At 31.3% G+C, this 72089-nt stretch overlaps 2 protein-coding genes across 2 annotated transcripts; one reads left to right on the top strand and one right to left on the bottom strand.

Annotated features, from left to right (window-relative positions):
- Positions 1–855: 855 nt before the first annotated feature.
- On the top strand, positions 856–24917 carry Cep164 (centrosomal protein 164). Its single transcript, XM_090103719.1, has 21 exons — positions 856–1035; positions 1466–1577; positions 2125–2272; positions 2783–3224; positions 3637–3850; positions 4194–4513; positions 4858–5050; positions 5175–6093; positions 6247–6424; positions 6700–6857; positions 7286–7438; positions 8266–8366; positions 8623–8791; positions 10241–10337; positions 17122–17193; positions 17713–17779; positions 18166–18299; positions 18617–18774; positions 22894–23038; positions 23865–23929; positions 24744–24917. Exons 1-21 carry the CDS (start codon positions 969–971, stop codon positions 24825–24827), a joined length of 3996 nt encoding a protein of 1331 aa, XP_089959845.1. The 5' UTR covers positions 856–968; the 3' UTR covers positions 24828–24917.
- A 4018-nt stretch (positions 24918–28935) lies between these two features.
- LOC149906910 (uncharacterized) lies at positions 28936–42488 on the bottom strand. The gene is made up of 6 exons (XM_090103848.1): positions 42336–42488; positions 35777–35940; positions 34356–34572; positions 31231–31358; positions 29574–29757; positions 28936–28988 (listed from the first exon to the last, which is right to left on the bottom strand). The coding sequence occupies exons 1-6, from the start codon at positions 42385–42387 to the stop codon at positions 28936–28938; spliced, it is 798 nt and encodes a 265-aa protein (XP_089959974.1). The 5' UTR covers positions 42388–42488.
- Positions 42489–72089: the final 29601 nt, after the last annotated feature.

Genomic DNA, 72089 nt, shown 5'->3' on the forward strand with positions numbered 1-72089 from the left:
TTTATTCACTTCGTCAATTTACCTATGACTATGAAGCTTACTAATTACTATGAAGTGAATGTTCGCATATTTTAAAAAAGATCAAAAAACTTTTGTCAAATTAATATGTTCGTGGGTGCCTGGTGGTCGCTAAACATCTGCTTTTTTTAATGATTTCTAAAAATATAAACATGAAAGTATGAAACTTATATTATCAAATATATTTCATACGTATTCATTGACTGGTTTGACTTAAATTGAAAATATTATTATGTTACGTCTTGTGATAAAAAACGTAACTTATTTAATTTCATAATTATTAAGCTGTGGTTATAGAGTTCCATGAGATTAATTGTTTAGGATACCAAATTGTTGTATTTGATCAAACTGTTTTGCATTCTATAATAATAGGACATTTTAAATTGGTTTCCTTCAGATTTATTAATATAAAGAAAAAAATAATAATCGGTTCACAGCACAGAAATTATAACCTTTTCTTATTATAATCAAATCCATACTTAATATTATAAATGCGAAAGTAACTCTGTCTGTCTGTCTAGAGTATAAGTATTCTTTGGTCTGTCTGTTACTCAATCACGCGGCCTAAACTACTGAACCAATTTGCATGAAATTTGGTATGGAGATATTTTGATACCCGAGAAAGGACATAGGCTACCTTTTATTGCGAAATATATACCACGGGCTAAGCCGGGGCGGACCTCTAGTTATAAATATAATATACATTTAGAAATTAAGTATCTATACCAAGATCTATAAAAATAATTATTATCTATCTGTGTAATCCTTGACAGTACGATATCAGACTGTCAAAAATTTTTTATTTCAAAATGTTCGATTCTGTTAATCGGCCGGGTTACGGGTGTTGGTGACTTTCGCCGATTTGAATATGCAATGGCTTTTCAACTATTTTATTTCAATAATAAAATACAGCAACTTATATAAAATGAATTAGAATATGTGCTTTCAATATGAATTCCCCATCAGTAGTGGCGTGTCGTGAAATTTTCGATGAAAACAGTCAACCATCTGCAGAAGGTTCGTTTTGTTTGTATTTCGGAAAAAATCGATAGCATATTTTCTAAGGAATATTTTTGCGAAGTATTAAATTTATGAGAAAAATATATAAGATAGCTAATCTAGCAAATATAGTGCAGGTCTATGTAATATTATTCCTTTGTTCTTATAAGAATATATTCATTTAAAAACTATGATTTCAGATTCAAAAGAACCTTTTAAACATAAATTAGATGCTTAGAGCAAACAGCAGTAGGAATGAAAATCTATTTAATTCACAACATTGTTTAATTACATTATTACTTTACTCAAATTGAAAGAAAAGAAAATTATTTTTAAGAATATGCCTTCCAAAGAAAAATACTGTTTTCATATTCATAATTACTTAAATAATGTTTTTATGGTAAAAATTTTATTCACTAAATACCTATTTATGATAATTATATTGTAGAAATATCTGAATATGCGTGTCAACTGGGCATTGATCCTGAAAGTGAGACCCATCTTTTGCCATTGGCTCGAGATGGACTTATGCAAGCCTTGCCACCACCATGGAAAGCATAGTAAGTACAATATTTATAGAATAACCTACTTCCTATCCTACTAATACTATAAATGCGAAAGTTTGTGTATGTTTGTTACTCTTTCACGCAAATACTACTGAACCGATTACAATGAAATTAAGCACACATATAGAGGGTAACTTGGATTAACACATAGGATAGGTTATATCCCGGAAATCCCACGGGAACGGGAACTATGCGGGTTTTTCTTTGAAAACGCAGGCAAAGCCGCGGGCGAAAATCTAGTATTTAATAATAATAAAAGTTAGCATTATTAATGTAACCATTTAATGGAATTATTTTGTTGTCTAGTAAAATCGAAATTTACGAAAACTTGACTGAAGACAAGGCTATAGCCTGCGAAGCCTATGATTTGCTCTTACGTCAAAAAAAAATATTGGTGTCAATAAAACAATCTTAGCATAAAACCATATTGCAATTAAAATACTTGCACCATTTATCATTATGTACCTTAAATTGAAATTGATACAAAAGAGCGTTATGAAATACAGGTCATTAATATTAATTAATATTGTTTTATCTAAAGCTACGATGAAAAACTGCAAAGTCATTATTACTACAATGAGGAAACGAAGAAGACACAATGGGAACATCCGTTAGATCATGTTTACAGGGAGCTTGTTAAGAAAGCAAGAGATGCGTCCATGCTGGATGATACCTGTGCCTCTGTACAGGTTAGTGATTTATTAAGTTAAAGATTTTTTGTAATGTTTCGTAAGTAAAGAGAAATTGTTAAATCATAGTGATATTATTACTTTGATATTCTGCTGGATATAATATCTATTATCTTCATATTGCGTACATTTCTGGATATGTCAATCAATTATATCACAGTAATATTGCTCTAATACGATACAGAGTGGATAGGGTTCAAACTCAAACTCAAACATTTATTTATTCAATTAGACTTCTTTCTATAGCACTTTCGAATCGTCATTACATATTTTTAACAATTACCACCGATTCGGAAAACAGTATCTATGGAGAAGAACCGGCAAGAAACTCCATAGTTGCTCTTTTAAAATCATCCAAGTTCCTTAATTAATATCCTTTTGTCCTTGAATTTTATTATAAAAAATAAAACTTCATATAGAGCAGGGTTTGTTATATTTTTAAGAAAACATAGTGTTAAATGAGTAAGTAATACTACGTTTTCTTATAAGAAACAATGATTCAACTTTTAGGAATTACTCACATCTGAAGAGAACACGAAAAACCTTGAAAGAGTCGAGACTAAAGTCGAAAGTGACGAAGATGAATTGACAACGGACAGTGATCAACATCCTTCAGACGTGAAAGATGGGAATATAACCTTAACTGCCAGCAAACGCCCATTAGGAAGACCACCCTTAGGCCCATTATCGAGATTGGATAGAAAACTCAGTGATTTACGAATTTCACCCTTACGTCGAAGTGTAGACAACCCAGTATCGTCTAAACCCAATCTCGTGCGAAACATCTCGGATAGGGATATTCTAAATCGTCCTACGTTTGAACGGCCTAAAACTTTGTTTAAACAGCAATCTGAGATTATAGATTTGAAAATGCACGTGTTGTCAAGCCCTGAAGAGAATTTTAGCCCATTGCTGTCTTCTGCTAAAGTTGATAAGGGATTGCCACTAACTGGTAAGACATTTAAGTTATAACAGATTTTAAATAATTTATGTATCAAAGTATGGATTGAAATTTATTATAACGTAAATTACTTTTAATTCTGTATACAAACAGAAATTCGTAAAGGAATGTGCCTTTTTTCCTTATCACGCATTTTGAAAGGGGGCTAGGCGGAAAAAATTAAGCTAAAAGTTATAACAACACTTTTTTTTCTTTCTTTTATTTATTTGATTTCGACTGCGAGTAAATTAATTATATTCTATTCTATTTAATGTGTTCATGCATCTCAAAGTTAAATACATACGTGTTTATAAAGATCGCTTTTAAAACGCCAGTAAATGCCTTCTATTAATCTTTTTCGTGCGTTTCAAAGACTACTTAAAATACCTTATAATGTTGGTATGTGAATAACATTAATTTTTAGGTAAAGGTAACATGTTCCTGAGAATATCACGGTCTAATTTACCAAGTCCAGACACAGAGAAATCTTTAAATCTGGATTCTGTGACTAAAAGCGATCCTCCAAAAGGCATCTTACGAGAGAAATCATCAGACTATATCCAAAGAAGGATTGAAAATATTGTCTCTGGGAAAAGTAAACAGGCAACCAGTTTTGATGAAGATAAGAAGAGTGTTAGGTAATTATAGAGATTATTTTTATTTCAATTTTTATTGAGAGTATTTTTATTTCAATTTTTATTGAGAGTGACACTGGCAAAGAGTAGGAAACAGTAAAAATTTGGTTTTTGTCGTCTTTGAAGATTATAGAATTATCTAGCGAAATATGACCATTAAAAATTTTATTTTATCAAAATCTGTATGTACTTTGAGCGCCGAGAAAGATCAAAGAATTGAGTATTGAATTTTCAACACAATTCAAGTCGACTGCGATATCTTCAATGTGACATTGGAACCTAAGGGTTATGCAACTGCCAAAAAATATGTTCTGTTTCACATTTAATAAACTATTCATTTCCACAGATTCAAACTCGAGAACCTTCCAGAACCGACAGTGAGTCCTGGCTCGAATAGTTCGTCGGAACAGAACGACGGTCAAAGTTCGATAATAAGCGCGCCAGCACCGATCCCATCACCATCCAATCCCATCACGGTCACCAATCCCATCACGATCACCAATCCCATTACCAATCCCATCACGATCACGAATACAATCAACCAACCCACTGTGCCTTTGAATTCTATTGTTCTGTCCCCTCTAGTTAGTAGGCCGCCTATCCCACCCCGTATTGATAGTCCGAGGGAGGTTAAAAGTATTTCCGGATCGGAGAAGGATTCTTTAGGTATGTATTTACTTCTATTATATGTAATGAATTATTATGTGTACTTACTTATGTGTATGAATTCTTCTAACTTTTATTCAATGCAAGTAAATACCAACTTTTTCTCTGTTGTAACTGAATATTGTAATATTAAGAAGAATATAAAGAGATTTTACCCTGTGTTCGTTAACATAATGATTCCGAAAACAATTGTTACAATTTTTTTTATACCTATCATAAAAGTTTCATGCAAAATTAGTGAACCATTTAATTCAAATGTTCTCTACTCTTTCGTCATATTTAAAAGTAATCCTATCTTCTTCTTTATCTCTTATTATATCTTCTCTATCCAATCTTTTTTGTAGCAAGTGAAAATCGCGATAATAGAGGTACGTCACCGCGTCGAAGATTAGTGAAACCACCACCGGCGGATTATATAAAACCAGGATTATTTCAAAAGAACTTCTATAAAATATCTGACTTAGTTCGTAGAAGTGATATTGAACCTACTCCTGTTACGTTAGACGAACCTACATCCGATAAAGATGTTCGACCAAGGTTAGGATAAAACAATGTTTTTAGTTTTAATTTAATTTACCTATGACAATGTATAATTTTTAACACTAACAACTTTCACATATTTCTTTCCCATATGTGTTAAATTATTGACTTACCATTTTAGATCGCCACTTATACCACAGAAAAGCAAAATATCAATAAATTTGATGGAAAGCATAGAATCCGAAACGTCATTGGAATCTCCTGATAGAGAATTCGCAAATTTAGATCTTAACGATCTAGACGACTCAAATGAAAACCAACCAGAAGAAACACAATCAAAAGAAATAGAAAAAGATAAATCGCCAAAGATAGAAGACGCTTCCGAAAAATCGTATTCGAAAACGGATTCGCTACAAAGAAATTTAAACATTCCAATTCCATCGATTAAGATTCCAAAGTTAGATTTTACAAAACAAACAAAGTTTACACATTCCGATAGTGAAGATTCTAGGAAATCTAATAAAGATGACGAACCAAAGAGTAGTGTTAGGTCAAATAGTATAGACATTCCAAAAGACTTAAGACCGCAATTAAAGCTGTCGCCAACCCCAAGCCTTGGTGCCGAAAGGTCACCACGTTTAGAATTAAATAAACCCTGGTCTAGTCCATTATCTACATTTAAACCTTTAAATAAAGCAGTGATAGCGCCATTAAAATCATCCGATTCAGCGTGTAGCCTAGGCAAAAGCTTAAGTCCCAGATTAGATGGGGTAATGTTGTCTCAAGGGAAATCTAGTTCGGATAATGTAGTTGTAGTTTATCAGTTTGAAACGCAAGATGAGAGTCCCAAAATAAAATCGCCTATTCCTGATATGGGAGTAAGAGAAATGGTAGAAAGGAATAAAGCAGACGAGAGAAGGAGATTAGAACTGAACCTTCAAAAAGAGTTGGAGATGATAAGAGTAGAGTTTACTGCAAAAGAGAGGAGAATGAGGGCGGAGTTACAGACGGAGATGAGAGAAGCGGAAGAGAGATTTTTAATGGAAAAGTCTATGAGGTTAACGGAGCAAATAGAGAGACATAAACGTGAAATGGAGGAGGTAAAATACCAATTTATACCATTTATGGTAGAAAAATATAACCGAAAACATTATTAACTATTCTATTTACTACACTAAAGAATGTTGTTTTTTTTCCGCAAATAGTAATATTTGTTTCTGTGAGATGGCCTTATAACATTAAACTTTTTTTAGACCTTAACAACGAGTGAAAGAAATCATCAGCAAGCTCTAGAAAATTCTCTCAAGGAGCTAGAAAATAAATATCAAAGTGACGTATTAGCTGCGCAAAGGCAACACGAAAGTAACATGGCGAAAATACGCGAAGATTATGCTTTGAAACTATCAGAACAAAAGGAAGAATTGGAAATAGGTAAGTATTTAAATAGCTTTCAGGAATTGCGATTCTATAAGTTTTTGGCAGAAAAACTAATATAAAAAAGTTCAATGACTTTAAAATTAATACCGTTTCGTTATCGTAACATGCCATGAGCAGACTTAATGTATATCTATTTTTTTAAAATGTAAATGCCACTAAAATGCATTGAGATTACCAATTGGTTCTTATGTATAATATATTGGAATTTATATCTAGGTTAGTCAATCAAAAAATGTATAGTGACGCCATTAATTGAATACAATTTCCAGAAAACGAACGCGCCCTAACAGAAGTCCGAGATCAGCTACAAATGAATCTATATCGTGAGAAATCTCGTATTATAGAAGAAAATCGAGCTACCATAGATGCCTTGAGGGAGGAACATACTGCTAGAATAACGGACTTGAGACATGATTATAGAGCTGAGGTTTGATAATTTTCTTAATCATTTATTCATAATATAAATTATAGTGGAATATAGAACTTCCTCCATCTATACTAATATTACAAAGCTGAAGAGTTTGTTTGAACGCGCTAATCTCAGGAACTACTGGTCCGATTTGAAAAATTCTTTTGGTGTTAGATAGCCCACTTATCGAGGAAGGCTATAGGTTATATATCATCACGCTAAGACCAACAGGAGCGGAGCCACGCGCGTGAAACCGCGGAGCGCAGCTAGTTATTGGATATAAAAAAAAATATCTAGTTTTTTGTGGTTATAAATATATATTTTTTCCTTCTTTTACCGACATTGACAAAATTTATACTTTGACCTATCCTATCTCAATTTTAGTATTTTACGGGAAGATAACTGTGATAAAATTCTAATCTTGATAAATATATATCTTCTTACAGGTGGAGAGACTGCGCAGTCAACATGCGATTCATTTAGAGGAGTTACGTGCGCGTCTTGCAGGGGAACGGGCAGCGAGACATGATGAACGAGCGTTACATGACAAGTATCGATGCCTTAAGGAGAAGTATGCGAGATTGAAGCATGATGTTAAGGTTCGTTAAGGGAAAGTTATGTTATTATTCAAGGTGTCCCAATAGTCCATTGAAAAGTTACATTTGGGGTCGCGTTTTTTAGAGGACGCAATTTTATTTTTTGATGTGTCCCTACACATCAAAAAATAAAATAAAATGGGGTCAGTGTGAAGCTATCACCAAGTTTGTGGGGTCGCCACCCTTATGTCCCACGGCCGTCATCTTGAAAAGAGCGGTTGATATGGTTTTTACGATATATCTCTTAAACTATTTATCTGATAAAAAAACATTGTTAACATTATTTATTGCAAATTAAATTCTCTACAACTTTAGTCCAGTAACTTTTTGTCGTAGAACTATAAATAAAAAAATTATAAGCGAAAATGTTCAGAAATTAGAGATATTTATATTTTGCAATAAAACTTTTTTATCATTTTACGAAGAAATGATATCCGAACATTTTTGTAGATTGTTTTTCGAGGAACAACTTTTATACATAACATTTTTTCATTACGTCAATAGCTAAGGTTTTACAGCGCTCCGAAGTGAGTACTATTTTTCAGTGCCTCTAAAAAACGCAAGATTAGGCCTAAAAAATGTAACATTTCAATGGACTACAAGAAGTAGTGATATGCTGAAGCTGGCAGGTAGAGAACCCATATATGAAAATCGCATAACATATCACTACTTCTTGCGGCAACCTGTATAGTTGAGTCGAGTGCTGCGTAATTTGTTTAGTGAATTGGTTTCATTGTTATTTGTTTGAATTTTTCATTACTTTTTTATATTTTAATTTCATTGTGACCTAAGAGAACATTTTAAGAAATTTCAAAGTATTTTGCTTTCAGATGTCAATAGAACGCCGCAACAAAAGGCGCGAAATGAGTATGACCACTGGATCAGAAACTGAGAAATCTAATTCGCACAAAGCTAATCAATCATTGGAAAGGTTAGTATTTTTTATTGAAATTATTTTGTGAGATAACTTTACAAGTTCATATTTGGTTGTTAACATCTTAATTGGGTTTCATATTTAGTTTACTAGTTGACCCCAGAGACATTGTGCTGTTTTCGGCCGAAATTTCATTTGAAATGGCCGTTCAGTTTTCTTATAATTAGTTTAGAAACTGTGTTTCAAATCCTATGTAAAATTTAATTTCTAACTCGACTAAATTATTTTATTTTTATTATATCAACAATTACAGGTGTAAAGAACTAAACGAAACGTCAGTTAGTGCGATAGTTGAAACGGAACCGCCTCGTCTCAGACTGAACAATAATCCAATAAAATATAATGACAACGAGACATCCTACTCGGAGAGCAATCAGCAACGAACAGATAATAATAATGATGAGTGGAAGAATCGAGATAATGTAAGTTGAATACTTATTTTTATGTAGAACAATTTTAATTCAATAAGTAGGTACGTTTTTTTTATTGAAATTTTGGTTAATCAGTATAATAAGCGTTGAAATGAGCCTAATTGGAAAAATAGCAGAGACTCGAAGGACTTTTACGAGTAGATGAGAAACAAATTAAGATGTACGTTTTAAGGCAATCAATATGATTACTATATGTGCTTGACTGATTATGAGGAGAGAAATTTGTGGTTAGCTTCCTAGAGATTTATCCCGTCTGCACCATAACTCATTTTATTTGCATATTTTTCTTTTACTTTCTGTCAAAAGATCAAAAATGTCATTCTGCTTAGATTATTTTTTAAGTATGGGGCCGTTCAAGTATTACGTGAGCAGATTTCTTACCATTTTTTACCCCCCCGCCCCCCTTGTCATCAAAAGTAAGCAAAGCACTTACCCCCTCCCCCTATGCTTACGTAAACATTTTTAGTAATAAATGTTTTTTTATATTATTTTTAAAATAGGAAAATTCATGAAAATATTAGGTTTAACTGATACACATAGAGTAAATGACAAAAAAATATAATCACTTATAATACCACAAGAGCTTCAAAATTATCGGGTATTTTCCGATAGGTTCGTTGCAAACAAATGAAGGAGTCAAGTTTTTAGTCAAGGTTAAAAAATCACGAGCGCGAAGCGCGAGTGATTTTTCCTGAAAAACTTGACGACTTTATTTGTTTGCATGGAACCTTGAGGGAAATGCCAGATAATTTTGAAGCTCGTGTGGTATTCGGGGGATTATTTTTCCGTCCCAAATGTCGGCCAATAATTTCACAATTGAATTCAACCTGTCAGTTTGACGTCAACGACCAGAGAAAATTTTCAAAAAATTATCAGTATAATACCATGTAGGTTGTAACTTGTACCACGTGACGTCGAATGGTGCAATTCTATTGGTCGATATTTGGGTCGGAAAAATAATCAGAAATAAAGAACATATGTAACTAACATAAAGAATATTTTCGGAACAGTTTTTGGTATAACTTGGATTTTTCTATATGATATGACATTCTAATAAGATATTTAAATTTAAATAATTAAAACGTTAAACTTTGGCTAATTGCATCAACATAAACACAAATTATAACTTTCAATGCTTACAATACGTTTAGAATCCAAACAAAACAACACTGATAGATGCGCACTTGCAGCCGGCCGGCACGAGAGTGAATTATTAGACAAATTTCCCTAATCAGTTCTCAAAGCGAGTGCCTACGCATAATATGTATTATTTGCGGGAATCCCCGAAAAAACTTCAATTACTAACGATGACGTAATCATCATCTAGACCCCCCCACCCCCCATGTCATCCAAAATAAGCAAAATAGAGACCCCCCCACCCCCCCTTGGTGCTTACGTAATACTTGAACGGCCCCTATGAGTCATGTTTTTTGTTTATAGCAACCCGGTGTGACGTCACTAACGTCAGCGTTGAAGCAGTCACGCAACAGACGCGCCGGCGTCGCTTTCCGCGAACCCCCTAGAAATACGAGAACTGGTATGTATACATTTATTTACTTGTTTTTTTATGTACTGTTATAGATTATGCATACAGGGTGTCCGGTATATAGTGCGATAGATTTAAGCAGGTGTTAGTGAGATAGAATATATTAAAATGGCTTTATAAAAGTGTTATTGAGATATTTCTCATTTGTTTGTATTAAAATGTGCCTAAAATTACTTAATGGACACCGTATACATATTATGTTGTGTACGTGTAGCGTGTTAAGTTTTATTTGTATCTTAGGTTACCTAATTTTAATCTAAACTTGATGGGGATAAGTTTTATTTTATAATGCATGCAATTATTTTCTATTCTTTGTTAGGAGTATCATTTAATAGATAAAAATTAAAAAAAATTAAAAAATTAAAAAAACTTTATTTATTAAAAACTTTTTGTACACATACAGTAAAAATCTTACAAAATAACAATGCAATTTGTCTTTCTTAATGCCTTATACATAGTTATATATATTGTAAAACTTCTTTTTTAATGATTTATACAGAAAAATTTCTTTTTTGGAGATTACATTAAAACAGTTTTTTTTTTATCAATTATCTACCTATGACATTATTAACAAAAGATGTACCTAATTAGAAAATATTAGACATATTCATTTTAATGATGATGATACTAGCAAATACATCACTGAGATAACATTTGATGACCTTGAATTAAAACATTGTTACATTTTTTACTAGTTACAGCCAATTATTTTATTAATAACATTAATAAAACATACACTAATGATTTTCATTCGTGGATATTGCTTTTGTAATCTACATAATATTTATTATGAGTCTTGAAACCACAACTAGCAAAAAAAAATAAAAAATAAATATTCGCGACGACTACTACACAACTATACAATTTGAAAACAAATTCATCTCAGTATGCTTAAAAAAAAATTGATTTATTTATGATAAAATCGTTTTGTGTTCCAAATTAAATTCTTTACTAATACAAGTTTAATAAGACTTATAACATTTCATACAATAACTTATTACAAATCATGCACTAACCAGATCGAAACAAAATGTGTACGTAAATGTGGGTAGAATAATTATTATTTGTACGTTACTGTAGCCGATAGCAGTTATACACTCCGTGCTAGTCTAAGACTGTGTTACGGCAGAATATACGCTCTCGCCTCACAAATAAAGCACATAATTGCACTTGTTAGGCTGATAGTTTTTTCAAAGCAAATCGTTGTAATGCACAGTATATGCAATAAAATAAGATTAAACGCTTTACAAAAATAAAAGTAACTTATTTTATGAGTATGATATTTTCCATGTAACAAAAATATCCGAATTTCCTATTTAAATGAAGGTCTAGCAATAACACGTGAATAAATTAAACAAGTTATATATTATTATATATATTATATATTGTTAATAAGATGAAGTAATATGTGTATATAGGTATAATATAAATTTAAATATATAGTATATATATGTCTTATTATTATTATTATTCAATTAGATAAGGATAGGTATTTATAAATAACATAAAATATTTAAATAATATTACCCAATATAAGGTTTTCAGTCCCAACATAGTCAAAATTGCGTAGGTATTCCTCCAACATTCTTCCACACACAAACTTAGTCTTGTCCCTCATGTTTAATTTCTTATTGAATTTATTGTATAATAAGGGTGCCAGATAATATGCAAATCCCTGTGCAAAGATGGTTTTGCAAAACGGTACATGGTACGTAAGTTTTCTTTTATCTAGATTATTGTTTGGTTGGCTGTGTTGTCTAAGTATAATATTTTTAATGTATAGTTGGCGGACGGTAAGTAATGAGCATTCCGAGTAAAGTTGACTTGTTGGATAGCGCATAGGCTTAAAATTGAGTACCTTAAGAATACATCGTTGTGTTCTTTCTAACTTAATTAGCGAAGTTTTTTTTGCGCCACCCCAAGCAGTAATACCGTAGCACAATAAAGACTGGCATAGAGATATATATACAAGCCTACTAGTTTTTTTGTCCTTAAGGAGCCTTACTTTTTTAAAGAGCGGAATTAATTTACGGATACGATTTTTTAGTTGGTCAATATGTGGTTTCCAATTAAGATTTTTGTCTATCAATAAGCCAAGGTATTTTATTTGATCGGTTGAAGAGAGAATAGAACATTCGCAATTTTTATTGTAATTGCTGCACGTATGTACTTTTAAATTAAAATTACTATTAGGTACACTACTATTACTTATTGAAAACTGTAAATATTTTGTTTTGTTGATATTAAGTGTAAGTAAATTCATCTGAAGTTGTTTAGTTATTTCATTCATGCTTTTCTCCGCTGTATTATATACATTTTCCCAACTATTACCTGTCACTAACAAAACCGTATCATCAGCAAAGGTTATTATTTTAGTATTGTCAAGTTTAATCCTACAAAGATAATCAATATAAATTAAAAATAGAGTGGGACCAAGAACAGAACCCTGGGGAACGCCAAATTTAACCAGTTCTTTACTGCTATTATAATTTCCAAGTGTAACGCTTTGATACCTTTCAGAGAGATAATCTTTGAAGAGTGCTAATGGAATACCACGAATACCAATACACTCCAACTTTACCAAAAGGAGCGGAATTGAAACGGTATCAAAAGCTTTACTTAAATCCAACAAGTAAATTATTAAAAAAACAAAATACCCGACTGCACACTAAAAAAAGAGTGATTGAAATGAATCTAATGATACCGCATACATATTTTTTTAAAGGGAAATTTAGAAAAAATATTATTATGTCTTTATCCCGTGGGACTTTTAGGATAAAATGTATCCTATGACACTCCCGTAATCAAGACAAATCTAACGATACCTCATACATCAAAATCCATCAAGCCGTTAAGGCTACAGGTGGTCACAAAGGAAAAGACATACATACATACTTACATACACTCGAAAAACATTACCCTCCTTCTTTGGCAGTCGGGTAAAAAGATGCCTAAGCATTTAGATTTGTTATCTAGAGCTCGAGCTACATGTGTAACAACGTCCTCAATGGCATCTGTTGTCGATTTTTTTGCTCTAAAACCATACTGGTTATTCGAAAGAATGTTATATTTCTCTAAAAACCCTTTAAGCCGAACATTTATGAGTTTCTCTAATATTTTAGCAAAAGTTGGCAGTAGAGAGATCGGGCGATAATTTGTAATACTGCCTTTATCACCTGTTTTGTATATAGGTATTACGACTGATTCCTTTAATAATTTTGGAAATATCCCCTGAGAAAAGCAAAGATTACACATGTGACAGATTGGTGTACATAAAATATTTATAGTCTTTTTTAAAAATATTGCAGATATACCATCCCATGATGACGATGATGAATTTTTTAACGATGCCACAATTTTTTTAATTTCTCCGACATCAGTATGCAATAATGAAAATGAGTTAGACAAAGTTAAGGAGGACTTATATGTTTGCGCTAAAGTATCTTGACTAATTTTAATTTCATTCAAAATATTCTCTGCAAGTTTGCTGCCTACATTGATAAAGAAGTCGTTTACTGTATTGGCAGATTGCTGTGGTGTACTTTCAATTTTACATAGATCATCATGGACATCCTTATTGTTGTTATTCTTTATACCACAGACTCTTTTAATAATATTCCATTGCTTTTTGATGTTGGATTTATTTAATTGTAATTCACTTCGGTCATAATCATTCTTTAACTTATGTAACAAATTATTACAGCAATTTCTGTAGCGTTTATACGTTATTGCTAAATTTAAGTCCTGAGGATATTTTTTGTGTCGTCGATGAAGAGTATCACGGAACCTCATACAACGTAAGAGACCTGACGTGATCCACGGTTGCTTAATTTGTTGTCTACTTGATGATATTCGTGTACATTTTTCCAAAACTTCCGTGACATTCCTTATCAACATGATGGTGACTATTTCTGGATCAGACAATTCCAGTAAGCCTGTCCAGTTTACCTCGGATAATAGTCTTACCGCTTTCGCATAATTAATTTTTTTATGTGCAAGTTTCGTACGTTTTAGTGAAAATTGCTCAGAAGCTACCACTGCCATGAAAAGCGAATTATGATCAGTAATGGAAGATACACAAATAGCAGTCCGAACTTTTATCTTAGATTTAACAAAACAATGATCCAAGCACGATTGACCTCGTGTGGGCAGTAAATGACTAGGTAGGAAACCATGAATCGAGAGTAGGTCCAAATAGTCATCAGATCTATTATCCGCAGTATTCTCCGATATATCAATGTTGATGTCACCAATAATATATATATTAGGAATATTTTTTAACGTAGTTAGCAAGTCATCCATGGAATTAAGAAAATTTGTGATTGAATTAAACGATGGTGAACGATATACACAAACAAAAGCATAGTTTATACCAATTTTTATCACCAAGACGTCTGCATCAACAACATTAGGTTCAAGAGCCGTTATCTCACTTATGTCGTTGCGAACATATGTGACTATTCCACTATTTTGGTTAACATATGTCAATGTTTTATATAAATTATAACCTTCAAGGGATGGTACCGCCTCAGAGTTTTTTAGCCAACATTCTGTTAATATGATCAAATCAAATTTCTCAGTACATCGCGACAAAAACACTTCAAAATCAGTCATATTTTTATTAATGCTTCGAATGTTCTGTGATACTACTCTTAAAGAAATCTTGGAATCAAGACAAAATTTATGAAATAGAATAGGGTCAATGATCATACAAGAATCACCAGCGTTTATCTCACGATCCACGCCAGTGGAGACCAATTCAATATCATTGATCATTTAAAATAATAAAGAATAATTTTAAAGAGTAATGTCTTATATGATTCATTCCCCCATCAATAAAAGGACATTGAAGAAATATCACCTGAACGCCATAGACTTCTTTGAGACTGAACAATATATTATGAGATAAATAGAATAGTATAATATATAGGATTACAAACATAAAAAGGAAGTACTCGTAATATGGGTTAATAGTATATTGTTTCGTGTTATTCCTGTACACTTTTATGCTAATGGCGACCTTGATTTGAAAAAAACAAAAAGTAAACTTAACTTCTAGCAAAAAAATAAAAAATATAATTACGATGTATTTAAATGGTTTGCACTGTCCATCTTCCAGTCAGGATGTATGCAGCTCAGTTATTTGATCAATCGATTTTAATAGTATGGCAGACACACCTTCTTCTTTACGAATGAGGACTTTACCCCGAGAAACCCAGCAGTATTTATATTGTCCTGATTTGACTAATTCACGTGCTGATGCGAGAATTTTTTTGTTTGTTGGAGTGAGTGCCTCAGAAATATAAATCAAATCTGTGTTTCCTTTGAAGCCAACTTGTTCGGCGGTCAGTTTATTGTTCTTATCATTTTTATAGAATTTTTTGACAGCATTTAGGAGGTTATCCTTACATTTTATATTAGAAAATTCAATAACAATCGGAGAATTATTGTGTTTACCCTTCCTGTAGATAGTAGAAGTGTCATGCAGCGGAATATTCATTTTTGTAAAAAGAGTTTCACATATCTGATGTACATCTTCATTTGTACGTTTGGGTATGTTTCTTAATTCAACTGTGTTTTCGAGGCGGTGTTGCTGAGTCTCATTTATTTGCACTTCAAGCTCCGCTATACGTTTTAAGGCAGTGACATACTTAGACTCCAGGCTCTCAATTTTTTCGTTCGCAATTTTGATCTCTGCAGAATTCGTTTGAAGTAATTGCAAAATTTCTGCATTGGAGGCTAAGATTTGTAGATTTTGTTGCTTCATCTCCGTGACCTCTACGTTAAGCATGTCTTTAAACGCGAGAAGTAATGAATCTTTCAGATCTGATACTGCATCGGTATCTGGGTTTCTTCGCTTTCTGATGTTCACATTTTTTATTAAATTCATTTCATTCATTTCAGAGTTTGCACTTAGGTTAGGTTGTGAAGAAAACATCGATTGGCTGGTCACAGGTGAACGTTGCATGTTTTATCTGGATATTTTACATATACTGTCTTCTCAAGATACGTACGAATACGACACACTGTAGACTCAACGCAAGCGTTATTCACTTACGACGTGCAAAATCGAAGTATATCGGCTTCTTATTTATTTAAAATCACTTGATTATTAGAAGAAAAAAAAAACAGTGAACACAAACTTTAGTTAAAATTGTTGAGTTCTGCAATTGTTTAATCAAAGTTTTTAATGCGGAGAACACATTTGACGTGTGGCACGTAAGACGTTCCGGCGAGAGATGGATATTATATTATAAGAGATAATTTAGACACAGACATTTACTTGACTGATCTTTAAACATTTGTATTTAGTTACTTTTCAATTTAAATATTTTCCAACTTTTGTCTTATAGTTTAGTCACATTTCGAAATTGTAGATTGTATATTTGCTCATTTCTGTAGCATGTAAGTGACCGCTCTATGCTTGTGAAAATATATTAAATACGCTCTCTAATGGCTTTTCTTCTATTATGCAGATTTTTTTCATTACATCTTAATCGTCTCTGTCAAAAAGAAAAGAAAAAGATTGGCATAAATACAAATTTTATAATATTCTTATTATAAAGTCAATTGATATTCATTCCCAAACTAAGCAAAAAAATGACATGCCCAGCATAATACATAGCATAATTTCGTAGTTTATTATTACTCTCTACTATTTAATATCCAACACTATCTCAACTAACTGTGCTTTTAAATGTGCTTGCAATTTCAGAGCTAAAGGAATGTTAAACTAGTTAGATTGTTTTACCATACACCCGTAATGTTTGCGCAGGCGCCACAACTGATTACCAAGACTCGTCGGACGCGACTACTGCTGACGAGAAGCCCAAAGAGGCTGTTAATGGTGAGATTTTTGTATATTTTTCGTATTTTTTCGATCTACCCGCATATTTTTTTTTATTTTAAGTACTAAAGGAGATGATAAGTTGAGTTATCACAGAATAATGATAATAGTTATTTAGTTAAATTCAATCTTAAATTTTATTGCCATTTCTATTTTGCTTATGTTTTTATCATAAAAGCACATTATTTTAACTATCTCTACATGTTTGATTTCTTAACACCTTAGAAAGACAATATTTAGAAATTCAACATTTTCATGCAATGGTTTTCCAGGGTTTACTCAATAATTCCCACATTAACTTTATCAAATCATATACAGTAAAAGAAATTTTCACAAGTCGACTAATAGAACCATTTCGTGTAAAATCAACACACAAATTAATACATCGAGGCCTAAAAATAATTTATAACATTATAAAAGCTTTATTTACTCAATTCTTACGTTTTGTATGCACTGCACGAAATAATCAGAAAAAAAAACATTCAAATATTGTGGTATTCAATATAAATCTTTTCACAGGTCACCTACGTCGTAGATTTACAAGATTAAAATCAGCATCAACCTCCAGACTAAATTATTCACCTAAGTAAGTATTGTTTTTTAATAAATATATGTAGTACACTCAATTTTGTGCGATATTTCAGTTTCATTATTCCTGACACCGGTTGTTGTGTACTGAAAATTAAGTTTATCCGCATAAACACATGTCGCATGTCAAAAATATATAGCATATTAGAATATAGTATAGTATATTAGAAATCTACATAAAAAAATCTCATTAGTACAAATTATAGAAAAATGATTTACACAAATTATTATGTTTCTACATTACTCTTCGTAGTTGCTTGTCACTGTGCAGTGATCTGGTCCCCCATCTCATTATATTGTATCATTTCATATATTGTCTTTGTATTTTGTTCCATTTACAATAAACTGGAAGATAAATAGAATAACAATAACTTGGTTGTATAGACGCGGGGAAGGCTGGGCAAGTCCTCTAGAATCGCTTCGCCAACAACTAAGGAAGTTGGACGATTTAGAAGACCAGTTCCCGGACTTGGCTTGTCAGCCGGCGTACAGCTTGCGGTATCCTTTCGCTGAATTGGGTAAGTACTGCAAAGGTTTTTGATGGTGTTTTTATTCATTGTGTAATTACTGCTGCTTTAGGTTATGGATAATTTTATGGAAATTCAGTTGTTTTCTTTTGCTATACGATAAAGCGTGTGTATCTGCCATTGACTATAAATTCAACATCTTTGAATAATCCCTGGTATAAGTTTTGTGTTTGTGATTCAGATTCTTATTTAAATTCAGGTTTAAATATATATTCTTATGTTTATCCTGGTACTTATTCGATTTCGGATACTAAATCGATCTACACAACTAGATTTGTTCTTATGACAATATTTCCTATTATTTCCAGGTTCAGTAGGCGGAGCAGACACGCCCGAACTAGAGTTCGTGCGTCACCGTGCGGTTGTAGAGCGGGAAGGGATGCGGCGAGCTCGCGCGGTGCTACGGCGACGTAGAGCCGCGCTCAAGGAGTCGCGCTCTGAACTGTCGCCGCATAGAGCGCCCTCGGTGAGTGTACGGGGAATATGTAGAGAGGTAGAGTCGGGGAATATATGCTCTATTGACTCTGTAAGGGGGTTATGTATAGAGGTAGAGTTGGAGAGCACTTGCTCTACTGTTGCCGTTATTATAATGGGGATATGTAGAGTGGTAGAGCACTTGCTCTTGTGATTCTGTTAGTATTATGGAGATATGTAGAGCGGTACGTAGAGACGTCACTCTATTGTTTCTATTAGTACAATGAATTTGTTAAATGTAAGTTGGTAGAGCGTACATGCTCTATTGTAAGGGGTATGTTGTGTAAAGTGGTAGAGCACTGATTCTTCTGTGTTTATCGGCTCTATGGTCTCCATTACATGTATGGTTTATTCTATGTCTACTATATATACTGTGTACGGACTATACTGTTTTAACTGTTTCTCATTGACGTTCAATAAAAAATTATACTCATGCTCAAACATTGTCCGATGTAAAACTCTGCTTACGTGTTTATTAGGCATAGTTTTCTCACAAACACAAAAAGTAAAGGCTTTTGTTTATTCTAGTATGATAAAAAAATATAGATGTGTAGTGTACCTATACTTATATGACCTAATAATTTTTAATGAGGATCATAAATAATACGGCATATTATTTTTAGATGGAGAAATTCAATTTTATGTTGGTAAGTCGACAGTAGCTAGTGAGATTTGGAATCAATTTTAGTATTCATTAGGTTACCAAACAAATAGTTAGATACTTACCTTTATCCGAGTGTCTTGTATCGATTTTTGTAACAGTACCGTATTTAAATCGTGGATGCTCTGTTACCCCATAATTATTCATCTTATTCTCAAACATTTATAAAAAAACCGAAAATACGGCAGAGTACTGCAATTCAGATTACTGTAACTGATCCCTCATTCGCATGATTTGAAACAGTATTTTATAGAAATTATTAAAAAATCGGTAAGTATAGAGTATTATTATATTTTGATGGAAGTTCGAAATATTCGCATCCTAAAGTATTATTGTGGTTGTTTTTGTTAATGTAGCAGTAATTGTAACAACTCAATAATATAGCAGTCATTGCAATCTGATAACAATAATGTTACAATCGTTATTTGATTATATCGTTAATTCATATTTTATTGTGACAACACAACAATAATGTTACAATGGTAATTTGTTTTATTGTTTTAATTTCTATATAATGGAATTTTTAAATTTAAAAAATATACGAAAGGCAAAGGGTGGAAAAAAGCATTAAAGGTTCAATTATTGATTGGTGAAAGGTTCAATTGAAATTGATCGGTTGAATTATTTCTGTTAATATGCCGTGAAACAACTGGTATACAAGTCTGCGCTATTCGTTGTCCATTTTTATGTAAAAAAAAAACATGTATAAGATTACACGATTGCATGTTTCGAGACATTCGGTTATGAGTTTTGAGTTTCAGTTTTAGTTAAAATTTTGAGTTTTGGGTTTTATTTTCAGTTTTTATTTTTTAGTTTGAGTTCCAAGCTGCAGAATGAGTTCGCGTTTCAGTTTTGATATTTGTTTTGAGTTTTTGTTATAGTTTGAGTTTCAGTTTTGGGTTAGACTATTGAGTTAGAGTTAGAGTTTGAGTGACGTGTGGTATCGTGGGGCAGGAGGAACGCGAAGCAACGGAGCTAGAGGTGGCGCTGCACCGGGCTCGCGCGCTGCTCGGCGAGAAGGAGATCCGGCTGCGGCACATCGAGCGAGCGCTGCGCCGCCTCGCGCCGCGCCCCATAGCCGCGCAGGTGCCTACTGTGCTTACCGTAGAGATCTAGAGAGATGCCAATCGCTTGCGCTGAGTACGAAACCGTGTCTCATTACAAATTTACGCACACAACTGCAGTAAACAAAATCAAAACAATACTTCGCGTTGTGTGCGTGTCATCACACAAAAATAGGAGAGCGACTATTCGTTCGCACACTAGATTGTAAGTGACGTACGTATACAGCACCGCTACAGCTTGTTCTTTTTTTGGGCATATTGCTGCGACACAAGCCCCGCCCCCTAACTATATCTCCCTTTAGTTTCTGTGATCTGTGGTGTTTACGTATAACGCATTTTTGAGCCCCGAACGGCCCGATCGGTCCACGACACAATAGATTTTCTATTGTGTCTGTGATTCCGGGGCATGAGTTATTAAAGAAACGAATCCTAAATGGCGGCGCTTATCATTCCCTCTCGCTTACACACAGCCGTACGGAATGCAAAAAAATAGGGAAAAGTAAAATCACTAAAATGTATTTGATTTTCCCTATAATAAGTTTATATCATCAATAATTTACACTGTGGCACATCGGGCGTGCGCTACGATGCCTTGCGCCGCGCCCCATAGCCGCGCAGGTGCCCACCGTGCTTATGTACCACTAAGCAGATACAAAGAGATGCTGTATTTGAAATTTTTGGTTTTATGGCATTGAAATGCTTTATAAATATAAATGGAAAGCTAGCAAAGCTTTCCACTTTCCACTCCACCCGCGGCTTCGCCCGCGGTTTCAAAGAAAAACTCGCATAGTTCCCGTTCCCGTTGAATTTCCGGGATAAAACCTATCCTATATTACTCGTGGATAATGTAGCTTTCGAATGGTGAAAGAATTTTTTAAATCGGTCCAGTAGTTGAGCCTATTCATTTTCATTACAATCAAACTAACAAAGTTTTCCTCTTTATAATATTAGTGTAGATAGAAAAAGAATCGATCACAAGACGGGACTCCTAACAATCCTTTCACACTAATCCGAGGCAGATGCTTGACCAACTCGGCCACCCGTGACCCGCCAGAGCGATCGAATTTATTATATTCTTTCAGTTTTATGTGTCTTAGGGAAACACCGCGCGCCATCGCGTAGCGTCCCCCTCACCCACGCGCACTGGCTTCACAAGATTCTATATAGAAAATGACATACACCATCTCTTCTTCGTATCTGCTTAAAATATTCCCAAAAAAATATTAGTAAACATTATAACATAGTTAGGAACCTTGTAGTATATTATATTTTTGGAACATGAACAGGCTTTATTTCTTTGCGCTGAAACTCAATTTCTTCTTTTTTGCTGCTGCTTCTAATAATTTTGTGGCTGCGCTGATTGTATAGGGCATTCTAACCATAAACTTTATAAGCAGTTGTACTTTATTTCAATATTATTTTTTATATTCTTGCCTCTTGATGTGAGAACTACCTTTTTTTTCTATACCTATTGTCTTTTAGTTTGTTATAACTAGGATTCATTCTTGTTCGTAATAAAATTATTTTTCTCTACTTTTACCTACTATTTAGATTTATAATATTTTTGTATAAAAAAGTCCTTGTCTATGTTGTTTTCTTTGTGATATTAAATTGATTTTTGTTTATATAATTTGAAACAGAGTTTTACCAATTAATGGTTAAAAACTAAACAACTTTGAATTACTTGATAGATTTTGATGGACGGATAGGGTCACACATAATATAGAAACATGGATAAGGAGAAATTAGTATTTATTATTAAAAAAAGAAATTATTTTTTTAATACAAAAAAACTTAATTTTACATATTGGTTTTATGCAATTGATTTAATAATTCAGCATCATTGCCTTGAATTATGAATGTTTTTTACTACTTTCTTTGTGCAAAATTTATTTTTTATGCTATTGTAATGTACACGCCTCAGGAAACTGATGCATAAATTATTAGTTTTCAGCTTGTTTCAAAAGTTCTGTTGAATTTATTGTTTATTGTATTTTTTAATGTCATTATCATTATGTAGATTTTTTTTAAAGATTTTGATTCTTTGTATTGTATAGTATTTGCTTTTTTTATGAATGTATATTGCACTAAAAATTGATAATATTGTCATACAAACTAATAACGCCATGAAACGTTATAGGAAAATAATTTACAATAAAACTACTTTTTAAAATTGATTACTTGCTTTTATTTTTGAGGTGTCTACCTTTGTGCTGATTTCTACATCTTTTTAATCGGCCTTTATATTGATACTTTCGTAATTTTGATTTCCCATAAGAAAGACAAATCATTGCGATGGCTTTTTTTCGTTTCACCCTGCCCTAAAATTTCATATTTTTTTACAAAATATACATTTAAATACATATTATACATCAACGTATAACAGGAAGCGACAACAAGCGAAGCGTCGTCGGGAAGCGAAGCGGGGAACGAAGTAGAAGCGGGCGGGGCCGTGCTTCGCTCGCTTCGCGCGCTACACGCTGATGTTAGGGATATATGGAGAGCGTTGGATGTACGGCGGCCGCATACGGGTAAGATTATATCTAATAATGTTTTTTGCGAAAATATATTGGGTTTAAAGAATATTGTTTTATACACAATATGGTGTATATCTGTTTATGTACTTTTTTACGCATGCAGTTCCGCTTGAGCAGTATGCTCGGACGACAGTTGATTGTTTAAATACACACATCAACAAAGTCTATTGATATTTTGTTTTGTACAAATATTATAAACTAGCCGCGCCCTACGGTTTCACTCGCAAGGTTCCGCTCCTGTTGGTCTTAGCGTGATGATATATAGCCTATAACCTTCCTCAATAAATGGGCTATCTAACACCGAAATAATTTTTCAAATCGGACCAGTAGTTCCTGGGATTAGCGCGTTCAAACAAATAAACAAACTCTTTAGCTAAAGCTATAATAAATTATATTATAACATAGATGGAAGAATTATATACCATTTTAAGGTCTTCAATACTAAATAAAATAAAAATGAATCGCAAAATGTGTTGGTAAGCGCATAACTCGACAACGGCTGAACCGATTTCGATAATTCTTTTTTTATTATATTCCTTGAAGTACGAGGATGGTTCTTATGTAGAGAAAACGTAAACATGTACCACGGGCGAAGCCAGGGCGGACGGCTAGTACTAAATAAAAATATTCTTAGACTCAGTCAGGGTCTATGTTGTACAAAATAAAATTGGTTATAGTATATCCAACCAAAACTTTTTGCATTTGTAAGAGATAGTGAGATGATAATGCATATGAATAATGCTTTGTTTGCAAAAAAACCGACACTTATGACGCGTAAGGTATTAAACTATTGATTCAAATTGATTTATTGTCCTTACAGCTTCACCTGAAACAAGTTCCTGTAATATGCCAACAACTTCACACACTAGGATGACTCTATCAGCTGTAAGTATTTATCTGATATTTATTTCATTATGGGCCGATTTTTCAATGCTTGGATAAAACTTATCCGTCCAATAAAGTATTACACGATAATATTAAAATGTCACGTAAACTGTCAAATACGGGCAATTAGAATAGGTTTTTAAAATGGTAGTTTTATACATTATTCGACGAATAAGTTTTATCCAAGCATTGAAAAATCGGCCCTATAGCTAATTTTACAACTTTTGAATGCATAACGACGGATAAGCAAAACAGTGGCCTGATTTGTTTGTGTTTTGCCGTTTTCCTTGTTGTTTGTTTTTTGCCGTCAGTTAAATAGGGTAGTACCAAAAATGTGACTATATCAACAATAATTCATATTAATAAAATGTTTACATCCTACAATAATTCTTGTCTATACAGAGTGTCCCACTATTGGTATACTAAGCGCGAAGGGACTTATAGTTTTGCATACACTGTTCACGTAAAAAATACTCAAACAACAAAATATCATCAAAAAATGTTTGCTTATTTTTTCCTGAAAATCCATGTTTTCTTCTCTAGCTTCGCGCAGCCGGTATATACCGCTTCGCTAATGTGAGCATTTTGTCTATGAAAACATAATCTTAAACGATAGCTCACGTGCTGGTATCAAAGTTGGGCGAATTTATTGTTAGGGGTGAACACATAGAGTTTTAAGAATTCATCTATTTGAAAAAAAAAACTGCGTCTGGAATTTTTATAAGTATTTTTTACGTACGTGCAAAACTATAACCTCCTTTGAGCTTAGTATACCAACAGTGGGACACCCTGTATATAAATGTGTTTTTTACAGCCCGAACCAACGATACAAGACAACTCGGACAGCTTGGCGGATAAAGCGAAAGGATTACGCGCTTGGTTACAAACTACTCCGTGATTACAATAACGAGGTTTTTTGCGCACAATTTGAAAAAAGAACATGACGTTAATGCTGATAAATTTATCTCAATAAAATGACGAATAAAATGCGTGTAAAATATAAATAATTGGAAATAACAGAGAATAAATCTTTTATAGTCTCTTCGGAGGGTCAAGTAAATATCTAACCAAAGAAATTTATCATAATTATCAGGACAATCAAAAGATCTACGGGTCTCCAAGTACTTTTTATCTATAACGAACTCGCTAAATTTTCGAATTATGAATAGACTGAATTTCACATGTTTAACTATTTTGCCTATCCTATTAACAAATACACCCAGGAATTCGCTGAGTAATATATATGTAATTTTTACTATTTCTTTTTCTGTGAAAATAGGAATATTTTTTCTAATATATTTCTTGATTCTCCGAAATGGCTGTAAAAGTACTAAATTTTGATCAAAATACAGCGGCTCGAGTTTTGGTTGTCAGGGATGTTGGCGTTATTCATTTAAAATATGTATTTAAAACATAATATTTGCTTATTTACATAATATACTTAAATAGATATTATTATATATTTTTCCGTCTATTTTACATTAAGTGTCTTTTAATCGAAGTATTTTATTTACTTCTTGTTACATTTATAGTTTTAATAGCACAATAATTTTAAATGTATAATAATATTGAATGTAAACGTTTTCTTATTATAAATAATAACTCTAGTCTTTGAAAATAACGCATATTTCAGATACGGTTAGTGCGTTGAAAAACTATTAAGTTTCTATTTAATTCAAATATTGTACTGTTAATGTGGTTGAAGTTAAATTTACAATACATAAATAAGTATTGCTAATCAATTTATCTCTCATAGTAAGAAAAAAATAGAAATTACTATCATCTTTATAATTCGTGTTTTCAGAACAACTTTTACAGAAGTTTGAGTTTTTTCCATGTACATAATCCCTCGTATAAAAATAATTTAAATATAATAATGGCTCTAATAACGTTTAAAATAATAATGGCCAAATACAATAAAATAATTTGGTGTTAATGCGGGTAGTATAAATATTCTATAAATGTGATTGGTAGATATGTAGGTGCTGATTCTTGGAATTATAATCAATATATAACATTAATTTTATTATATTGCTTCTTAAATTCATGTGAAATTGCTATAAAAATGTCATATCACAGTTTTCAAAACTACCCTCGGTTTTTAAATAGAAAAATTATTTGATCTGTTCTAAAATTTAAAAAAAGTAGCAATATCACTATATCAAGTTATCAAGAAATTGTTTGTTCAACTAAAAGCTCTTAATTTTGAGTTACCCTCTATGTCTTATGATCTAGTCACAAAATATGCCAAAAAACTAGTCTATACATTCCGTTGCATTTATTTTTTTAATCATTAAGTAATTGTATTCTAAGTAAATACAATATGAATATTTTGGTAAGTGTGACGCACAAAATGTGGTACTTTCATTAAAAGTTGTAATTTTAATTTCAATGTTTTGTCTAGAAAGGCAACTAGTCCAACGGCTAGCTAACTTAGATCTGTTTTAATTCGAAAAGTGAGGTTTGGGAAACGAAAGACTTGTAAAAGAATGATAATATAAGAGAAAAAGCGTAAAATTTCAAGGGATTTTAACCCGAAGTATGGATTAAATATACAGGTGCGACAGAGAAAGGTATAGAAAGAAGGTACTGTGATAATAAAGTAGTTTTCATTCATTATAAATATCAAATCATTAATACATAGTGACACTTACGTCACTTATGTTTTGAGCTGTCATTGGTTGACTTAAAACCTATTTTTAACCGGTAAAATTAAATTACTGGTTATATGCTAGGTAAGTTGGGGCTTAATAAATATTTGATTTTACACTGGTAAGTATATAAATATTTATAAATTTGAAAATTTCATTTATTTTCTTTGGAACAGCAAGCGCATGCGCAGCTTGTGGTGCTCATTTTCTTTTTGTATCGAAGGCTTAATAATTGTCATTAATTAAAAACATTAATTTTATAAATTAAGATGGACATCTTAGACATCTTAATGAGAGGAATATAAATTTCTAATTAGTGCGTAATCAAATTGTGTAAAATAAACGACGATATTGTCGAATCTTCAAATTACTCTCGAATAAAATAGTTTAATCCAAATGTATTGAATAATCACAATAATTTAAAATACTTGAATAGAAAATACAGAATAAAATTAATAAACTAAGGTCTTGAAGAAACTTTTTTAAATATACTTAAAACTGTTCAATTTTCTTTCCTATATTTCTAATACGGGTATTAAGTTTGATTTATGCGATAAAATCCATTTATAAATGCTTGAATCAATTGACATAATGCATAATTTAATAATTTTTTTATTATCTATCTAGTTATATATTAATACATATTAATATGAATATAATATTGAATGTCCCATTTAAAAGGTGAATGTAAATATTATAAATACAATTCAAGAATTGAATTTACGAAATTGATAAGGAAGATAGGTTGGCTGAAGATGCGTTCAACAAAATTTTCTTACACTTTCTATCTATCTATTATTTATATGGGTTTTGATCCTCAAAGGAATATGTTTTTTATTAATTATAAATTCACCATTACTTATACATATAATTATAATGAATCTTCACAATGAAGAAAGAATTTGTGACCACTTTATTTATTTATTTTAATAAGTTATTGACAATATAATATAATTTATCTTTACGTCAGTAATTTATTTTCACTATTGAGGACAGCTAAAATCTTAAATCATGTAAAACTACCAAATTGAATTGACTCAAACATCAATAAATCTTTAAGCTGACCTACCTTCACAAAATGGTTCTTATATCAAACTATATCCTCAATTGTAACTTCAATTATATCTTCATATATCGTGTAATGAATGTAACGCAAGTTTATCGTTCCTTCGAATTTAGATCGGTAGTAAACTCTAGTCAATAAATATTAGGTAGAATTGAATTTCTCATAACAAGGATATTAATTAATTATATATTACGTGTTTCGTCCAAAAATATTTATTATTCACATTTTGTATATAGATACAATTATTTTAAGTCGCTACGAATAACGCACATACATTTTCTATTGTATAAATGATTTCTATTTTGTGCTGTTGGTGTTCGAATAAATATACAATGTATGCATAATTCTATAGTCACAGTAATATTGTATAACAATATAAAAATGCCAAATAATTGTAGATGTACTTTCGCGCTCAGTTTATTTGTATAAATTAAGTTGCATTCGAATTCGGTGGGATTATAGTACATTTCTACTGCACATTCTTCTTACATTTTTTTAAGATCACTTTTTAAATAATAGCTATGCAATAAATAATAATGAGTATTCACATGTAATTCAGATGTCTTTTTGATGATTTGGACGGTCTTATATATTTATATTTCTGTTGCTCCTAATCTTACTAGTTAAAATCGAATAAAGCAATACTGAGGGGAAGAATTTCTCACTCTAATTCTTATTTAAATATTTTACAAGATGTATTAAAATACATATTACAATCAGAATAGAAAAGAAGTAAAATTTGAGATGTGCAACGTTTTATCGTTAAATTTCGGAAGACATAATGCAATTTCTTATATTATTTGTACATTTATTTTAAGAAATATGAGCGCGAAAGTATGTAAAATGTATATATATCTTATAGACAATAAAGCAAAGCAAAATAGAGGAATTTTAATAATAATTAATACGAAGTGAAATTTTTACCGATTTTTCTATCATAAAAATTGACAAGCACTTTTGAATGAAATAACTTACTATGGCTATCTTTTTTCTTCCTTTGAATAAATGTCCTAGAAGGGAATATATAAACCGAATTTCTTGTATTTTTACCACAACAATAATTTTCTATAATCTATAAGCCTCTATTTTGCTTTGCAATAATAAAGTTATAGTTACATTGGATTGTCTCTTACCAAATATCATTCTAATTGTTTTTGTATTGCCATTTATTTGGTAACCCAAGTAACTTCAACTGAAATCGTTTACAACGATGTACTATGAAAATAAAAACAATAACTGGAAAACGTGTTTTATGTATTAAGTAACTTCCATTTTGAAATCCCTTTGTATCAGCTCAATCGGTGCAGGATCATCATGGTGAAGACTGTTAATTTTATGATACCTGTAAAAATAGATACATTATATAGAATTTTGCATTTATTTCAGTATAGTTTCTTCTATTATTCTAGACAGGATTTATTTGCATTTATTAGAAGTAAGAACACGCATAATTAGTAATTTCAAATCCAAGAATTAAGATCAATATTTTTATCAATATTTCGGAATTGTCTTTTACAAGTCGGTACTGAAAATAGCATTCGTGAATAAATTAAAACTACATAACTAATGCCCGCCCAGTATACCCTATAGCACTCAGAGATACCGTACATATCCAACGGTGAAAGAATTTTCGAAATCGGCTCAGTAGTTTTTGAGATTAGCGCGTTCAAACAAATAATTTATTTAACTTTATATTATTAAAGTACTACTTTACCGCCCGCGGCTTCGCCCGCTTTGTCTAAAACCTAATAAATTATATACTAAAACCTTCCTCTTGAATCACTCGTTCTATTAAAAAAACCGCATCAAAATCCGTTGCGTAGTTTTAAAGATTTAAGCATACATAGGGACATAGGGACAGAGAAAGCGACTTTGTTTTATACTATGTAGTGAAAAATTATAGGACAATATATCAATAAGTAATTACTATGCAAACTTCCAGCAGAATTATACACAGCGGGTTTTCCCCTAATCGTCTCGTTATTAGATTTAACTTCAGGTAAGCATGTAGCTGTATTGGAGTCACCAGACCGAGTGAAGGATAGTGTGGACCAGGACTGCCAGAGTTTTGATGTTGCGTTCCAATCGCGTTTGGTGAAATCTGCTTGGACCTGCAATTTTGTTTTTTATTTACATAGTGGTTAGGGCTATATTTGTGTGTGTTGAATACTCTTATAGTATACATAGGTAACTAGTAAATAGACAATTAAAATCAGTTAAGTCATATAACTTAAGCCATCTGCTAAAAGTTCAATAATAATAATTTATATGATACAAATATCATGACTTTGAAAGTGATGCATTAAAATAAGTGCTTACTAATTACAGACCCTTATCATTCTATATGTTAGAGCATAGAAAATAACTATTATTTCTATAGACAAAGTAGGTAATATTATGACTAAGTATCGAAATACACCCCCCAATAATAATAACCAGAAAATTCTAACAGTACTATAATTAGTCCAGTCTGTGGGGAAATGTAAAAGCCTCTGCTCTACAAAAGGTGGCGTAGAAAATGTTTTGAAACAATATTGTTTAGGTATGAAAGGTTAATAAAAATCCAAGTTTTCGACCTTGACGGATCCAGGCGCTAGCCGCCATCTTGAATTAAAGGTGCTAAAATTAGGTATATTTTAAATAACTTCTCAATTGTTTACTGAATCACAAAAGTGTCTATGAGGGGTTCAAAGAAGACAAAATTACCTACATTTTTTTCATACATGATTATTCTGTAAGTCTTAAAGGTAAAAAGTTACAAGCGACGGAAATGATAATATTTACAGAAATCATATAATTTTAATTTTGTTTAAAAATTGTGCAGCAATCTTTTTTTATTCTTTTTGATGGCCCGGGCTGGTTAATGGTGGCTTCTTCATTATCGTCGCTGAAATTTTCTGTTTCATTGTCTGTATTTTTAGTTTCCAACCATGAAATTTCGTCGATTAAATTTACTTTTTATTGATAACTTTATGAATCGTTCATATCGGATATCTTCTAAGGATTCCTTATCCATGTCCCCTCCGTAAAAAGTTACTAGAAAGCGTGCTCCAGCGTCTTCGATTTCTTCTGGTCATGATGACGAAATTTCATGGTTGGAAACTAAAAATACAGACAATGAAACAGAAAATTTCAGCGACGATAATGAAGAAGCCACCATTAACCAGCCCGGGCCATCAAAGAGAATTAAAAAATGATAGCTGTACAATTTTTAAACAAAATTAAAATTATATGATTTCTGTAAATATTATTATTTCCGACGCTTGTAACTTTTTACCTTTAAAACTTACAGAATAATCATGTATGAAAAAAATGTAGGTAATTTTGTCTTCTTTGAACCCCTCATAGACACTTTTGTGATTTAGTAAACAATTGAGAAGTTATTTAAAATATACCTAATTTTAGCACCTTTAATTCAAGATGGCGGCTAGCGCCTGGGTCCGTCAAGGTCGAAAACTTGGATTTTGATTAACCTTTCATACCTAAACAATATCATTTCAAAACATTTTCTACGCCACCTTTTGTAGAGCATAAATACCTACAGACTGGATTAAATTATTCATCAGCTACTTTTCCCGCCATACCTTATCACCCCCAACGGTCCAAGACAAAGATGGCGCTGGGAGGCCAGTAGACGAACAGTTTAAAGTCACGATTGGAGATGATGGGTTTTCTGGAGCTTTCACGTGCAACACGGCGTGTGAAGGTGGTACTGTAAATGTTTTGATCAAATTAGCAATCAATTGATGAAATTTTACAACTTACTGATATGTTCTTCATTAAATATATTATTAAGTACCTATAATAAGACTAAAATATATTATTATTATTAACTAATATCTAAGGCTTTTCACGCAATTAAGGGCTAAACCTATTTCTATTTTTTTATTCAACCTACAAGTTTCAAGTAAATATTATAAGCTCTTTTATTCGGATTTCCTTCCCAAAGTACATTTAGATTGCCTGAATATGAGTTTCTTTAAATGGAAGGTCTTGTGTCTTGACCTCGTGTGGTTTTTCGGTAGCGTTGAACTGAATTCAATGTGATGAACGAAAAGATAAGTTGGCCTACAGTTTAGAAATAGGTTACACCGTTGATAGCGCCCGAGAGAGTATACTCATACAAGTAAAGTGCAGTTAAGACCCGAGAGTGAAATAGGGAAATTTTATGGATATTTCGTTAAGCCTTGCTTGAAAAAGTTCGTAGGGAGAAGGATTAAAATTGGAAAATACAGTTAAAATAATTGGTTTTCAGATACACTATTGATATGATAGGTATCATCTACCTATTACCCAACATTCTAACCAAGTTTCTTTAACAGCTAAGATTAATAAATAATAATAAAATAGTTATTAGATCACGAATATCACTATAATAGGCACAGACTAATAATAATATACTACGTGATAATAGGTAGGTACCTATCTACACTATACTGTTACGTTTTCCTTAGGTAGGTATCAAAATCAGTTAAGGTTTTTAAATTATCTTATCTACTCTTGAATATTTGGTCAAAGTTAAATGAGCACGGATAATAATAACATACCGCAACAAATCTTTTGTCATTTGCGTAAAAAAGCCAAGTATTAAATTAATATTCTGCAGTACGATTTAACACCAATGTTCTATGAATTTGCGGTAAATACCGTGTGATTTGTATCGAGCAGACCACAATACGTTTGTGGTACTAAATATAAATAAGTGAGCTAATTGTATTACGTTACACTAAATTTTATTGAATTGATTCGAATTATTAAGTAATTCAACTTTATGAACATGCTCTTTTTCGATAAAATATGGCTCCCATAAAAATATAGGAAGTAGATGAATATGATATCTTCTGTTGCCAAGTTGTTTTTAACTTTAAATTTAAAATTTACAACACAAAATAATTCCGTAGAGAGTTATGCGCCCTTTCATTTAAAATTTTGCCTAAAATTTACGAAAAGATCCTGTTACTACCGGTATTTTTTGTAAGTAACTTTTTTATACCTTTTTGCTTTTAGTTACAAGTATTGTTCTAAATTATTTTATGTTATCGAAAGCTAGAGAAAATATGTAAGTATACCTATATCGCTCCATGATAGTCTAATTATAGTCTAGATAGTCTAATATACATAGTTACAGGTAATGTTGTAATTCTAGAGCATTTTGAAATAGAGTTTCTAAATGTAGGTTTATTTGAATATACATTATATGCTAGAAATATTTCATTCATGCAAGAAATAAAAGCCATCTCTAAGTCATACTGAGTTGGTAAAATGTGAATCGAGACAGCCGTCTAGCTTGAATGATGGATTAACTAAGGGGTAATGTAGAACTGCAATTGTTATTGCAGAGAAATGATGATTAAACGGAAAGAGAACTATTCATACATAAGGGTAAAATGCCAGTTAATTACCTATTTATTGGTTCGTGGTAAATTACTTGTAGTACTTAATAGTTATTGAAGATGAAGGAGCTAGATGATTCGTTTATGAGATTTACAAAATATTGTGTACAAGTTAAAACATGCTCTATGTTTTTATCTGTAAACTCAATCAGAATCTAAAAAGAGACGTACTTAGGTATACGAAAGAGTAAAGCGCGTCACACACGGTGAAGATACTATAATATTTTATCTTAAGATACTGTTATATTTTATATTACAGTATCTTAACGCTTCCGGTATCAGCGTTCGGACCATCATTTTTCTTTTTGTCATTGCGTACCACCCACCCCTGTAGAACCGCCATCCTGTTACAAATACTAATTTTGTGGGTCATTTGTAACAGGATGGCGGTTCTACAGGAGTCTTAGTACGCAATGACAAAAAGAAAAATGTTGGTCCGAACGCTGATACCGGATGCGTTAATATACTGTAATATAAAATATAACAGTATCTTAAGATAAAATTCTTCACCGTGTGTGACGCGCTTAATAGTTAACAATATCTTATAAGAAAACTCTATGTTTGAAAACTGGTATTTTAGTCGCCTTTATTTATTTTTATTTAACTCTTTAATAGTTGTACAGAAGCCTTAGAACTACTTACACAATACACATAGAACAGAGTACAACTATTTTGGCGGCCTTATCACTTAATAGTGATCTCTTCCAGGCAACCACGGTAAAAGGTAAACAAGCAAAATGATCACTAATTGGCGGGACGAGAACAGAAAAAGAATAATTAATAGCAAGAAAACAAAAAATAATAATATATATCTACCATAAATAATACATGTCCATATACAATATCACATATACTATACATATACATACACAATATATAAATATACATATACATAAATAAAATAAACAGATATACATACCAATTACATATTATATAATAAACATAAATAAATATATACTTAGAGGGAAACACACTGATATTGAATAAGATAAAATTATTATACGAATACCATCTATATGTACATTGTACAATGTACATATTGTAACCTAATGAAAATATAAAAGAAAAATAAAAAGTTAATAAGATATTACTGGTCCGGATCAGCAGCGGAAAGAAAATGTTGTCGCACAAGATTTTTAAAACCCGAAGTGGTCTGGGCTTGACGAATATTTAATGGCAGAGAGTTCCATAACTTAACTGATATCGCTGCAAAAGACTTGCCATAAAAATTTGTGCGTCGGCTTGGAACACGCAAGATGAGTCTGTCCTCAGAGCGAAGTGAGTAGCTTTCAGCTGCCTTTTTAGGATGAACTTACCTAAAACCCTAACATAATAGTCTTTCTTCCCCATTCTAAACATAGGTCGCTCTCCGCTAACTTCACACGTGTATGTGAAGTCATACACCGGTGGTTGGTAAGGTTCCAGGATGAGGGTACACTTCCCCTGCTGACCCCTGTCTGCTGAAGTGGTGCAGTCTACGTTCATAAAGTTCTCTGGTGTTCGGAAGACTTCGCTTCGAGAGGTTCCGTGCTTCTGAAAGTTTAAATACAGGATAAGACATAAGAAATTGTAAATATTTTGGTAATATGTAAATGAATTAAAGTTATGTATGACTTTTATTTTTATATTTATCTACCTAGGTACCAGTTGCATACTATAATATTTTATTAATTTTAGGTTTTGGCAAAATATGAAAGGTCTTCTATAACTTTCTATTAAATAAATAAAACAAAAAACCGTGCCCAAATTACATTTACTCTATTACTCTATCATATCACGGGTGACTTCCAAACCGCCAGCTAAATGCTCAATTTAAATGCTTAATTGTGGGCATCCCATCTATTTATACTATCATACCCTCTTACAATAAACAGGAACCGACAGTGGAAGACGGATGAGACGTATTAGGCACTTAAAAAGTGAATAAATGATGGCCCCAAAGACGCTACAAAAGAACTCAATTAGAAAATGTTTCTTTTGCCGGAATAAAGTTGGAGTCAATTATATTTAAAGCTCTCGAGCCATTTAGCTTTTTATATTTATATAACTAATAATAAAGAGAGTTAATTAATTATTGATGCGTGTTTGTCTAATTGGGTAGGTATTGTTTATTATTAATTATTTGCTAAGAAGAAAACATTCGTGAAAACTGAGAATGGATTGTGTCTTCGACGTAATTGATATATTTTTTTAGCCAATTAGCGAAATAATAGTGTGTTCATATTTCTACACTATTTACTGTATCTAACGTTACTTTATCTAAAGTTACTGTATCTAACGTTTACCACTAATATCCAACTTCTCTTCTTTCTATATTGAAAAAAATAAATAAATTAAGAAACCTTTAAGAAATGACCGTATCCCTAACCTAAGGCACCCTAGGAATGTTCTTGGTGTTATAATATCGAAGGTGGAAATTTAATGTCGTAAGGCCCAAGGGGCAAAGCCTTACATTTTAGGAGAGCATAAAAACATTTTGATGTGAAAAAAATGTTATAACTTATAAGTAATCAAGTTTTCGTCCTAGAGATATATTTTTGGATTCTCTTCCTTTAATATGACAAATACATCCATGGTTTTAGAAGTTGATGTTCATTACACAAATATATGAGCGACGCTATTGAATACGCTACGCTACGCTACGCTACGCTATTTACCATGAAAAAAATATGCGTCTGTTGCCTCTTTAAAAATATGAAATAACAATCTGAATCTTTAAAAGTGATCTTCTACTTACTTCTGGTCTAAATATCATGAACTGCTGGCCATTATTGTACAATCTCACGGACTGCAGCGTGTCGTTGGGCAAGGTCTGCCAACCACAGGTCACCTCCCAGCCCAGATCGGCTTTCCATTCTCCGATGACATTCACATCTATAGCCTGACTCGTAAATACTCCAACTGTAATGGATATGCAATTGTTTACATTTGTATTTACACGTGGGATATTATATTGATCCAATTTTTACATATTTTGAAATGTGAGTAAATGTGTGAAGGTCTACAAATATAAGTAACTAGATGTGCCGCATGTTTACACCCGCGGACGAAACCGCAGACGTATTTATATCGTTTATATTTTTACAAATAGCTGATAGGTACAATACGACTAATTATCATAGAAATACCTTCAGTGATTTTCCCGTGAAAGAGTAAACAACATATTACATACATACAACCATCCTACAAACTTTTGCATTTATTCTAGGTATTAATAGGATAGGATTGTAGGTACAATTTTTCCTAAATTAGGTTCTTTGTTTAAAAGATAATTATTGTAGTCTAGTTATTACTTACATTATACAAGAAGACAGATTCTAATATCTATAAACTAAGCACGAACGAAGTCAAGCTTCAACGATAGAGAGTCATCGAAAGTTTTAATTTTTATTATTTACACATTATTTTATATTTATATTATTTAAATAAAAGCCAATATGTTGCCTAATCTAATTACATCCTACACGTAAATGCCTGCGAAAGCCAAGCAATTAATTTTTAAAAATTAAACCCTAAGTATGGCTTAGCATCCCTTGCATTTTAGAAAGAGCTTTATTTACATAAGTAAATCGTTGAACCGGCGGGGAGTGGATTAAATAATTAATTATGCAAATGTGTTGGCATAAATGTGAACATATTATTACAATACACCGTCACGCGTTGTGTGGCCGCGCCTTTATTTTAGCGAATGGAATCAAAAATGATGAACTCGTAGCGTATTTTTAAACAGTTTATGTGTTTGATTGAATTTGTAATGTAATTGAGATATTTGTAGCTTAGTTTTGTATTTTGTCGTTGACTGAATACTGAATATATTTGTGTATGTAGTAGGTACATATATGAACTTTTGGAAGTGCAAACTCTACCTTTTCAGATGTTTTGTGGAACATTTTATTCACATGATCCTTTTTACGACTTAACACTATTTTAATGTCCTTTCAGTTGATTATATATATTTTAATTTAATCAACTTGTTTAGAGTATTTCATTCCTCCACAATTTTCAAATATGTATTAGGAAAATAAATATTTGAACAAATATGATAGACACAAAACATTTACATTCAGATTAAAATATTGTTTTATCCATAGCTTTAATATCAATTTTAATCGAAGCTTGTTTGTTCATCTGACTTTACTAATATAGCACCCCATTTATATCATAGGTTGTTGAACTCAAGCGGGCGCATCGACTGTATTTCATTTTTTTAAATTAGTCAAATTATAAGTCACGATAGACCGGGAGATACTGACACAAAATTTCGAGTCATTTGTAACAGGATGGCGGTTCTACAGGGGTCTTAGTACGCAATGATAAAAAGAAAAATGATGGTGTGATCGCTGGTATCGGTGGTTTAGTCGCGTGGGCGTTAGCCGAACTCGTCGGAAAAATAGCGAAAGTCAAACGATTTGTAACACAAAAATTTTAGTATTTACCGATAGCCCATAAAAAAGAAGTAGGCGGTAGTGTCATGCCATACTTTTCCGGTGTGACTTACAGCCCGCCATACCGACGCGAATATGTTGATTTAAATAAAACAATTATTCAACCATTTGTACCAGGCTAACTTTTGCACAGGTAACCATCGTCGTGCAGCCATTTACGAAAATCGCCATGCCATACTTTTCGGACGATTCCAAATGGTCGCCATACCGCCGAAAATCTGCAAAAAAATTTATTTCGCCAAACTTTTTGTACCAGTATTGCATTTGGATTTTTGGAGAGTATTTGATAAAATGTGACCATTATTATATTTGCCATACTTCTAGTAGGGGGAAAAAGTGCTGTCATACTTGAAAAATTAATTTAGTATTAATTTATATAAGTGAAGATTTCCAACACCTAGATCTTTGAAATTTTGTATTTATATTCTTTGATCCTCAAACTTCCAGGAAAAATAAGTGCCATACTGTTACAAATCGTTTGACTTTCGCTATTTTCCGACGAGTTCGACTAACGCCCACGCGACTAAGCCGCCGGTACCAGCGTTCACACCATCATTTTTTTTTTGTCATTGCGTACTAAGAACCCTGTAGAACCGCCATCCTGTTACAAATGACTCGAAATTTTGTGTCAGTATCTCCCGGTCTACGAGACATTATGGTATTTCAAGTTTTATTAATACTTTAGTCCTTTTTTTTTGATACAGATTTAGAAATTAAATTGTTGATACTTTTTTAATATCTGAATTGTATTTTTAAATAGTATTTGTATGCGATGATAAACGTAGACATTATTTAAAAAAGACAAAGACAATGTTTCTCTAAATAAATATCGTTGTACTGATTAATATGAAAACAAGTAAGGGATGAATATAGAAATCTTGTTTGAAATTTCCCAAAGATAGGATCACTTTCCACATTTAAATGTAATATTTATCTATATAGATATGTGCTTTATTTTTATTTTTGGTAAAATAGACAGAGAAAATTATTTATTTCTCTTGTTTCTCTAGAGTAGAGTCTCTACTTTATTATTATAAATAAATATGTAAGTACTTTTAACACTAACTCCCTTTCTTTTCTTTGCTTAAAAACATATTGTAAATACAAATTGTACCTACATCTTCTTCATATCATAATTTAACCATATTAAATAAACGCAAATATTTCAAAAGCGACTCTAAGAACCAACATAGCTGAGTAATAACGACTTGAAAATTTCTTAATATGCTGAATTGGATGCGTTGCTCGCTCTTAATACTTTAATGTATCATATTTAGGACGTCGCATGTTGATAGTACAACCATTAATAGATGACTAAATGGTAGCAGTTAAATGAAAAGTGATGGTACTTTTATACTTGAGTTTTGGATAAACATGGGTCATGGAAGACAAATCTATCTCTTATAGCTATACCATATTGAAGAACTAAATCTTGATAATACATTTTATTACTACTAATGTTACAAATAATAATCACCTAACAAGTTGCTTAGTTTGATTTAATTTAAATTTTTCTTTTGAGGCAAAGAAGTAGGAATCTTTTATTTGTATATTGTGGTAATCTTTTACCACATTTAGGATGGTAATAAAATCTGCTATTCACAGCACATTGAATTGCTTCGTTATGTTCCTATGCAATGTTAATATACTGCCTAGGCAATATAGCTATAGATATATTTTATCACAAGGCTCTCCAAATTTCAATAAACTCGCACAACTCGACGATAATGTATCGCGATTGTGATTGAAATTAATTAATTACAATTTACAATTAATTGCAAATCGAATAATGTATCGTAGTATTTGTTTTATTATATAGTTAAGCTTCGAATTAAAATAATTATCGTGGTTAAATATAAGTTTATATGTGCGATTATAATTGTAAGAGACAGACATTCAAAAGTGGGTTTTTGTCAAAGTACTGTTAAGTATATCTTATCACTACTTAATAAAAAACAGCTACTCTGTCCCTATGTATGCTTAAATCTTTAAAACTATGCAACGGATTTTGATGCGGTTTTTTAATAGATAGAGTGATTCAAGAGGAAGGTTTGAGTATATATATTTTATTAGGTTTTGGACACAGCGGGCAAAATCGCGGGCAGTAAGTTATGTATATTTTATCATACAACGAGTTGCTTTACATATTCGACTAATAAATAACTTATTCATACGTTATTAAAGGTTATTTTCTATTATCAATTGAAGAGAAACATTGAACTAGTGTTGCGGTTAAGGCATTCCCTTTGCTTGTGTAATCAACCTCCATTTGACAATCTAAAAGCTCGGATGCCCGCTTGGCTTTGAATTAAAGCAGGATACTTATAATTAGATGTCTGGTTATTGATTCAAGTAATTGCAATCATTGTTCGTAGTTAATAAAATCTTCCGTTACTTATTATGGCTTTTTATAATATAAAATGCTGACTTTCTTTGACCCGCATTGATAATTGATTTGAGGCTAAAGCTACATTTAATAAGTATATCCAAGAAGATAATCCCACAATTAAATATGTAAGTATATGTGAAACGAAACTATCTCCTGACCCATAAGGAAAACGCAAATAAATTTAAAGAGATCCAAAGTAAATATTCATCGCTATCAGATTACTAAGGACCTACAATGCTATTACATATTATTTTATTACAATACAGAATATTATCAAAACACCAAAAGATTATTACAAGTAATTAAGTAAATATACATATATTCAAAATATAAAGCCTATCTAAACATCGAAAAACATTTTAAAATAATTGCTTCAGCCATTTTATAAAATATTCCACTAATTTATTAACAAATTTTTCATTACTATAAAAAATTAAGAACTTAAATCACAAAGCTTTAATATGTATTTATCAAGTTTTCGTTAGGCAAATGCGTTTTTTATGTTCGCCATTAAAAGTTGAGTGCAATTATAATAGTCCCTTTACAGTCGTTCTTGACTTAAGTAATTGGCTTCAATTAACATTGATTAAGGCAACATCTGCAACATATATGTATGGGAAAAATTATCTCCATTTATATCTGCTAATATTTATAAAAATACTTGTACTAAAGAACTTATTACCTGTAAGGTTTCTGCATTGGAATCGAAGATAGTTTTTCGCGTTTAAAGAAACCACAAATATTCCATGGAAATTGAGAAGGAATGAGTTTTCCAGGAAAATGAATATGTACATTTTCCTTGTGATGTATTACAGCAAATAGAAAATGATCAAAATATAAATTGATACTTTTTGAGTAGGTAGTGGACAATAAGAGCTGGTAAACGAAATATTATGTCATACAATTTTCATAAGAAGTTAGTATATTATAATTAATTGTTATATTTCTTCCTGTATCTACTCAATCGGTTGACTGATAAAGATGACTTTAAGGTTTGATTATACAATTTTGGCAAACATTTTATTTTTTATGTAATATTTTTAATTTATATCATTGTGCGAAAATAACACACGACAAAGTATTTTCTCTACTAAAAACTTATAAATCATGTTTATTCAAACATGAAAACGTTAAAAATCGTAATTATTAAGAGCAAGTATTTTGCAAAATATCTCTTAAGATATTCTTCACAAACCGCTTTGTAAGACGTTCATACCTTACACTGAGATGCCTCAAAAGCTTCAGATGCGTTAAGTTTTCGTGAAGGGAGTAAACAATAGCTGCTATAATTATTTAGCAAATATAAACTTGGTTTATAAATTCAGTTTAAAATAGAATAGCTTCTTCTATATCATTTTTATCTGTGTTTAGATTAATCGCTACATTTAGGGCTGATATTTCAATCCTTGGTCTTATTCGTCGAATCCGTGGACTTATTCGTCGAATAATGTATAAAACTACCATTTTAAAAACGTATTCTACTTGGCCTTATTTTACAGTTTACGTGACATTTTAATATTATCGTGTAATACTTTATTGGACGGATAAGTTTTAACTTTTAACCAAGCATTGAAAAATCGGCCCTTATTTAAATACATAATGTCATACAAATTGAAAGACTTTTTTTTAAATTTCGTTAGTAGTAGAGCTATCAGCTCTATCATTTCTGAACATTAACTTAAGATACATTTTTTAATTAATGAAGTCTCATCATTAAAAATTTACAAAACAGTAATTCTAGAATTATTTTAATCAAATTAAATTGATGTCCGATTATTATTTTTAAATTTGCTCTTGAAATTACAATTTTACGTTGAAAAGTTATGATTTGTGATATTAGTGAGACGAACTTAAGACAATTTTTTTAAAGAGAATTTAACGTTCACCTTTTTACTTGTAAAATTTTTTAGGATCATCTGAAAATGACGCTAGATTTAAAATAAAATGAACATTAACTATTTTAGTTTTATATTGAAGATGATACGAACGTACGGTCGGGAAATTTTTATTGTTATATTATAGGCATAGCATTAAGTAATTGTATATAAATGTATGTTGAAAAAAAAAACAAAATATTTCTTTTTCCATTGACCAATAATTATTATAGGTGTAAAAAATTTAAGCCAGATTTCCCTCACATTTTAATACATCAAGGAACTTTCCTTTACGGGCGTAATCATAGTAGTAGTAGTTAATAGATAAGCCTTTGATACACTGTCTCTTATTAGTTAGCTTGAGATATAATCCGAGACCTATCAATTGTTACACTGGATGGGTACGTTAAAGCTTGGAACGGACCACGTGATGTCATAGAAGTCATTTTGAAATATTTTGTGCTTATCATATTATTATTCAAGAATTCACATATTATTATATGCATGTATCGATATGTAAAATTAATCATAATGTTAATTACCAATTAGTTGAAATATGATTCATTTAAAGAGAGTTAAATTACTTACCAAGCAACAAAAAAGCTTGAGCCACATTTTTACTACCCATTTTAGAAGCCATCACAATAGATTTAATTGTTACAGTCACTGATTAAAGAGATCACACAATAGTACAGTAAACATTAAAACACGTTCATTTTACAACGAAGTTTTGACAATACTGTAAGTAGTAGGTATCCATTTATGAGTGCGCGCGCGCCGACAATGAAAATTTATTAAAGTCCCTTCGACCAATGTGGGTGTGCTCGTTTGTATTGACAGTATTTTAATGGATGCGGTTTTGCCGCATTAGAATGAGTTACGTATAACATATGTCATATATGTATGTATGTGTAATGTAAATGTAAATAATCAAATCTTGTTATAAGCCTGACAATAATAATTAATAATAAAATTACATCTTATTGTATATAATATGAGCTTTCATCTTGTTTGTTAATTGTTACAATATTTTCTTATAAGATAGAGTTTAAATTTACTCATAGTATAGTTTAATTAATATTACAATGTTTTTAAAATATTAATACCGGACTATTTTTTATGTTATATCAAGCATATTAATATAATTCAGAAGCTGAATTTTAATGAAAAGACACATTTATTTTCATTAATACTCGACTTATATACAGTAATGATTCATGGAGCTCATACTTACGAGATAATATCGACCAAAAAATATTATTATTCCCCGTATGTAGGGCATATTCGGATGCCAGTTAATGAGCATTCGCAACGAAACATGGATTATTAATGCCACACCTCACTACACGATTTATTCCGCATCGATAAATACAATTCCATGCAGTTCATGATTTTGCATAAATGACCAATCCCGACACAAACGAATGTACTGATGAATAATGTCCAATTTAAAGCGACCTCTTCGTTTACGATCATAGACCGTATTCGTACTTAATTGGAGCGATTGTTCGAGGACGTAATAGTTGTGCAGGTTCATTTTAAACTGGGTGGAGTGCCTTAAAAAATAATAGGCGTAATGATCAGACGGTGCACACTAATTGATTGAACGGGTAGTAATTAAGGCGAATCCTCAAAATGATTTTAGGTTTAATAGACAATGTAGTGCAATAACAAAGCGTTTTGTTTAATGAGTTACGTAACGCTTTTCGGTTAAAACTAAAGAACTGTTACAATTCAAATTAAACTCATTTTTAATTGTTCTCGATGACATGAGAACTTTGCACGGACTGCTGAATGTTTGGACAATGATACCAAATAATAATCAGAAATCATTGAATAACCTTAAACATTGGTATATTTAGTTTTTATGACAATTAAATATTAGTTTGTAAAGGTGCGATACTTAGCAAAGTGTAAATTGTTTACTCGTATATTCGTTTAACGAAAGCTATGACAAAAATATTAAGCTTTTACATTGTATTTTGCATTGAATGCCCACTTTAATAACTTGCTCAAATTCTTACCCTTCCACTATACTGAATATATCGCTTAACAAATAACCCATGATAAAACAAGGGACGAAATTACAACCCTAAAGTAAACGTGGAGATAACACAATATTGGGAAAAAGTAGCCTGCACAAAGAGATTGAAAATTTTTAAATTGAACCGATTATCCATGTGGAAAATTACTAAGGGACATGGGATCGATGGTATGTTTTGGCCGATATAGAATGTATGGGTTGAATGGATATTAAAAAGTTAGATGTTCTTTGTAGATTATGGAGCAATGTTTCACAGTTAATTGGTCTGTTTTCTTTATGGATACGCAGTTTTTCTTTAGCTCTATAGGGAATCACATACACGCACTAAACTCTTAACTTTACAGATTTTGAATACACTGATGTAAGTATTAAAATACTTATAAATAAATATTTCCGTTTGTATCTGTTCATTTGAAAATCCATCAACAGACTAGAATTCAAAGATATGTCGCAAATTGTATCTAATGTTATAAATGAGAATTTTGCTCTAGCTCTCTAGTATCAGAAACGGACAAAAAGCCATTTAAAAAAATTAACTGTTTGGTAAATAGATAGAAATATGTGTGAATTTTGGCCATATTTTTCAGAAAAAATACATCGACGGCTCCTATAATAATAATCATTTGTACTTTACGTAACTCTATCTGTCCATTCTCCAATAGTATATGTTTTCAAGATATACATACATATATGTTTTCAAGAGCTAATTATGAGCATGTGACGATAGCTTATAATAGGATAGTTTTTCACACAAATCATCTCACGCAGACAAAACCGCGGATAACAGATAGCACGTTATAAATCTTAATACTCCAATAGAGGCCGTAGTTATAATTATACCTGCCCCGAGTGAAATGGCATTTAAGCGGCAATTTGTTGGGATAAAACGACACTATCGGAACCGTTCACTGGGAACTAAAAAAGGTGCAGATGACGCGGAAAATTACACTAGTAGGTCGGGGTTACACTGTTTGGACATTTTTTTAATGTTTATATGAGAGGAGCATATGGGATAACTCATGTTAAGTTACACAATTTGTGAATACATATAAGACAGTGGTGGTGTTGATTAATATCTATGGGATTGAAGAAAAAATTTTGGAGGCTCTATTGTATGAGTAAACGTAAAGTTTATTGAGATGGAACTTCTTCTACCGATACTTAATCTTACTAATGTTATTACCAAAGAAGCATTGTATAGTCAGTCATATTAATGACATGTTACTATTTAGCTACCTACAGGTGCCATCTGAAAACCATTTAGACCGGACTCTCAGTGGAGTTTCGTTTGCAAAAATCGCGGACCTAAATCTGACTTCTGATATATATTATATAGATCCCAGACATCCTATAGACAGATGTTGCCAACCAGTTTTGTGGTCCCCCTGCCCGCACCCCGGTAATTAAATATGGTATACAAAGAAAAAAATAAAAATTTCCAAAACATGCCGTGTGGGGTATCAAATGAAAGAGCTTATTGAGTAGATCACGAATATATAGCATACTATATACATTTCTTACACTTTCTCTAAGATTTTTTAGAAAATTTACGAAAATGGTCCATTTTTGAGTTAACTTTAAACCACTATAGATTGAAAACTCATGAATATATTTTTTAAATTATTATTTTAAATAATTAACAATAGTCCATTGTTTACGATTCAATATTTCGTACAGTGAAATAGTTGCATGGGGGAGTGGGGGGAGCATTCAAAGATGGCGAGTATATTTTCAAGTTCATATAGTATATAGTTATTTTCATCAAATCCACCACATAGCTCACTTATATTATATTACGAACTATTGAATCATAAACAATGGACTATTGTTAATTATTTAAAATAATAATTTAAAAAATATATTCATGAGTTTTCAATCTATAGTGGTTTAAAGTTAACTCAAAAATGGACCATTTTCGTAAATTTTCTAAAAAATCTTAGAGAAAGTGTAAGAAATGTATATAGTATGCTATATATTCGTGATCTACTCAATAAGCTCTTTCATTTGATACCCCATACGGCATGTTTTGGAAATTTTTATTTTTTTCTTTGTATGCCATATTTAATTACCGGGGTGCGGGCAGGGGGACCACAAAACTGGTTGGCAACATCTGTCTATAGGATGTCTGGGATCTATATAATATATATCAGAAGTCAGATTTAGGTCCGCGATTTTTGCAAACGAACATCTCCTTGGAGCCTGCTCTAATTGCTACGAGAGCATGCTACTATAGATAAAATACCGAATTATGAAGATTTACTATTTAAGATATTCAAATTTTGTATTCTAACCCTTATGCTGATAAATTGACCTGATTTTTAATAACCTTTGCCCCGTATTGCTCGTTTTATAATATGATAAGTCCATTAATGTTAACGTCATGATTGTAATATTGTAAATCTATTGCTATAAATCTTAAGTTCAAGGGTATTTTTGTTATATAATTTCTCCATCTCAAACGATTAACAAAGTGTGTAAAAATGCGTATATATACATTTGATATCGCATTTTACTACTAGAAAGTTCCACCTGCACAAAGGCAACCATGTTAAGAAAAATAAGAGTACTTGACTTTTGGAGAGTACCACAATGTTTAAAGTAAATAAAAGAAATAGTTCGTATATCAGAAATGTAATACTATTGTATCATAGAATATAATATCAACATCCGATTATCTGCTCTCGGCTTAACATGGCCGGTCCCCATGTCCCCTTTGTTTCATATATCAAAGCTTTGGAAACCTGACTACGAATAATTATAATTCATTATTTTAACAATTAAACTAAAATTAGGTGAAAATGTCATTATCATTAAAGTTTATAATAGTGTCAAATTAATTATGCAAATTATTTTTGGTTTAGACCTTGTTAATTATGTATTATTTCAATAGCTGTCTGTAATTACAATACCTTATAGTATATTTGAAACAATTGAATGTCCATGGTGTCAATGTTTTCAACTAAAAGTGTTTAACAAGAGACATCAATAAAACCGGCACTATTTAAGCTATTACCAGAAGTTTACAAAACAAAAAACGGTGTCAATAAGCAATTTCAACTTTAAACATTATAACTAACAGTCATTCTATCCCAAAAAAGATTGGCATCCAAAGCTTTTAGGTGCTCAAAAGAATAATTAAGGCAGCTATTAGAAAGATGCTCAAAGATGCAATTTGTCCTCATTAAATGTAATGTCCTGAAGACATTAATCACCCCTTAGTCCATTAGAGCGCAAATTACGTTTAGTGGACGTTTTAATTCTGTCCTAGATGGTCTTCGTTGGGAGATAATGCGGTCAAATCCGCAGTAGTTTACCAAAATAGCGGTCCAAAAGTATATCTTAATATTTCTCGGTTTGCCGGGATCGTAAACCTTAATGTTGGAGGTTAAATTATTTTCGTGCAATGGTCAGCTTACGGTGGTGTGTGAATAGTAAAGACAAGATTAATTGCCTACTTTGTCTCCCTTATTTTTAATCTTAATGTGTACAATACATACTGCCTTAGATTTCGATATGTTTTGCAAAATAAATAATAATTTGAAGGTATAAAATATGAATCACGTCACATTACTTATACATTGTATACCTTACTACAAAACAGGAAACTTTTATTTCTGGTATGCTAAGAAATTGAAAATGTTGTAAGAGGTCTGTATTTCTCGTTGCATTTTGATCAATTTCTGATGTTTTTTATTTCTATTCACGATTACGTTTCCATACCCAACTTCTGTATGATAAATTTTAACGAACACTGCTGAAGTCAAAAAGTACAAAAAGCTATTTACATAAATTATTACGCATTGATATAGTTTAATTAACTATTCATTTATTATGTTTTCTCTAAAATAGAAGCATTTAATTAAATGGTAATAACGACAGCGTCGCTTAATTAAAAGGTATTCATAGCTGCTTTATATGTTAATTTGAAATGTATATTAAAATGGGATGTTTCCAATACCAATAGAGTAATGACTAATTTGTTCCTACAAATTAAGGTTCTTGCGTAAAACAACTAATCTAAAAATAAATAAATGATTCGACGACGCTCTTTTTCAGTAGAAAATGCGATTACACATACGCAGGGGCTATGGGGAAAAGGGCCCTTGTTAGTTTTATACATAATTTAACAGTTTTCTGAATTCTTTTGCTATATTATATTCGTGGCGTTTTTTTAATACCTAATATAGGCTACTAAATTATTATACAAAATTTATATGCATTTCCAAAGCCTTGTATGTTCATAAATTTATTTTTTATTAATTCCCTAATATTTCATTACGCTTACTAGTTGAAAAATACACTTTTTAACATTTATATAATTAATTTATTAAAAAATAAACTTATTACACGAACAAATTATACCTTCAGAAATTAGAATAAAGTTCCAGCAAATCCCGCGTAATTAATATCAAACTGGACTCTGTCCAATTTATATCAGCGATACAATTGTATCTTTTGTTAAATCGCATTACCAACTCTGAAACATAGATTACACGAAAATTAGTTCATCTGCGAATCGAAACGGTTTATCCAAAACGTATTTCAGAGAGAAACTAATTAGGAACTGTGAATTATTTCTGACCATTATGATTCTGATTGTTCGGATGCGTGATTTGGTATGAATTATTGATGGTGGCTTAAGGTTTGCAGTTGGTACTATCTATGGTTGTGGCTATGCGCTGAAGAGCGGTAGAGACAAAAACGTCTTGATTTTCAAGATATTTCTCGGTCTTACATTATCAAAATGTATAATAATGTTGATACCGAGTGAAATACAAGAGACGCAGTTGTAAATACTTAAAAAATGAGACTTTGTTTGCGTTAAAATTATAATTTACGTGTTTATCTACAAATGAAAGATTGTATTGTATTTTATGGTTGAACCGATTCACTCTACTAAGTATTTAATAGTAGGGCTATGCACATTGCACATAATATTTCATTCACAAACTTAAATAATTTATCATTTACAGGAAATGCAGTTTTTTAACAAATAATATAAGTGCAATTTATTAACAAATAATATAAGTGCAATTTATTAACAAATAATATAAGTGCAATTTATTAGCTTAGTGTAATTGCACTAACTCAATAATTAAATAGCAGATCATTAGAATGAAAAAAACTACAGAAGATTAATAAATGTGTATCTCATTTTGGTGGCTTGGCGGCAGTTGAACCGCGAATGCGGTGGAAAATTAAACATTTATGACGTTATAAATAGCTTTAAATAATTTATTATAAAATACTTTAATTTAATGTTTACAAAGCTGCTCATGAAATACCTTCAAGCATATAAAATTTTCAAATTTTATCACGAACTTAGAAAAATATAAAATAAATTAATAATTTTTTATTTTTAATCTTAACCAAAGGTTAGAATAAAATGGTTTATCTTTTTTACGCATTAATATTCGACTAAGATGTATTCTTTGGACGATCAAATCTTTAATGCTCTAAGATCAAATCAGTAGCTATTAAATTAGAAGCAGAAGGAAGAAAGGCATTTGTACTCTTTTAAGAAGAGAAGCCAACTAATTACTACCGTATATTAACGAACATATACTCCTAAGCTTTTATTGATCTATAATAAACCATTCACTAATTAAACAACGCCCAAGAACAAAATAGTAACATACGTAAAAGTCCAACTGAAATTGTAATCCCGTTCCGTTCGTTAGATTTAATGAACACGATTCCTACATTTTTTAGACTTAATCTACAGATTAAAACTTAGTACACAGTAGGAGTTATAATTAACTGAACTAAATTCTGCTTTCGTTGTGTTTATTTGCTTTATAACTCGAGAAGTTTGTGTTTATAGAAATAAAGAAGGTTCTGTTAGATTTAATTGTAATATTGTTAGTGTTTAATAATTCATTTACAATCTTTGATAAAGCATATTGAATTGTTTGCATATAAGAAACTATTTTCAGATTAGGTAGCTCGAAATCTTTATTTGAAAGCATTTTTTCCTGTAAACGATAGAGTACCTACCGCATTATTCTAAACATAACTTTCTCTTTAAAATATAAATGTCATAATATTTTAATCTGTATTTCTACAAATATAATAAACAACAGGATAGTAGACCTATACGTAGATCATACAAAATAACAAACACTATAAGACCAAAAATTCACATATTTTCGTTCTAAAATCGATAACGATAAACATCAAAGGCGAACCTATATTTGGATATAAACCTCAGTTAATAAGGTCGAAAGGGTCCCATAATAGACTCCGTAGTTTCTGCTAGGGATTTCCAAAGATATAATGAAGATGATTGTGTGGTACGTCTGTTCAACAGTAAATGGAATCCGCATGCCGTAGTCCGCGGAAATCCGTCGGCAATTGAAAATTCTTTGTGAAACGAGTGGAAATGTCCGAGAGTTATTAAAGCTGGATGGTTTACAGTTTAGCTTGGAATGAGTTGTGAATATGTGATGTTTAGATAGTATGTTTATAACGAAACTAGCTGTGCTCCGCGGTTTCACCCGCGTGGCTCCGCTCCTGTTGGTCTTAGCGTAATGATAATATAATATATATAGCCTTCCTCGATAAATGGGCTATCTTACACCGAAAGAATTTTTCAAATCGGACCAGTAGTTCCTGAGATTAGCGCGTTCAAACAAACAAACAAACAAACTCTTCAGTTTTATAATATAATAGTATAGATAGGTTATACAGGTTGACAAAGTATAGAGTAGGAAATATTAGTTAACTTGGTCAGAGCCTTGGCGTCCGACACGAGTTTAGGAGGAGGAAATAAATCGAATACACCAGGAATAATATAATCGATTTGTTGTGTTGTAATGTGCTTCAATAGGCTTTAATGAATGGCAATTGCGCAGAATAATAATGTAATACATAATGTACCGGTCAAATGTGGCTACTTGACCACATTTTTTTACTTTTTCTTAGCTAACTTATTTATATTAAACTTTCATTAACATTTTATGATTTGTTCATGTCATGAATGATTTCATCATTCACTTTTACTAGGTATTTCTTTAAAATATATTGAATCTGACATTATTTACAAATAAACGTAATACAGGTCAAGTTGACACTGATGTGGTATCTTGACCTTGCACATCAGTTTTCATAGCTAGATGCTTAACATTCTTGTTTTAGGCTAAGTTGCTATTACTTTTTAATTCTTCGACTTTTTAAATATTGCAGCCCGAAGCTTTACAATAAACTGTTAGGCTCTGGCTACCTGGTCAAGTTGCCACGGGATTTGTAATGATTTCATACAAAGCATTACATGTCGGATAGGGTTGTCACAAACAAGACACAAATTTTAATGAACTATTTATTTATTAAACTAAATTTAATACATATGTATATGTATATTACTTAATACTTATAGGTATTTATTAATAGGTAAGGAAACATTTATTTTTCATTAGAAATATGCTAAATCGTTGTCATCAAAGAGAGTATAAGTATCTGGATTGTCCGAAATTTGCAGCAAATTTATTGATTTTACTATGCAAAACTCGAAACAGATAAAAAAGGAAAAAATGCATTCACGTTATTTTTTGTGTCAACCCTAGGCGTAGGTCAAGTTGCCACGCAGCGGTCAATGGCAACTTGACCTAACCTGAGGCATCAATGCCCAAGCAAATATTTCGACAGATGAGCCTAAAGTTGGATAGTTCCCACTGTAAAATCAATCTCTAGGGTTTATTACACAACATATCAAAACTGTACTCACCTGAGATGTGCAGTTTAAGCTCTACAAACATAATAATACTGACACCGGCAAAAGATCCTTAGTCACAGTCACACTTCGATACGTTATATTGCGAGAACCAACAGCGTTACCGCTTTAAAATTAAAATATGTTGCCAATTAATATTTTAAAAAACTACCAACATCGATACGTTAGGTCAATTTGCTTTCAATTCTACAAAATTTGATATTTTATTGTTAAACGGAAGGTGTGGTCAAGTTGCCAAGTAAAGGTCAAGTAGCCACATTTGACGGTATCTAAAGTATGCGCATACGTGCATTCCTTACTTTATAATTTATTGATCTAAAATACTGCGTTTTATTTGTTGTAGCAATCGTTAAAATATACCCAAATATTATTTATATACTCTATTATTACTTGTATTTAATTGGATATAATAGTAGCTAGATGTTATAATAATCGGCTTAAAATCCAAATAAATCGCTGTCTATGAATTATAAATATATAAATCACGTTGAAAGCACGTGAAAGACTTTCAAACGGTTCCCAGACGGGTGAGTGGGCGTCCAGTTCTTAGCCATTTATTTTAGATCGACTATCAATCTAGGGACGTGACACATCACAAGCTGTATTGAATTTGTAGACTTCTGTAGCATATGTTGAATTAAAGAATAAAACTACAGTGCCAGTTGTCCAAAATTATATTTTTAAATCGGGGTTTGTGCTTGAAATTTCGCAGTGTAATAAATAAATAATATGTATTAAAAACTGACTAAAATTTATTCTTAGTTTAACTACAATATACTTTCCATTATTTTCGACTTATATTCTAAAAAAAACTATTATTCCACACCTAAATTAGCATGCATAACAATACCCTACAAATCAATGTTTCACATACACTCTTTAGAAATACGTAAAAATCCATTGATCACACGCCACAAAGTGGGGCTTCCAGAACTTATATCCTTCCTTTATAGGCTTAAGCTTAGAGTCACAGGTCGGCGATGACGTCTGTAATAACCATTCATCTCAGTGGATCCAGTCCTCGATTGTATGGCTTTAGTGTTATAAGAGTAAGTATATTGTAATCTTTCTATTATTTTAATCTGTTCTTTTGTATTTATCATGATAAAAAGAAACGTGAAGAAGAAATAAATAGATAATTATTATTACAATTAATCCTGATCAATAATTTATGTAGGCTATGTCACTACCACAATTCTGATGATTACAAGTTATAACGACACCTCATAAGTCAAAACTCGTCCAGCGATTTGGGCTGTAGCCTGTAGAGCGTGCCAAATAAATATTCATACATACACTCGAAAAACATAACCTTCCTTCTTTCGCAGTCGGGTAAAGACTGGTGTTTTAAGAAGTGTAAGGTTCAAAAACTGATATTAATTTGATCGTTAGTTAAAGGTTACTGTTATTTATTTATTATACGAATTAAAGTTATTTGCCCTTAAACCACCTACAAATATTAATACATATGCTACTCCCAGCCGAATATTAATACTATAAGTACGAAATCCAGAGTTGGCACAATAAATTCCGTGGACCAGTTAAGTACCGCGTTTATTTACATCCGGTATCCGGTTTCCTTCCCGCCATTCCTTTTCAAAATATAGCCTTTAAAGAGCTTAATTTTAGCGAAATCACCGCTAACGCGAAACAAATCTTGCAGCTGTATTCACTTGAATACGGTTTTCTTCATTTTAAAATAATGTGGTTTTTATTTTCGAATGAGCGTTTTACACTTGAAAACAATTTGATTTTATAAATGTAATCTTTGTTTATTATAAAATTATTATTAGGTATGTCTGATGTTTACGCAATATAGGGAAATCTTGCCCAATGTTCATCCCTATTTCCGATCCAGATTATGTTATGGTGTTTTTGTAAATGTTCAGTTACATTTCATTACATTCAAATTTCTGGAAAATAATGTGCCCAAAAGATAAGGATAGATTTCCTAATCGTATTAATCTCTCACTAACCTATCTTCACATAATAAGAAGTACCTTGGTACCTGGGTGCAATCTAGGACATGGTGTTCATGGTATTATTATGTTTTCTGGTTGTAGGTGTGGAATATAAAACCATTGTTTTCGTTTTATTGATTCGCCACTGGCCTCGTATTGTTCAATGAACAAAGGTGAATTTTTAGAAGCACGTGTGCTCTGCAAATCTATTAGTTGCTCTGAATTGGAAATGTCCAATGAATCATTGAAGCTTACATTAATAAAATATAATTATAGCCTTAAAGCTTGCTAAAATGAAATTCAAATTATATCTTAAAAACATACTATCGAAATATTTCGTTTCTTTCGAATATTTTTAGACACTTAATAAAACCTAAATCGCAAAATTTCCAATATTCAGTTGTCAATCTTTAAAAATAAGACTGGCTGATTCAATTTTGACAGTCTTTTGATTAAATAAAAAAGCCAGTTATAAATGGAACGCGCCAATTGGAGCGTCACAATCTTTCAAATCGGAAGGTGTTCAGATTAATTCGTGTCCGAATTAATTCAGCGAAGTGCGGGAACTTAGCGGAATTTTAAAGTCCCTGCATAGTATATTATACTATAGTCCCTGCGCACTTGTGATTAGGGTTTTAATGATAATGCTGTGTTTCTTAAAGTTTTAATTACAATTTTAGTTAGCGATAAAAAGAGAGCGCACGTTAAATAGTGTGGAAAAGTTGGCGCAGGTGTTGATTACAAGAAATATCATGGAAGAGTAAATGAAAATTGTATTGTATTTTATGCAGATATGTCAGTTAGATTTATATTTTTAAGAATTTTTTCGTTCTCCAGAATGAGAATATTGGATAAGGAATATCTTAAGTATAACTATTAAAATGTTTAACATATTATACATAAATAAATTATATCAATTAGATATTTTGAAGGATAAACTGACTTGAATGCTTTGGATTTGGGATGTATACCGCCCACATTGATCAGAGAGAACCAAAGATGAATTTAAAATTGTATATCGAGGTCAACTGCTATTCATGAAATTAACTTGATTATATTCTTGATAATATCTTGTTTCTGAAATATGTTTTCTCAAAATTTATAAGTACTATAATTTTGAATTGAATTTAGTAATATCTGACTAAAATTTCAAGGAAAATTGTCTGAAATAACTAGCGGTCGGCCGGATTCTGAAAATGATTATCTATTATTTCAAATTTAATTCTAAACAAGTACCTACCTACTAACTAGAAATTAATAAGGCGTATCTATTTAAACTGGATAATGAAATACATTGTTTAATTTGGTTACTCAATTATAGTTGAAATAATTCAGACTCTTGTTTATACAACTTTTAATCAAATCCATTAATCTCTCTTTTTCTTTATTTCCTAAGTGATTGAAAGAACCTGGCAGTATAGTAGAAACGTTTCTACTGTTTCTAAAATGTTCTACAACATAGGTACTTAATACGTAGAAAAAGTAACATACATATTACATAATACTCATTATTAAATACAGTATAATTTATTCTTAAACGTAGCAAATGAATAAAGATCTACATAAAACTGAAGGAAAATTCTTAAATTTAACAAGCGACATAATCCAGTAGTGCGCGAAATTCTCGCAGTACCTCAACGAAATTTAAATTCGCAGGCCCCAATCTCGCATTCGATTGTCAAAGCCTTACCCTCTAAGCAGCTTACGAGTAAGAAGATTTGGATCCTCAGGCGCCTGCAACTTTGTAGTCTTAAAAATTTAAATGCTGCCTTTAAAGACGAGCGCTGACCGCTAATACGTGTAATATCGGATCAGCGAATTGCAGCGTGCATTTTATTTGGTAGGATTATAATAAAGGTTGGTTAAATTGCGAAGTATAAGGAATATAATATGGTTTTTTTATATTTAAAACTGATTATGTGAATGTGGACGGTTGAAATTGTACAAAAGTATATATTTTTTTAAATCTTTATTGTGCTGAACAATAATAATAACTGTTTAGTTAATATTAAAACAAATAGATACTTTATATTATACTAGATTTCCGCCCGCGGCTTCGCCCGCGTTTGCAAAGGAAAACCCGCATAGTTCCCGTTCCCGTGGGATTTCCGGGATAAAAACTATCCTATGTGTTAATCCAAGTTACTCACTATATGTGTGCTAAATTTCATTGTAATCGGTTCAGTAGTTTTTACGTGAAAGAGTAACAAACATCCATACATCCATACATCCTTACAAACTTTCGCCTTTATAATATAAATTAGATTCTAATAGTGTTAAATAAACGTTAACTATAGTCAAGTTATAAGATTGTATTTATCGAGTTAATAGTTGTTGTTTGTTCGTCTAGATCTAGGATGAACCAAATTATGCATAATCTCATAAGCCTAGAATTAGAAAGCGTTATTTGTGGAACACAACCGTCCGAGAGTATACAAAGATATCGGTTTTCTGATGTCATAGAAATAGCTTCACATCATTGTTTGCATTACAATAATGTGGTGTTATTTACTTAAAGGAGTGTATAATTTTAATTAAACCTACATTTTACTTATGTACTTATGTAGGAGTGATAAAACCATATTTTTCTTTACTGTAATATCTACATTCGCTGGAATAATCTGTGGCTATTTTCTAAGAGTAAGTACTTACAACCAATGGATATATGTATGTACTTACATGATCAATGAAATAATTATTTAAATAAGTCGTTCCGATTAAAGTAGAAATTTTGTTCTAAACACAAAAATACATGAAAGCAATTATTGCCCATGCAATAAAGAAAGATACCTAGTACAATTTGTTAAATAAAACAACGAAAATATACCTACGTCATGTATTATTTCTTAAAATGTCTACACAAACTGAAAGCGCTACGAAATACATTGCAACGTATTTCCAAGAACCGATATAAGTAATTGAGCTTTGGTTTTGATAAGTAAATTAATCGATTTGAAGCTTGTTTCACAGTATTGTTAACGTTTATAATAGAGCTTTAGTTTCAAGAGAGCCCACGGTAATAGTTCACTAATTGCAAATATTTGAGATCTCAGCATTAATTAATTGACGAATCCATACGAGGTGCTTACAAGTTACGGCTAATACTCGACTAATTATTAATTTAGTATCTACAATGTACCAAATGTCTATTATTTTATAAGGTCTGTGTTCTGTTAATGATATTACATAAAAGTATTGTGTTTTTGTTGACCTGTTATTATTCTCTGTGGTATAGGATCCTATTTCTCAACATTGTTGTGTTGTTATTGTGATTGTGAGAAATAAAAGTTTCGTTTATTTATTTATTTCCTGAAAATTTCGTTGTTTATCAATAACTATGCTGGAAACCTTAATTAATTTAATAATTAAAATATCCAATACCAACGTTTAAGCCGTGTTTGATATCGATTTATTAAATTTTTATTATGTCTACATTTAATGTGTTTTACCTATATAGGAAAAACCTAAACAAATAATACTTATTACGTGTTATATTAGTGTTTCAATTTGTTGAATATTTCAATTAGCTGCATACTTTTTATTATTAATACATTCTTCGTAACTCTTCACGTTCGGTGAATTAATAATGTGTATTTAATTAGGTTTACTATGAATTTCCACACGTAAACTTCAGATATATTATTTAGCAATTAAAAACTTCTGATAAATCACATATGGGATGTGGTGTGATAGTTAAATATCAATTTTGGCCAAATTTCCGAAATAGCAGCTTAGCTACAAAAAGGCGTAGCTTCAAACTGCTACGCCTTTTTGTAGCGGTTTTGTCCATTGTGGGGAAAAGGAAGGAAGCGATCGTTGAAAAGCAAAAGGTTGAACAGGCTTTTGTGCACTGCTAGTTTTTTGTTATTTCTTAATCCAAAACATACTGGTCATAATAGGATGAACTGGCAAATTATTAAGGCAGTTAATACAATACCATACATTCTGCAGTTAATACAATTCATTCATTCACCACGACAACTAATATAAAAATTAAAAGAACTGCTTATAGTCTACGTCACTTAGCGTTTTTTTTAATAAGGTATCTAAGTATTTTCTATTGCATATAAAACAATTTTATAAACTAGTAATCATCTTTATTAAACTAGTATACTTAGCTGTAGATGGAAGGAAGAAAAGTAAACAAAAATACTACTAAAATTAAGGGACACTCAAGTACCATTTGCATGTTATATAATGGAAGTAGAGTGCCTACGGAAATAGCTATAACACGGGGCAATTTGTGACTTTTCGAACAAATTAGAAACGGCTAATTTATACCCATCGCGACAGAAATCTACGTCGTGAATGCGAGCGCCATTAGAGTGCGGCCTCTCTACAGCGAATTTGAAAAATATTATGTATTGTTTTGATAAAAGAAATTTTCATGGTGTAATAATAAAAATGAGTGTGACACGTTAGATAATGTATTATTTTATAGAAGGTATGATTGATGGAGTATCGAAATACGCTGTAGATTAATTTCAGCTTGATTTTGGAAGTGGGTTAGGTATAATCTATACTAATATTATAAAGAGGAAAGGTTTGATTTTTTGTTTGTTTGTTTGTATGAATTGAATAGGCTCCGAAACTACTTGGCAGATTTGAAAAATTCTTTCACTGTTGGAAAGCTACATCATTTCTGAGTGACATAGGCTAGGTTTTATCCCGGAAATCCCACGGGAACGGGAACTATGCGGGTTTTTTTTTGAAAACGCGGGCGAAGCCGCAGGCGGAAAGCTAGTATTTAATAATATAATATTACGAAATAATATCGGATTAAATATCACGTATATCATCATGATTATGTTCAAAGGTTATTTTTATAATGAAAATTAGACTACTTTTAAAAATATTAAAATTTAACTTTGGTAAGTGTTAAACAAAATACGATATTTATTACGAGTGAGCATTATTTCCTTAGTATACCTGAACAAGAGGTAAGCATTTAAATACTCCTAAAAGTGATTTTAAAAATTAACTTTAAACATTTCTTCAATTATTTGTCGTTTAAAATTACTAATTACCTAATAACAACTCAAGATTGCCAATTTACTATAAATATGCCTAGTTAGTAGTTACGTTTGTACTTTTGAACATGAATTAATTTTTTGACAATTTATACAAAAAAGTCCTAGTACTGGCTCTTCGTGGTATTTATAAGTAACTTCTAACTTTTATTTTTATAACCTTACATGTATATCTAATGAATAAATTAATAATCACCAGCTAAATTACAAATTGTAATCAAATATATCAAATGATAATGCGCCTGCGATGGAATTGTATTTCTACACAAAATTATATCCTACAAAACGAAATGGATGCAGCTAATAGTATGGGTATTAGCGTGCGGCCTGTGTACGTCGAATTTGAGGATATCATGTTTATTAAAAGTATTTTTTTTCGATTATCATGAATTCAGATCAATTTCACTTTAATAGTAGAAACTTTTGAATTTATATGTATTAGAAGTGAACATTTTTTTGATTATCGTGAATTCAGGTCATTTTCTCCTTAATAATTTAAACTATGGCACAACAATTAATTAACATACATTAAAATATCCAATACGATATTTTTTAGATTGATAGCTATATTGCTAATGACAAAATTATATTACAATTTGAAATGGAAAATATTTCCCAATTGAGTTCTTGAACTCCCCACTTTTTGTTTTGTGAATATAAATAATTACCTAAGTACAAAAGTCTTTACTAGGTACCTACGTCTTTTTATTTAGGTTATTAATGTCCGCTTTAGATTAATAATTTGTAAAACTTACAAAAAGGCGGAGCAAGGACAAGCAGTTAGCAGAATAAAATAGAATAAAGTAGATTAGAAAAGATGATTCGCATGTGATTTTTCGTACACCCAAATTAATTACTGCATTTCCATAAAGGTCCAAAGTATTCTTCTAATAATTATAATTAACATCAAGTCGCAATTAGCATAAACTAAAGCAGTCAAATTATACGAAATCTCAAGTGCTCAATTTCACAAACAATTCAGTCTTAAAATAATGAATAGAAGGTTCCAGAGTGGAAATTCGAAAGGTAAAAAAGGTACAATGTAAAAGAATAGGTAAGGTTTTCGCAAGCGAGGATTCGGACCCAAGCCAGTCGTGAATGAATGACGTTTTAATTATCCGGTTAGACTTCTTGATCTGAAGAAAAAAGCCCTTCACTGTGATTTGTCCTGGTTCAACTTTGTGGGTTAAGATTGAATATTTAATGGCAGTTTCGTAATGGTAGCTTTTATTGTGTTTTTCACGACTTTATGTAATGTAATGCAGTATTGTCTTTTTGATTAAACTGTTTATAGTGCTATTTAATATATTTTTGCGAGAATTTTCCAAGAATTTATAGAGGAAAATATTTTTTTAATTGTGTTTATTTTTTTGAGTTAAAGGATAAATGATTTCATTTTATTTTGCAGACAACTGAAGTTTAAGGTGTTTCATCAACGAGGCCAACAAAATAAAACCTTCCAGATATGGATCGAACTGAGAGTGAATTTATTTAATAAATTCATTCCTAAAATAAAAACGTACTATCACTTATGGGGGTGGCAAAATTCGTGACGAAGCATAGGTATACGACTCAAGGGACGCATAATTTTATTCAATAACTTAATACCTACTAAAAGTTTATTTGTATGAAACTAACTTTATTTCAATTGTTAAATATAAACTTAAGAAATTATGCGCTGTTAGTGCTTTAAATGGATCTTAAAATAGTCCCATTTTGCTGTAAGTATAGAAAATACAAAAGTTTATCGACTTTCAAAGTGCCAACAATTGTGCCATTGTTTTATTCAAACAGGTATAACTCTGGAACTTGTAAATATTTCTTGGTTCGATTCGAAAAGAGCAAGTCGCTCTTTAAAATGCATTTGACTTACAATATAAAACAATAGGTTTGAAATGGTCTTCGGAAACCCGCGACAGTTTAAGGTTGTCAGATGCTTCTTTTTTTATGTAATTAACAAGACGTAAAGTTGGTTATTGCATTAAAGAATGGTTTTAATATGAAATTCCGGGTATTATTTATCATGACATCGATAAAAACTTAACGTGTATCAACCCTACAGCAAATTGGATGTAAAACGTGTTAACAACTACCCATAATGCGAACTAAAAATCCTAGGTGTAGATAAAACAAACAGAACATTTCTGTTTTCGTGTCAATGAGGCATTAGGGTTTAGTACGTTGAACATTAAATAAGTAGAAATGTTTTAAAGGTTGGTAGGTGTACCGAATATTTCGTTAGTGAGTACATTAACATTATTAACGCGGCGTTTGATTTATTGCTTTTTAAATGTATGTTCTTTTGCTGTGTAAAATATTTTGGTTTTGGGATTTAGAGTTCTTATAACCTCAATAGTTATTTATAGGTCGATTGATGTTTCTTATAATTCGATGGTACAATTGTGTTTAAGGTTTAAACATTTTATAACGAGCGTGGTTACCCGGGACTTACTAGTTCTTATTAGTTTAGAAATTCATAAATCGTAAGTAATTATGATTTTGGAAATGTATTATAAAATATTGTAGTATGAAGAATCATTGATTGCCAAATATTTTTCCTTTTGTTTATTACGGCTCCCAAATATATCTGTAAAAGTAGGACGTACGACGACGTCGTACGTAGTCGACGTACCTACGACTACTAGCGATTTAAAAAATGGATACACGACTCACTTCACATTTTCGCAGTTTTATTTTTTTAAGAAAAGGTATTTTCGAAGTCATCCTCGACCCCTGGGAACCATATTGCTTATGTTATGCTAAGCGCAACAAACCAACAAATTACAAACATATTAAGTAAATTATTATATTCAATCTAAGACGACCGAAAATCGTAAGTAGAAGAAATCTTATTTAAAAACGACCCACTCTCCTCCATTAATGTTTATTAACATTATTATAAAAGTTCGTTTAAGCGTCGATTTACCGTTCAAATGAAATTACTTCAACCTCTAATTGTACGCGATAATCTAGTAATTTACTGGGAGCCATCCCGAAGATTCGTCCATAATCAAGTTACGATGAAAATCGGCCCGACTTTTATTCATAATGAAGTAAAACTGACCTGAAGCATTTTGCTAAATTGCTGTTATTAAGTTTGCTTGAACGGCATTTGATATTTTCGTGTCGCTATTCGTGGAGTAAATGTTTTTACATTTATGAGACCTTTTTGTTACGGACACGTGTATGCGCTTGTACTCTGTTGTGTTTTTTAATAAACTCAAACTCAAACTCAAACATTTATTTATTCAATTAGACTACTTTTAGTAGCACTTTCGAATCGTCATTACATAAGTATTTTTAACATTTACCACCGATTCGGAAAGCAGTATCTATGGAGAAGAACCGGCAAGAAACTCCATAGTTGCTCTTTTAAAATTATATTGTCAATATTACATAATCTGTAACTTAAATCTAACTACATAATATATCATAATATGCCAAAGAACTGTCCTGTGGTTCTTACGCGACAACCTTCCATGGATTTTCATCTTCCATATATTCCTTAATGCTATAATAGGCTCTCTGAACTAATATATTTTTTACATAAGTTTTAAATTTAGCACTACCAAACTCTTTAATATTATGAGGAATTCTATTGTAAAAGCGTATACCTTGACCCATAAATGAATTTTTAACTTTAGCTAATCGGAAAAATGGCATTTCAATTCTATTTCTGTTCCTTGTGCCATAACAGTGTCTATCTCCTACTCTTGTGTGTACGTCGGCATTTTTGTGTACATGCAAAATATTATTAAATATATACTGTGATGGTACAGTAAGGATACCAGTATTCTTAAAGAGATCTCTTAGTGAGTCCCAAGCACGTAAATTATATATAGAGCGAATGGCTCTTTTCTGTAAGATAAATATAGTTTCTATATCTGCTGCCCTGCCCCATAGTAGAATTCCATAGGACATAATACTATGAAAGTAGCTGAAATAAACCAATCTAGCTGTATCTTCATCGGTGAGATGCCTTACCTTTCGGACTGCATATGCTGCTGAACTGAGCTTACCTGCAGCGGTGTTGACATGGGCTCCCCACTGTAGTTTCTCGTCCAATGTTAACCCAAGAAATACAGTCGATTCTGTAGGGTGTAATACCTCCCCGTTCAAGGTAATATTTCTGCTCAACTTTTTAACGTTAGGTAGTAAAAATTCAACACAAGTTGTTTTTTTGGCATTTAATAATAAATTATTAGCAGTAAACCAGTCGGATATGTGTAAAAGAGTACTGTTCACTTCGTCAACATTTGGGTCATGCCTATCCACATTGAATATTAATGAGGTATCATCTGCAAACAGAACTATTTCACACCTATCCTGTAAATAATAAGGTAGATCATTGATATATACCAAGAACAAGAAGGGTCCTAAAATAGATCCTTGTGGAACACCAATGTTAATTGACGCACCGCTAGAACGTTCTCTATTAACAACTACAGTTTGTATCCTATCATGCAGGTATGAGGCTATGAGGTTCTGAGCTTGTCCTTTAATCCCATAGTGATTAAGTTTACGCAATAATGTACAATGTTCAACGCAGTCAAATGCCTTGGAGAGGTCACAAAATATCCCCAAAGCATTTTTTGAGTTTTCCCATGCCTTATATATATGTGTTAGTAGTGCAACTCCAGCATCTGTGGTTGAGCGCCCCTTTGTGAAACCAAACTGTTTGGTGTGCAGCAAATTATTAGAAGCAAAGTGACTAGTCAATTGGTTTAATATTAACTTTTCGAATACCTTACTTAATGTTGGTAAAATCGAGATAGGTCTATAGTTGTTACAGTCTTCTTGATCGCCTTTCTTAAATAGAGGTATAACTTTACTAAGCTTTAGTAAATTAGGAAATGTACCATAGTCACAACACTTATTAAATATGAAAGCTAAATTGTTTGCAATATTTTCTATTATATTATTAACTAAATTTACGGACATTCCCCAAAGATCACAAGTGTTTTTTAAATTAAGTGTCTTAAATGCTGTAACAATATCATTAGCAGTTACGTGACGCAATTGAAATAATGTACTGCACCCCGCAACATGGTCCCTCAAAAAGGTCTCTGCAAGTACTGAAGACGAGTTTAAATTATTAGTAATGCTAGCAGGGACACTACTAAAGAAATCTTCAAAAGCAAGCGCAACATCAGCATTTTTGTCAATAACCATGCCATTATGTACAAGTTTTATGGTATTACTTGATTTGCTTTTACCCATTTCACCATTAATAATAGACCAAACTGTTTTAACTTTATTATCCGAGTCGCGTATTTTATCTCTGATATACAAACGCTTCGCAGTAAAACAAACAATTTTAAAAGTTTTTGAGTAATTTCTAACATATCTAAGAAAAGATGGGTCTTTATTATATTGCTTCATACCATATAACTCATAAAGAACGATCCTACACCTATGTATGCTAGGTGTCGCCCATTTACTAAATGGTAAATCCTTGGTAATATTTAAAGATTTAACTTTAAATATTTTTTCAAATTCATTATGAACTAAATTAAAAAGATTTTTAAACATTTCACAAGGATTATTATGACAGGATTGATCATTCAGTACGGGCAGGTTTTTATTAATATTATCTCTAAATTTATTAATGCCTTTTTTAGTTATAGGCCTAACATTAATTCTTTTAAATTCAGGTAAGCAATCCCATTCAAAAACTACTTTCTGGCCACAGTGATCCGAAGTGAGTGTATTGAGAATATTTTTCTCTAAACAGATGCAGTCGCAGTATATATTATCAATACAGGTTGCAGAAGTAGGTGTTATTCGTGTGGGTTCATTAAAAAGTTTATACAGATTAAATGACTGAAACAAATTAACAATTCGTGTTGCCGTTTGTGTTTGTAAAAGTATATCAATATTAAAATCACCACATACTATAACTTTTTTTTTACTCCTACTTAAACGCTTTAATATTTCTTCCATGACTGTCTCAAACATATTATAGTCACTGGAAGGGGGTCTATAAACGCAAACAATAATGTAACGCTCCAGTTCAACACAGGACAGTTCAATGGTCCGTTCTACAGAAAGACTAACAATGTCAGTTATAAAAAAGTGTTATGTTTCTCTTACTTTTGAAAGAGAATATCGTGCATGTTTCTTCTTGTATTGAGAAAATGTTCAAGGTAAAATGAATTTTTAATATTCTTTCTTATTAGGTAGAGACCTAGAGCCTTTTTAACGAGACTCTACTTATAATCGGAGATTAGTTCCTCATCTTAACATAGAAAACATTAGCAATGGCATGTTTATTTATAGTAGAAGTAATAATGTAACTAATTGTTTTCTTTATTTCCAACACCGTAATAAGGCGTAATAATGCGGTCCGTCTTCGTACATCAACTAAACGTAATTTGTAGACATAAGTCCTGATTCTGGAACACATAAAACTGGCCAAATATTTGCCGGGTTTACCGCTGGGAGGGCACATATGTGAACCATTTCTTATGAGGTGCTAAGCATTTACAAAATACTGCTGTTGCTCTGGAATTATCTTTATATAGGGACGTTTGCTTGATGTTTTATTGTAATGATAGACTTTTCTCGTAAAAGAAAGTATACATATGTAGTTATACGATCAAAATTGGTACGTTTTTGTTACTTATCATGATCTTTAAAAAGCAAATTTTGTAATTGTATGAAAGTAAGTACTTAGCAAAACAATCGTAAAACTTTAAATCGATAATATAATTTTTGTTGTTTCTTTATAGAATTACCTGCACAGTGACAATTTGATTTAATAGTAACTTTAGAGATGAACAAAACAGTGTTATAAAAATAGAGATAATATATACCGAGTAGAGGTTACGATAATATGGTAAAATTTGTATTCTTTGTAGAAACGAAACGGAAATAACAAAACGCTTTAGGTATAGATAGCTAAGTGTTAGACCGCTATGGCCGTTTATTGTAGTAAATCCGTCAATTAAAACTTTTTCTTCATTATTCATCCACAAAAAATGATAATAATCAGCAAAACATAAACATTTCCAAGTAAAAGCCCTATTTTACGCTAATGACTTAATATCAGTCATATCCGATATAATTCCACCATTTCGGTTCATTTAACTAAAGAGCTACTATTTCCGATAACATTTCTACAAAGGCCTAGAATTAAACCGTTAAGCTTTGTTAATACGTAGTCAATTATAAATGCAGGGCCGTTCTTTTAGTTACACGTATTTTCAGTATATGACTTGTGCGTGAAATTCAATGATATAAAGATGCTAGAAGAGATCGTAATTTTCATTGTTTTGAGTCACAAAAACAGTTTGTGGGATAAAATACGTTAAATTCTTCACGTTCGGAATACCTATCAATTATTATTATGATTCAATATGGTTATTGCAGTATATTTTTGTTTATATTACATAATATATGCACCTGCAATTCAATTTGGTGCTTAAAATTTTGATAGAATGTCTTTTACGTGAAAACCACTGAAAAATGTATGTTCATGCTTGGCAGCATAATACAGCTTAAGTAGCTATATCACTGCATGATACCAGAATAACACATAAGCTTTTTGAATACTTAAGTAAATAATACTATGAATAATATTTAATATACAGAGACAAAACCTACGACATACAATATCGTACATACATATATACATACAAAAACGTTAATTGCGAAGGTAGTACGTACACAATATTTCCTGTTATGAAAGAAAGCTCGCAAAAATAGCTTTCCTTTTTGCGAGCGATTTGTACCTTCTAGATCTATATACGCCGTATATAAAATTGTTGCTTTATATTGAATACAGGTGGCGTGTAAAACGCTCAAAATGGCCGATCCCGGGTTTAATGTACAGTCGACACGACAATACGTTCAGGGCTGACTCACTGAATGTTTGTACAATTACACGGAAAAGTGTAGTTAGAGATTTTTATTTAGATAGCAATATAAATGAATACCTGAAATGTATTTATTGTTACGTGGACGTAAACAAATGGATATAATATTTTAATTTACGTGGTAGTGCTAAAATTGTATAATGTATTGTGGCAACTGAACTCGTGTAGAGCTCTTTGAATATAGAAATTCTATTGGGAGGCGTGTAGGCGTAAGTAGCTTAAAATGTAAACTATTTCAGTAATTGCTTATTATATAGAAATAAAATTAAATAAATTTCATTTAAAATTTTCCCACAACTAAAAAATGTAAAAGCAGAAAAAGGTATTTTAAAAATCAAATCCCCACAATTTGCAAAAAATGAAGCTCGTAATAAAGGAGTCAAGACTGATGTTACCACTTAGCCTTAAACTCTCGTTAAACGTTCAAAGTTGCTCTCGTAAAAATCAACTAACCGTAAAAGAAATTATAAGGGTACTAAAAGGCAAAAAATATTTATGACGTCATCATGCCTTACCTTCTGGACAAAGAGGTCCCATATATTAGCGTCTGACCTTCCTATTACTCTACGGTACTCTCAACCGTGACCTATAAAAAGTCTATTACATTTTTCTTAAAGAGATAAATTGAACAGTGGACATGTCAATTGCTTACGTGAAACTTTTAGCGCCTTTTAAAAATGTGTTAGCACATATGGCTGTACTCTTTTTGACGATAAGATAATTTTTATATTCGAATATTGTGTTAATGTAATATTTTTTTTTTATTAAAGTGATAATTATCATATTTTACAGCGAATACTTAATAAGAAAACTGTAGATAATTATAGCACGGTATTTTCAAAAAATTGTATCGTTGGAATATTAGGGCTCCGTTTTAAATGGTTCTATCGAATTTTATAAACATTAATAAATAACATTAAATAAGTATAAATAAAAGGTAGATTAGAGATAATATTTTTTTTTATATTAGGTACCTACATTAGAAAATTAAGTTAGTAATTTGGTATGTACAAATATTATATTAAGCAATCTGTAGGTAAGATATTTCAAATTTAACGTTATATTAGGAATGTACTAAGTACATACATAGTTTGTCTATTCATGAGCTTCTTAAAAAGCTTTCTGTGTTTTGTTTAATTCTAGAAGTTTATATCAATGATTAAAAAAAAAACAAATGATGTTACTTTTATTTATACTTATTTAATGTTATTTATTAATGTTTATAAAATTCGATAGAACCATTTAAAACGAATAACGAATATTGTGTTAATGTAATATTTTTTTTTATTAAAGTGATAATTATCATATTTTACAGCGAATACTTAATAAGAAAACTGTAGATAATTATAGCACGGTATATTCAGAAAATTGTATCGTTGGAATTGTTGGGCTCCTTGGGCATTACCTACAGATTGCTTAATATATTATAATGCTTAAGATATTTCAAATTTGGTATGTTGTTTATTAATGTTATAACATTTGTACATAACAAATTACTAACTTAATTTTCTAATGTACCTGTGTTGAAACAGCAGGCGTAAAAGTTAACCGAGGTAGAAAATAGGTACCTTTGACCCATCTTTGAACGCGTCTAAAAATTCCTCATTAACAATACAGAAAGCGGTCAAATACTGACATATTGCACGTAAAAAAGTAGCTATAGTGACCCTAACAAATGAAAGGAATAAATCAAAAAGCCGTGCCAACCCTCATGTTTATGTTTCACGCAATACGTGGCTACTTCCATATTTTTATCGCGTAATATTATAATAGCGCCATTTTTCATTTATAATTTACTTCCTTACAACTTTTATAAGAGGTTATTTAAAAATTTTAATTGCGCGTACTTAAAAGCTGTGATTAAGTTTTTTGTATAAATTGAAATTGCTGAATTTTAATGTCTAAAACACTAGATTATTGTTCTTTATAAAGTGTATTATTGTTGCTTTGTGGAAATACGCGGGAACAATATTTAAAATGAACACTTTTATGCACTTTTACAATTTATGGGAGTTCATTTAACACTTGTAAAATATTTACGACTGGTGTGAATTTACCATGATCACGTTCACAGTTGTAAATTGTATCGTGCTAATAATATTAATCAAAAATATTAACTTTTCTGAACACATATTTAAGAAAATTATTATATCTAAATTAAGCTATTAAAATGTACGTGTACGTGTGTCTTCGTGTATTACTAGACTATATTATTATAGAACATAATATGTATTGTTATAATCAATATTTGATAATCACTGATACAATATTGTTGTATAATAGTTATAATATTATATTTAACAATGAAAGTTACATAACAGGTAAACAAATTTTATCACAGGTATAATCAGTTACCAAGCGCAGCTGCGTTTGGCATTCTCATTTATGAAAAAACTAATAACATAAAGAAAAATGTACCTATGTCATTTTGTTTTATTTACAAAAAATGTATGTGGACGATAAACGCGCAAAGTTAATAATTAAAATAGTTAAAATAGTGGTAGTAGTTAATAATTAAAAAAGTGGTGGTAGATGGTGATTGGTGGGGAACCATGTTCCTAGTTATAGTTTTTTGACAGAATTAATCGAAGGGCTTTCCCGGCTATTGTCATAGAAGCTTTTGCCTTTATAACTATTAGAAGGTACTGTATGTAGTCTGTACCTATAATCTTATGGATGTAAAAGCTTAACGGAATAAATAATGGTTCAGGACTGAGTTTGATTGAAATAATAAAAAATGCAGAATGAAATATTGTTTAGATTGAAAAGGAGTAAACTTAGAGGCAACTCAGTTTAATGGTGTGTAAAAATATCATAAATGTATTGTACCTACTGTAAAGCCAAAGAATATTCCGAAAATTCCGATTAGATTTCCGAAATAGAAGCAACATAATAGGTGTGGCACCTATATCCTTCAGCAACTAAGTTACACAGACAACATTAAATCCTAGATTAAACGTATTAAATATTAACGAAACATGCTACTATAATGAGAGCCACACACGTGTTGAGATGTCACATTGAGATAAATGCGTCCAACGAAATAGTACGGTCATACATGTTTAATTCGCTAGGGTTTATATCGACTGAGCGTTGCGAATAACGAATCTATAATTTAGTCGTTTTTATCTCCTTAACAAGACACAGGATTGACAGCTAGACGTTACCTTTATCATATATTATTGTTAGACTAGAGTAGATAATTTTTGAAACAAAAAAAAATCGCAGTCGGATGAAACCCATTAGAAAAGGAGGGGAATATGATGAAAATTAAAGGAAAAATAAATTACGGTCAATCCGAGTTCGGGAAAAGGGAGGGGGGAGCTTTTAAGAGAAAAAAATGGTTTCTCTTGATTTCCGACAAAACTACAAGTCCTACGGAAAAAAGTTCAATGGCAAAGTTGTAGATAATAAAAAGATCTACAACTTTTGTATTGACAATTTTTTCACATAACCTCAAAATTTAGGTGAAAAATTCAAAAAACCAAGTTTTTGGTTTTTTATTTTTATCTACTTCAAAATTTATTTTTTTTTCTACAAAATTTGGTGGAAACTTGCTTTATAATGTCCCAAATACACTGTAATTTATTTGACTGAAAATATTTATTTTTTCGCCTTATTTTGAATTAATACCAAAAAAACAACCTAATTTTCAATCGAAAAGTCACCCGTCAAAATATCAGCTTTTTTCAAAAACTTGGGGAGCCTTTTATTCATTGAAATCTCTACTTTCATATGGTGTAAAAAAAATAAACATTACCATAGTAAATGTTCTCAGAAAATGCATACAAACAGTGTGAAAATGAGCTTTTACTAAATCAGGCACACTTCTCAAACTACCTGAAATGTTTTTATCGACATCATTTTGCTTTTGAATATGCTGTAAAATATTATACTTAGAACAGATAATTTTTTTTCTTTTGAAATATTACCGAAAAGCCGATACAAGAGAAGATATAGAGTTCGAGAAGTGTGCCTGATTTAGTAAAAGCTAATTATGACACTGTTTGTAAGCATTTCCTGAGAACATTTACTATGGTAAGGTTTATTTTTTTTACACCATATAAAAGTAGAGATTTTGATGAATAAAAGGCTCCCAAAGTTTTTGAAAAAAGCTGATATTTTGACGGGTGACTTTTCGATTGAAAATTAGGTTGTTTTTTTGGTATTAATTCAAAATAAGGCGAAAAAATAAATATTTTCAATCAAATAAATTACAGTGTATTTGGGACATAATAAAGCAAGTTTCTACCAAATGTCGTAGAAAAAAAATAAATTTTGAAGTAGTTAAAAATAAAAAACCAAAAACTTGGTTTTTTTAATTTTTCACCTAAATTTTGAGGTTATGTGAAAAAATTGTCAATACAAAAGTTGTAGATTTTTTTATTACCTACAACTTTGCCATTGATCTTTTTTCCGTAGGACTTGTAGTTTTGTCGGAAATCGAGAGAAACCATTTTTTTCTCTTAAAAGCTCCCCCCTCCCACTTCCCGAACTCGGATTGACCGTAATTTATTTTTCCTTTAATTTTCATCATATTCCCCTCCTTTTCTAATGGGTTTCATCCGACTGCGATTTTTTTGCACTTTTTATTATTTTTAAAGGGATCTACCCCAGTGTATGTGTCAAAATCGGTAGACTAAGTGACGAAGATATTTAACCTACAACGCCTTTTTCGTACCTTAGTACTTGTGCTTGATATACGTAATGTGTTGATATTTTTCTTGAAAATTGTAGGTTAAAATGTGATATTCTGGGTCACACTTATGACCTTTAAAAGACTATGGATGGAATAGAAAAACATTAGTTATAAGGCGGGATTACCGAGGCGAACCCACGACCCCTTACCATGGCAACGCCTTAGACTGCTATTCTACCCATGCTTTCACACCAGCAATCGAATTTCTGATACACTTTCAGTTTTATGTGCCTATTGGAACATCTTACACCATCTATTAGGTTAATTAAAACCATTTTAAATAATATTTTAATTAAAACTTTATTTCAATTATTACAATATTACCTATATTGATGGAAGGCTAATTTATCAGTTTTATTTAGTTTATTAGTACATCAAAAAAGTGATATTTACTAAAAATACAAAATGAAAATAAATTTATTGAATTCACTTAAAAAAATGAAAATTTAGTGAGTTTCATGTGTAGTCTGAACCATGTACTTACGTACTTATAGAATATTCGTCAATGTAGGTCAACCAATAAACCAAAGCAGAAGCCAATTATGAACTACTGTGTAATACTATAGGTACATGTAGTGCCTTCTATATATTGAAGTTATTTTCTGGAAGCAATTTCCAAGCGTCTTTGAAGAATTCAGCTCGGTCGTTTCTTAGAGCCCATAAGAAGCCTTATATAAATGTATTTGGATATGAAACCTATAATAGTGTAGTCATGATGTCTTGAAATCTCAGTATGAAGACTTCATTCATATAACAATCTGGTTTAATATTATTTTATTAGCGCAAAGACGCTATATAGTCAGTATAAGTTCTAAAACGATGCAGCGCAATAAATAAATTTTGAATTTGAATTTTGAATTTGAATTTGAATTTAAAATACATGATTGATATATATATATATATATATATATATATATATATATATATTGATATTTTCCCGATACCTACTTTTAAATTTAAAGAGATCTAGATTATTTCAAACGATCTAAATGATTAGGCAAA

Source organism: Colias eurytheme, chromosome 7, assembly GCF_061535395.1.
Source record: "Colias eurytheme isolate Ceu_HAF_F1 chromosome 7, ilColEury1 Martin Lab GWU primary, whole genome shotgun sequence".
Classification (NCBI taxonomy): domain Eukaryota; kingdom Metazoa; phylum Arthropoda; class Insecta; order Lepidoptera; family Pieridae; genus Colias; species Colias eurytheme.

Excerpts from the sequence above, each read along its gene's own strand:
- Cep164 (XM_090103719.1), top strand. The coding sequence starts at position 969 with ATGAATTCCCCATCAGTAGTGGCGTGTCGTGAAATTTTCGATGAAAAC. Across the intron at positions 3,851-4,193 it reads GAAGATAAGAAGAGTGTTAG|ATTCAAACTCGAGAACCTTC; the intron begins GTAATTATAGAG and ends TCATTTCCACAG. Across the intron at positions 10,338-17,121 it reads CCCTAGAAATACGAGAACTG|GCGCCACAACTGATTACCAA; the intron begins GTATGTATACAT and ends ATGTTTGCGCAG.
- LOC149906910 (XM_090103848.1), bottom strand. The coding sequence starts at position 42,387 with ATGGCTTCTAAAATGGGTAGTAAAAATGTGGCTCAAGCTTTTTTGTTG. Across the intron at positions 34,573-35,776 it reads TCATGATATTTAGACCAGAA|AAGCACGGAACCTCTCGAAG; the intron begins GTAAGTAGAAGA and ends TTAAACTTTCAG. Across the intron at positions 31,359-34,355 it reads CTATTATGTTAGGGTTTTAG|TACCACCTTCACACGCCGTG; the intron begins GTAAGTTCATCC and ends AAACATTTACAG.